Source organism: Primulina huaijiensis, chromosome 14 (genome assembly GCF_012295235.1).
Source record: "Primulina huaijiensis isolate GDHJ02 chromosome 14, ASM1229523v2, whole genome shotgun sequence".
Classification (NCBI taxonomy): domain Eukaryota; kingdom Viridiplantae; phylum Streptophyta; class Magnoliopsida; order Lamiales; family Gesneriaceae; genus Primulina; species Primulina huaijiensis.
Window position 1 is genome coordinate 16,787,508 of NC_133319.1, and position 72,089 is coordinate 16,859,596.

Here is a 72,089-nt window from a genome sequence, read left to right on the forward strand (position 1 = left end):
GACCTCATTCAGCAAGATTCCGACGTTCTCCAAGGAAGAATTCGTTGATTTGAATATCAAAATGCAAGCTCACCTTGCAGCTAAACACGATGATATGTCGTATGTTATTACTAATTGACTGATGGAGATCATGAAAATAAATACTGATGTTTCCTTTATTGGTGGAGAACCTTAGATGATTTTAAAAAAACCCAACGTGAATGGACTTCAGAAGATAAGAAAAAGGCAAATCTTAACAACGTAGCCTAGGACATTCTGCATAAAACTATTGATAAGGTTACATTAAGTCAAAATCAAAATGTGTTCCACTCCCAAAGAAATATAGAAAACGTAAATCCAATTGTGTGAAGTAAATGATCAAACCAAAGAGAACAAACTCACTGTGGCTATGCGAAAATTCGAAAACATGAAGACAAAGCCAGAAAAGTCTTTGAATGACTTCGATGAATGATTCAGAAGCGTAGTAATTGAATTGGTTCCTCTTGGCAAGGAATACACCAACCGAGAAATTGCCCTTAAAGTCATGAGATAGATGCCTAGAGAATGAGGTATAAAAACCATCGCAATGAGAGAATACAAGGATATGAAAAAGTGGAACTTCACGATATGTTTGCAGGTTTGAAAATGACATTTATAACATGTAAACATGATCAAGTCATATTGTTGGAACATTTCATGTTTACAATCTTGATTTTGATGTTAACAAAACTTGTTACTTTGTTTCTAAAGAGTTTACCTAAGTGCGCATAAAGCTGAAACTGATCAGGCTTCGAACTGATCGATTTACTAGCCAAAACCGAATCTATAGAGACGCAAACTGAAAGTGTCAACTGTTTGCCCAAACTGAACCAATCCAACTGATATACCAAAGACCAGTTCAACTGATAGGTGGTTCAGCAGAAGACCTTCAGAAACCCAGCCAGCTAATGAAGAGTTCAACTGATGAAGAGCTCAACTGACTAGTTAAACTGAATCAGTGAAATCAGTTCAGCTGATGATTCAACTGATTTCACTAAACCAGTTCAGCTAACCAGTTCACAGCATTAGCTTGGAACCAACCAGTTTGCAAAATAAGACAATCTTATCTAAGAGGAATCCAGATGTGCACATTGGGGCAAACAAATTGTATTATCAAGTACAATAATAAATGTTGCTGCAGAGCTTAAAGTAAATACGTTCCAGAATGACTGTCAAATAGTACAAACACATATCTCAAGGAACGGATTCAAACTGCAACGAACATATTTGATGAGTCTTGATGTACGGTTACATTGCCACTATATATAGAAGATCAACACCATCAAAAAATAAGTGTGGAATAACAAGAAGTGTGTGGAAAAAACAGAGGGCACACCAAAAAGATATATCAGCTTACAAGTACAAATCAGCCCAGATTTGATGGAACACTTCATAATGTTGTAATCTTGGATTAAAAGCATAAATTCCCTTAGTGTGTGAGAACATTTCGTGTTGTATTCATAAGATCAGTTCTCACACACGCACACAAAAGCACTCACATATACAGAGAGTTGAGTTTGTTGTTTAGCTTAGTGAGTCTTGCACAAAGACGTAAAACTTATGTATGTAGTCTTTGACACATAGACGTTAAACAAGTATTCTCAGTCTAGACTAAAAGTTCAGTTAGGCAGTAGTGTAAGTCCTAAGCTGAGTAGGTTTGTACAAGAGTTATATAAATCAAAATCTTCTAGTGGATCCTACCCGAGGTGGTAGAAGGGTGACGTAGGAGCAGTTGAAGTCTCCGAACATCCATAAACATATCTTGTGTTGTTAACTGTTTAACTATTATTTTTATAACTGATTTGATCAGTTCAGTTTTTCCCATAACTCAATTGATACAAGCTAGAACTGATCCCACTTATTTAAGCTATGCATTTTAAACACAAGCTAAAAGCTTTTAACTAATTAGTTTTCTTAACGAATGATTATTTCGAGTATCTTTTCTTGTTGCTGCAGGGGCATTGGGGCGGTCCTTTTAAGCCGCTAAGGCGCACCCTTCTTGACCCTGCTTCTAATTTTCTTGCCTCAGGGGCGCTTGGGGGGTGGGGGTCTATCTTTGTAGCCCCAGTGCCCCTCCCTCGAATTTTCAGGCCTTTTCTTCTTTTATGCTTCCTATATCCTCATATCAATTGTGTTCCCTTCTTTCTTATTATATTCATTATTCACCATCTATACATCCTCAAACATGTTCCCAATATTCATTTCCACAACCACTATCAACATCCATCAATCAATTTCTCAATATCTTTACGCATTTTAATATCAATACTAATGTATCGATTTCATAGAAGTAATATCAATGCATCTACATGGTTTGCACAATCATATTTCATATCATAAAATGAATGATACTACATTTACCATATATCATGTCATATTGAACATAATATCATAATGAAAATTTTAAATTCGTAATGATAGTCATAACAATATAATTAACAATGAGAGCATTTGTTGAGATAACCGAGCATTACAATTCTTCTCTCTTTCAATGAAATTCTCCCTTGAAATTTGACGTACCTCATAGCTCGGGATATTTCTGTCTGATTTCTTCCTCTCGTTCCCAGGTCACCCCCTCGATTTCATGATTACGCCACAACACTTTCACCAAATGAATTTATTTGTTCATCAACATTTTCGATTTTCTGTCAAGTATTCGGACCGGTCGTTCTTCGTAAGATATATTCAGTGCAAGCTTAAGTGGTTCATGTTGAAGAATGTGTGATGTATTGGCCAAATATTTCCGAAGCATGAAAATATTGAAAACATTGTGAAAACTCGAGAGATTTGGCAACAATGCAATTTGTTACTCTCGCTCCCCAATCATTTTTAATACTTCAAAAGGGCCAATATACCGAGGACTTAATTTCTCTTTCTTGCAGAACCGCAAAATCCCTTTCATAGGTGATATTTTAACAAAAACATGATCACCGACTTGAAATTCCAGTTTTTTATATCGTATATCTGCATAACTTTTGTGTCAACTCTGTGTAATTTTCATTTTCTATTGTATTTTGTTACTAAGTCCATTGTCTATTGTACAAATACGAACCCAATACTTTCATTTCCCTAACCCAATGTGTAGGAGACCTATATTTTCGACATAAAATGTGAAACGTCTCTTACTCATTTTTTCTTAAAATATACTAGATTTTTTTTATATATTCATAAACCCTAAATTCGAAACCCTCATTTAAAATAACTCAACATTTAAAAATTTTTAACTGCATAAAATCTCGTTAAACGTCAACCGTCAAGTCGTACTTCAATTTAAAATAATCCAATGACTGAACTTCAAAACAAAGCGTAAAATCTTTAAATAAGTAATCATCAAAATATTTACTTTAAAACTTAAATCTTAAACTAATGCGGAAAATAAAAGTCCATCGGGTGTGTACTATCGGACCCGATTCACTCAAGCATCAGCGCCTACCTCAAAATCATCCTCACCTGCAACCATCCAAACCTAGTGAGTCTAATTACTCAGCAAGCCTTAACCATAGTAACAAGTAATATGTATACATCCACGTGCAACAATGAAAAATACTTTTAATAAAATAGTTCTAACATGAACATGCATAACCTTAAATATTTTCTTACATCATATAATTTTCCTTTCATCATAAACATATACATATACATTTCTTTTGGGGTGAAATCCGGTCATTAATTGTGACTATCCTTTCATCCTTCGGTCGATTGATCAATCTCAACTGTAACCATGGTACCAGGCGACGAGACAACAATAACCATTTTTCCGTTCCGTGCCTTGGCCTATAGTTGACGGGGACACTAGCAACCACTTTTTTGTTAATGGGCCTTGGCCTATGAAAATTCGATGTTGGGTTCTCACGGGGTTTTGTCCCGTAACCGGGTTTCACTGGGGCTTTGTCCCTCACGAATCTCCATTTTCTTACCGTCACAATCAAGTCACTTCATTCAAAACATTTTCATCATTTCCATCACTTTATAAAAATACATGCAGTATTATCATTTTCTTTTAAACTAAGCATGCAACACGTCTTTTAACATTTATCATTTTCCATCATAAAATTCCATATCCTTTCAAAATAAACATTTTAATATTCATTTAGCATGTATTATTATTCTTCAGGACACTTCAAGGCCTTTAGAACTACCCAGGACGTAAGATGACTATTTTACCCCTAGACCTCGAACTTCCGAATTTTGACTTTTTCTTACTTTTATTGACTCGAGCCTATCCCAATTCATCATAGAATCTTAATTTGACTTCTAATATTTTTCTTAGACATAAACCCGAGCCTTTTGATTTAATGACTTAATAACTAAACGGTGAAGATTTTAAACCCGAATTAATTCCAAAATTAATATTTTCTTCCCAAACTTTAAACATAAACCTTTCATCCCTAAACTACCCCCATGAACCACGATTCGAGCCCCATCTCTTTCCCTAACCATTTTCGAACCTATTTCTCCCTAACCAAGCCGCACGCCTAAAACTCTCGAGCCACTTGGACCAGACCACCAGCCACCCTCCTAGACCCTAATGACCCTACTGGACCAGCCCCTGACCAGCCGCACCGGCCCCTTCAAACCCTACAACCTACCCGATGGAAACATCCCAAAACATGCAAGAAAAACCCTAAATTTCAAGCCTTTACCATACACTTTCTTCGCTACTGTCCAGCCTTTGTTTACCCCTTAAACGACACTTTTTACAATCCTTTAATGTCCCCTAATGGCAGCATGTCTTTTAAAAATCATAACTCATCTCAAAAGAGCCCAAAAACGTCAAAACTTTGAAAAATATTCATCCAACCATCAAATAATTTATCAATATAATTTCCATGCTTTAAAACATAAAACACACATATTATGATTTGAATAGTGTAAAAAGACAGTTTAGAAACGTGCCTTTGCGTTTAAAACCCTCGAAATACGAATACCGAAACGGTGGAATGTCGATGACGAATGAAAGATGATTTCTATCATTTTTCTTGTCAAAACCCCACCGAAAACCCACCTTGAGATGCAAGGGAGTCGGGTGATCGTTGTTGGAAGGAAAAACGAGGAAGAAAATCGAAGAACGGAGGATAAAAAAAGCGAAAACTTCCTTGCCCTAGAGTTCTATGTTTCGGCCATTCTTCCTCTTCAATTCACTTTCAATTCCTGTAACTTTTGTGTGTGTGTTTTTCGAGGTATGTGTAGGTGTTTGGGTGTGTGTGTATGACTCTTTTAAAAAGAATTTAAAAAAGTTTCTTAAACACTTAATATTTTTAAATAATTAATTAGGCTCATTAAGATTAATAATATCATTGGGCTTAAATTAAAAGATTTAAAAATATCTATTTCCAAAGATCCCTTATAAATTACATAAAATTCCTTGATCCCACTAATTAATTTAAATTTGACCTTAAAAAATGCTATAATTCTTAAATTATTTAAAATAAATATTTTCTTAACTAAAAATAAAATTTTAGCTTTTTAAATCTTTAACACCTTAATCATCTTGGTTCCTCTGTCCCGGCCAACCATCGATATTCATCTAAAAAATCTTTAAATTATGCAATCAAGAAAAATTATGCAATTAATCATTTAGTCATTCAAAATATATCATTCATGCATCCACAATAATTTAATTAAAATATTTTAGCAATTTAATAATTTTCATGCATGCAGTCTACGTGGACTGATTTTCAAGCGTTACAAATCCTCCCTCCTTAAATAAAATTTCGTCCTCGAAATTTGTTTAGTCTTGATTACTAAAAAACTTAAGCTCCCTCATTCACTTCATACTTAATCTGATTGACTTAAATTTTGCATTTTATCATGCTTTCCTGCGTACTCTGATGACATATTCCAATTTTATAGATTTATACCAAATTTCTTGATCTCAAAGAAATTAAAGTTTTAACTAACTCTACATCCTCTATCAACTATAAATCTTAAACTACCTTAAGTTATTTTATCATCACAAAGATTAATTAATCGGTTGACTTTACCTTAAGTCATCCTTATCGTATAATTTAATTCCCCACAATATATTCTTATTGCCAAACACAGTTTCGATCCATATTCATCAAATAGTATCCATGATTATAAAACACCTTAATGACCGGTAAGTACATCATTTTTGTATATGCCAAACATATTGTCCTTAACATTATCATCATTATTATTTTTCTTAAATCCCAAGCATTAAAAGTACTTAAATGATTCAAGTCTATCGAGTCACCATTTCACATTTTGATTTCATTCTAAATCCCGCTATAAAATCAAACACTTATATGTAACCTCATAACTCAAGATTATGTCAAATGACCTTATATTTACAAAAATTTTAACACCTAGGAAAGAAAACTTTTATCCACATTCCAATATAATTTTTTCTTAGTATCGTATAAATGCAAAACTTATCGTGCTACTCTTTCCTCGATGCCTATCTATGTTCTGTGACTTATTTTACGTAAGGTAGTTATCTATTTGTTATATCAAAAATTAGAATAATTTCTTTAACCTGGAAATGCCATTCTTTAATTTATTGTAGTCAAGATAATTCAAGATCCTACATATTCAATTTAAGTGTTTAGCATTATTAAAATCCCAACATATGCAATAAATGTTTACTGACAACAACTATACTCTTAATCGTCAATTAGAACATCGATTCAAAATTTCATTATCTCTAAAATAAATATTTTATGACCTTATAAGTTATTTCTCAATAACTTTAAACAATTCCCAAAATGTCTTCATCCTCACAAGGTTTAGCGACAAAATTCAAAAATAGAGGTTCCTGGACCTCAGAAATCATAGCAATCACATTGTCAACCCAAAATGAAATTTTTTCTTTTAACTTACTTCCCAAATTTCGCAATTACCTTGTATAGTCCTCAAATAATATTTTTCTCAAATTCTATAAACTGAAGCTTACAAAAATTATATGAACTCCGATATTCTTAGTTTGTATTCAACGATTCTTCCGTAACATTAATTCAACAGTTTTATGCCTAATATCCTAATATAAACGAATTTCATTTACCTATGTTCTCCTTCATTCATTCGTCCCCTCAATTATCTTACTAAAATTCTGAAATCTAAAGTACAAGCTCCTCAAACTTTCCAATACAATAGCAATTGTTGAACCAAAAAGTATTTGTGTTTTACGATAAAACAAAAAATAAAAATATTGTTGATTAAATATTATTTTTAATATTTATATTCATTGTGTTTCACGACATACACTTATAACACCTGTAATATAATTGTAATTTTCTATAATCCACTATAATACTCAAAAATTATTAATTTAACAAATCTTACTTTCTCATCAAAATCGCCAACACCAATATTTCTTGTTCCTCCTAGGAAATCCTCATACTTACATATATGTCTAACTTTCTCAATCACAATTCTTTATGTAACCTTAATTGATAATTTACTTGCCGACTCCATTCAATTAGAACCTTCTATTTTCTGAAAATTGCAATCTAAATCCCAAAGTTCTAGGATTATTTGAGTAAGCCTAAACCATCGCATTCCTATCCCCTCAAAATATCGAATTTAATGCAAAACGGCTCCCATAGCTTTCGAAAATTGCTAAAATAACCCCCAATAATTTTGAAAACTTGCAATTAAGTCCCTCAATTTTTTTTTAATTCAGTCCCTCAGTTCATAATTCCTTAAAATTCAACCCAAACCATCGACTTCGAAATTCTCTTCCTACACAGTGTATAATTCAAAACATGCAGTCCTAAATCACCAAGTTCAATTCACCTCGAGAAGCATGATCTGAAGGTGAAATTCTTTTTTTGGCCACCATCGTATCCAAAGCCCTACTTTCCAAAGCTAGGGCTGATGAAAACATCACCCAGGAAAAGTTGCAATACATGGTGGCGATTGGATCAAAGATCGGTGTCAACTGGTCTGGCATATTATTTGGGACTTTCTACGAAATGACCAAGTCAAAGGGTGTCAATCTAAAGATTCGCTATGCAAATCTGCTATCTACTTGGACTGTTGAAGGTTACGTTTGGCATTACTGAACAATTGTATCCCAAGAAATGGTTCAATGTTTTGACCGTTGTAGAATTTCTGAAGAGGAACACTACCAGCGCTGTTGACTCAGTGAAGATCAAAGTGGTGAAAGGTGTTGAGCAAGAGACTGAGAAGGAGAACAAGGTGCTAGTGATGAGAAAGATGGTATATTCCTAGACTGATGAAGTGGAAAATCAGGAAAACGTCCCTCTAAAAAAATTCTTCATCAAGCCCAAAACTCTGACTGTTGCATCCAAATTGTCGGATGCTGCTGACCAAAAGAGGGTTCGGTCACACAAGTTAAGCCCACTCGATCGGTGGCTAGCATTCACATATTTTAAGGAGCTGCTCTTTGAACTACAAGGATAAGGGAAAGGAAAAGATGTAACCTCCATCCAAAACTCCTATAAATGTTCAAATAGATGTCACTCTGACACTGTCTCAATTGTTGAAGGTTGTGGCCAAGAAAATATAGATCTTCGATAGATGGTTTGAACACTGCACCTCTGTCCTGTTCAAGACCATCCTGGAGGATGATCTACTAGAGAAGTTGGCCACTCTTAAAGACCAGATGATGGACCGGGCAGAGATTGATGAAATTGAAGTAGCTCTCTGCCGGTGGTCCTTCATTGATTTCCAATTGAGAAAGAGTCTCTTGTGGCTAATAATTATTCAGAGGCAGACAAATTTTGATGCCACAATCTGCACAGCTTCGGATGATGCCGGGGTCATCTCACAACTCGAGTTTGATGTTGTGTCCATCGCCTCCAAGATTCAAAACAAGCGAAGGGAGTTTGAGATGCACAAGCAACCGCTTGCCAAGACAATTGAATTCTACATCGGTGAAGCCCTTTCCATGCTCAATGAAATGAGAATAGAGGAAGAAGAAGAAGAAGAAGAAGAAGAAGAAGAAGAGGCTGGTAAAGAAGAGAAAGCTAAAGGGGATGAAATGGTTGTCCCAGACATTACTCACTTCAATCGGTCGCATATCGTCGGTGGCCCCGCCATTGTCTCTGAAGATGAGAAAACAACAACTGAAGAAGAAGAACCCTCTTCAACCACTACAGACAATGCAACAGCTGATCCTGATACAACCATTGGAGAAATCCAACTAGAGGTACCTTTCTCTTCCTCCACTTTTACTAACCCATAATTAGGTTCTTCCATGGTTGCTGCGATGGATGCACCACTTCCTGAGATCTCTTTGACCTCAGTGGGTGATATGGTGAAGTCTATGACTGACTTTGACCTCTTTGGTGATCGGTCCACTCGCATGGACACTGATCAAGACATTGGTCCCAAAAGTGCATCTCTTAATATTATATTTGAAGAAGAACTTCCGAAGTCCCCACCCTCTCAAAAGAAGCTGAACAAGCAGAATCTACGACTCATTCTCCTTTACTAATCGAGTCTGACATACCAAAAGATTCATCTCCCATTCTTCCCAGTTTCAAAGGCACATCCGGAGCCAATAATATGGAGAATGTTGAAATGGGTACTGGTAATGAAGACGATCGGTCGGAACTTAGTTACAGTGAGACTAACCCTTAGTGGACAACTTATCATATTGCGGCTAATGCACACTTTGCATATGTCAATTTCCATCTTGAAAAAGTACAACTCCTCATGGTCGACTTTGATGCTCGTCTGATTGCCTCTAATTTCGGTATCTGAAATCTTCGCCAAGATGTAATGAGAACGTGTCTGAACTTAAATCAGATATCAAAATTTTCATGAAGAAATTCAAGAGTTCAAAGAAGCACCATGATGTCATAGTCACCTTCTCTGGATAGTTAACCCAAATTGGACAAAGACTTGGGGCTCATTTTGACGGTCTTCAGGCTACCCTTGACACCCAACTACAAGAAATGCTGGATCATTTTCAGAAATGTGAAGTCAGAAAGAAGGACAAAGAAGAACGAAGGCAAGAAGAGGCCAGACGGAGACAACATGAAGCTAGGAGAAGAGCATCTGAAAAGGAAAAAAGAAAAATAGATCAACATAAGAGAGGTGGTGGAAGTTCTTGGTTTAGGCGGTAGTATAGGTGTTTAAGAGGTACTATAGGTGTTAATATTTTTTATGCACGTAGGTGTATTAGGATCTATTGCTTTCCTCTTACATTATACAATAAATTCATTATCCAAATGAAATTCATTTTTCTTGTAGCTTACATTTCTGGAGCTTAGGTTTTTTCATCACCAAAAAAGAAGAAATTGTTAGATCCTTTAGTTTTTGTGATAACAAACAATTATTCATTGTACTAGATCAAGATGCATTATGAATGTACTATAGGTACTCGGCCGCCATACTAAAGATTCAAAAAAAGTCATTCAACTAGCCTCAAGATTCAAATCTATCCAAACCACTTTATCATCGGCAGCATATTTGATATACCCAACCGCTCAAGCATACAAGTCTGTGGCATAAGGATTACTCAGCCGTTCAACTTATGGAATTACATTTATAAACAATTGAGTAAGATATCTTTAGATACAAGTCACACATCTTACGAGGATCTCACTTACTTTATCAAAAAAGTTGGTAGACTGATCATGCACGACAAACAAGATATCAGAAGATAGACTTGTCAACTTGGGTCAGGCCCGTCGAGCCGACCCGCCCCGCTATAAAAATTGAGCGGGTTGAGTTGATAAAATAGCAGCCCGTTTGGAGGCGGGCCAAATGGGTTGAGCCCGTTTGGGTTGCGGGCCCAAACGGGACGGGTTGGCCCGCCAAATTAGGGCATAATTTTATATTTTTTTATATTTTTAAGTTTTATATAAAATTTGGAATAAGTCTCATGCGCCTCCATCACTCTCTTATCTTATTTCTTTTTTATTTTTCTGCTTGGCCTTGCCTCCATCACTCACTCTGGTAAAATCTGAATCTCTGTAAATTTTATTCATGAATCTTAAAGGTAAGAAATTTCTGTAAATTTTATTCATGAATCTTAAAATAATTTTTAAGCATAACAGTTATTTGCGAACCCAAGAGCGGTTTTGTTTGAAGTCCGACGAGTTGTAATGAAATTTTGTGGATCCGGCGGATGTTTGATAATTATGTGTATTGTTGAACACATAATATTTTCTAAAACCTTCTCTTTCCTCGACTTTCTGTTCTCTTCCATGTCTCAATCTTCATGTTTGGTTTAAGCACTTTATTTTTTATGAATTATGTTGATGCTTTCTTAATTTCTCTTATTTCAATGTTTTTAAGTATTTTATGAAACTATTTGACTAAAATATATTTTTCTTCTATGTTTACTGCGATATTGTTTAGTATTTTTTTTCCTTAAAAAAAATAAACGGGTTAATCATTGTGTTATTTTCTTTATTGCAGTTAATTATTTGTTGATTTATCATATTTGAGTATTCAATCCTCATAAGAATCAGTGGACCGGTTTTCACACTATTTGTAGTGTGATCGTTTCTTAAGTGTTGAAAAAATCAGGTCTTGTATAACTAACCATATCAAGATCGATCGTATTATTTGACAGTGTTTTAGAGAAAATTTAAAGGTTTTATTCACCTCTCTAAACACATCTTCGATCCTAACAAATATCATATTATCAATTTAGGAATTTAATATATTATCGTAAATGGTTAAAGTTATAAATCGTTTGTCTTAAAAGCATTTAATTTAAGCTATTATTTCATTTATTATTTTATGAAAATTTATTTTATTAGTTATATGTGAAGTATTTATGATGAGATTTTATATATATTTGACTTATTATTTTAAAAAAAATTATTTACAAGGCATGTACAATAATTTATATTCCTTTCACAAATTCATTATAATATAAAAATAATTAACTTAGTATAGAATCTAACAAAAGTGGTTAAATATTTTAGAAAATTCAATATTAAATATTATTTAAATCAAATACTTTTATTGGTTGTTCCATCTGGTATTTTATCACTCAAGTTGTGAGAATTTTAGTTTGATCATTAGTTATCATTATGTTGTTCCATCCATAAAATTATGGTTTTAACATACACTAACGTAAATAATGGTTTAGACATTAGTTGGTATCTACGAGCAGCACATACACTTTACGTTAGTAATCATAGATAAACAAAGCCAACACACGAGTTTCCAAGCCAAAAATTCCTCCGACATGACATGGAAGGGTCACTGTCAAAGAGGGTTAAAGAGGAAATCATCTTCAAAGAAAACGTAAATAAAATTCTATTGTGCTAGCCAAACTGTGCTGCCATAATTGCAAGGTTTAAGCTATTTTCCTTTTCTTACTGATTTCATTTTGTTGTTTGAATTAATTCTTGACTGGCAAACTACTGCCGTAGGTGGGTTAGACTAAACAGAAACAAGTCTCGTTGTAACCAATAATACATTTATATAGTGCAGCTGCAATAAATATGTTCAACCAATTTACAGACGCGTCCAGTTTAAGCCTCCAAGCAAAAAACAAAAAGGCCACCCCTTGCTTACTGCTGCTAACTTTGTCTCTTTGCAGTAGATACACATTTTTCCACGTAAAAAACTTCAGTACGCCCAACATATTCCCTTCACAAGACTGCAGCCAATCCAATAGGATCCCCGTCTTCACGACTCTGTTCAGGGGAAGTACCGACATTCCGAGACCTCACTGAAAAGTTAAATAACAGCTCAATTCCAGCTTTTGAAATTATAGACTCGTTTAGAGCAGCAAGAAGTGGAACATATGCAGTTCAAACAAATGTGAAATAAAATGGCAGATGAACAAAAACAGGTCCAATACGGTTTCATCAGTTCGAAATTAAAAGATGTTCAACACTCAAACTATGTAGTCAAGACTTAAAGTTACTTTTTATTTTAATAAAATATACAAGATGTATCAGTTTTTCTTACACCAAAGTATCGCCACCCCTCCCCTATTCTGGCTGGAGAATCTAGTTTTTATTTTTTATTGTTATGAGTTCCTTTTCCTCACTTTCTCTGAAAGCTGGGTAGGCGTATCGAAAAGGATTGCAACTTTGCATAAATATAACTTACTTGAGACATTCGTAATAACATTTACACTCTTTTGAGCAGCAAGAGCCTTCAAGTTGTTTCCTGTTGCCATTATTAAGAGACTTTTCAAATGTTGTTTTTGCTCTTTGGGACTGCCTGTCTTTGTTAAAGCTTCTTCAAAATTTAACAGATCTTGGAGGTTGATGTATGGAAGAGAGAGTAAAATCTGGAAAAAAAATTAAGTAGTTTAATTCGATGGGGTTAGAAGATAATATCTTTGCCATCAACAACTTTATCACACACATATAATTCTACATTTATTAGAAGATAATATCTTTGCCATCAACAACTTTATCTCACACACATATAATGCAACCTTTATTACATGCAGAGAGAAGGGGGGGGTTGCTAACCTGCCTGGGTGATGGGTCTCTCTTAGACAAGTAAATAAAGATTTCTCGACAGTATCCAACTAAATCAGAACTTATAAAAGCATTTGACTCGAGAGATAAGCCTTGGATCATAGCAGCAAACAAATCTTTGCATACAAATTCTCTGAGCTCCACATTATTTGTCGAAATTGCAAGGAGAACAACTACTCCACAGAAAGAAGAAACTTTTGACACAGCTTCACTATCTGTCCAGCCAAATGCTCCCAAGCATATTTTCAAAGCTGGAATTGCAACACTTTTGTTGTTCAGTACAAATCTGCAAACACATAACACTTTAAATTAGGCCCTTAAATATTAACTAGTAACCATAAAGAAAAAATTGATTGTTTGAACAATGATCCTACCCAGCCATAGAACTGCAAGCAAATGCATTCAAGTCTTTCATTGAAGAATCATCCATGTGACTAATCTGAGCAGCCTGTTCCAATGAAGGAAGTGTGGTATTAAGTCCAGGAGCAGCAAGAACCGAGAAAAGGGAACAAATCTCACGAGTAAGATCCCTGAGCAGTTTCTCTTCCATGACTTCCACTTTTAAGTCTGACCCAGCAAGTATCCCATGAAGATCTGGAACTTTAGCCATCCCCTCTAGTAAAAGGCTAGACCATGAACAGTTAAGAGCCTGCCAAGCATGGAGAAGTAATGGATGCAGGATATTTTCCAGCCACATGTCCCACAAATCTTGGGGGCAGCATTTAACCAGCGGAACCAAAACCAAGTGTACCAGCTGCTTTATATGCCTGAACTCCATGTACTGAATGTTCTCCATCAATGATAAAATAACAGAATGTGACTCTATACATCTAAAAAACGAATCACCAAGTGTTGTCGATAAACCTAATATACTGTACCTGGAGCATGAAAAATTTCATACAGAAAATCAACTTAAAACGATACAAGTAAAGTGGTTGGCATAGTTTGCATAAAATGGCACACAAGAAATTGACGTGTCATAGGATGAACATACTTTGTTGCTTAAAAGCCTTGGGCCTTATTTGAGAAACGAAGGTCATGTTAGGGGAATGAGATCTTTGAAAAGATAATGTTCTTTCTGTGTTTCCCAAAAAAGGTTGCAGCAAGTTGGCATAAAGGACAAAAAACGATTTTTCCTCGCTACAAAAACGTAATAATGACATTAAAGTGTCATGAACATAAAAGAGAAACAGGTAGAGTAAGAAGGTATTTGAAGAATCGCATCATATGATATAAAACTGACAGAGTATGACGTGCTAAATCTTGGGAGGAGATTCTGACAGGTATGTTGTCTCGATCTTACAAGCTTGATGATAATTAAAGATGAAGAATCAAGCGTATTTGAGCGCTTGAAGGAGTTCAATGAAGCATTCATGAAAACATATCGAGCAACGAAACATTTAAGTGCGAAATGACCCCGGAAGGCAGCCAGAGCACGCCCCAGCGCACCAGGCCGAGGCAGGCGCGCCCCAGTGGGGAAAAAGCCCCACCCCAGAGAGTAAAGCCCGCCCCAGCAGTGAAAAAGAGCCGCCCCAGCGCGCCTCTATGCGAGGCAGCGCGCCCCAGTAGTCAGAATGCCCCGCCCCACCGCGCCGCAGTGCAGATTTCAAGATGAAAACCCCCTATATTAGGATTTTTGTTGTATCTTTTCCATATAAACACATTGTAAAACATTATCGAACAAGAATTAAAGATTGAATGAATTATTGAGAATTTTCTCCCCTTTCAAAGCTTGGTTTTGTACACAACTTTGTGTGTTTTTCAAATCAAACTTATCGAAGTTCATAACTTTGTGGCATTTGTCGATTGTTCTTCACTCGGATTGTCAAATACGAGTTCTTTAAAGGTTCATTTGAGATCAATTCTTTATCTTCGTGAATATTTGTTGTTAAATTTTCGTAGCTTAGACGTGAATATCACAAACATTTACTTGTTTCAAAAATATCGGGACAACCCAACGTTCTTTATTTCATCGAATCAAGGGCGTGACTTCGTTTTTGAGCGCGTTTGCTTTTTGTGTTTGAAGAAACACATCATTTGGTATCAAAGCTTTTGATTTCTTTTGACTCAAGTACCTCGTTTTTTAATTATCAGATCTGCGTTTTATCGTTTTGTTTTCAAATCTACGTGATTCTATCGTTCCTTGTCATTTCGTGAATCTTGTGATTCTCGAAATTTTGTGAGTCGTGCTTCGTTTTTCGAGAGGCACAAATCTTCTTGTGCAAATCCAAAAAAAAATACAAAAAATTCGAAAATTTTGCTATTATTTAGCATTGCTCTTTTGTTCTTACCTCTTTGTGAGTCAGATTCAAGTGTCTCTCACAAACAAAAAAAAAATCAAATTTCTTGATTGCGCAGTCCAAGCGAGACAGTTGCAAGTGTCCACGAGTTGAATCTCAAAGTTTGATACATGCAAATACAAAGCTTGAACGCACCTTCGAGAGAACTCTCAACTTCGAGTGAAAATACTTGAGTGCGGCGTTTATTCTTTGGAGCGACTGGTGAGTATTTGTATAAGAATTAAAAAGATAGTTGAGTGAATTTTTCTTTGGAGAGACAATGAGAATTCGGGCGAAAAATATTTTTTTATTCTACTAACGTTTCTTGTAGGTATAATGTCAGAAATAAAAATGGAGACGGAGGTAGAAGATGACTCGAACCAAGGACTTTCCAATGTCCAAATAGGGTCGTTGTTAGGTGGTATCACTAGGATAACGAGGGCCGAGTTGGCGACATTATGCGAGATAGTGGATAGGCTGGAAATTAGTACAAGTGGGAACAGGTCTAAGCCTAAGAATGTGGGTTGAGACGAAGACGAGGAGGAATTTAAGCCTTTACGTGATAAGTATAGGCAAGTTGGTGGGGATAGGATAACGAGAGGAGTTGATGTAAATAGAGTGTCGTACTGGAGTCGGGATGATGATAGGCGACGTGATGAGAGTCCTAAACGTAGAAGTCAGGGAGAGCATAGACTGAGTGGCACAAGATGACAGTTCCACATTTCAATGGGGGAGCTGATCCAAAGGCGTACCTTGAGTGGAAGGAGAGGATGGAGTGTTCTTTGAGAGCCGAGATTATACGGATTGCGGAAGCAATGAAGGTAAGACGAGCTTGTAGCGAGTTTACCGACTATGCTATTACTTGGTGGGTTAAGTTAGTGCGGGATATGAGGATATACAATGAAGACCCTATAGGAACGTGGGATAAGATGAAAAGGGTGATGAGGAAACGATTTGTTCCTAATCACTACGATAGAGAAGTTGGCAAGATAGATGAACGTGGCTTATATGAAGCTTCTTTGACATCCACCTAGCGGTCGAGCTTGAAAGAGAAAATAATTGTTAGGCCAATGATGGAGTCGAAACGTGAAACTACCAAATATGAATATCAAGGTATATTTAGAAATTCAATTTCTCGTACTTGTGATATTATATGTTGTCAATGTCTAGAGATAGGACGTGAATGATACAATGTCCACGTAAGAATGTGACAATAGTAAATTCGTCTGTTGAGATTGAATCTCAAATTGGAGTTGAGGTTGTGGTTGAACTTGAACTTGGAGTTGAGGTTGTGGTTGAACCTGAATCTGAGGTTGTGGTTGAGAAAGTTGTTGATAATAGTATTCCACTAGTTGATGAGTTGAATGATCTTGAACGTTATCCAGTGGAGACTGAATCATTATGTGGACAAGAAGTGTCTAATTTGTCTACTACGGAAGAGAATAGTAGACAAAGTGAAACTTTAGTTCATACATGAATTGAGGAAAAATGTACGTCTCTTGTTCAATCGTATCCAAAAGAAGAAGTTCCTGAGGTTAAATTGATAGTTCATGAAGTGAGTCAAAAATATTGTGAAGTGGCCGAAAGAAAGAGTGGACAAAAGAGTAAGATGGTCATACAAAGAAAACAAGATAAAAAAGATGAGACGAAATAAAAAGAGGCCAAAGAAAAAAAGAGAAAATAAATTGATGGCCCAAAAGAGCGAGACTGAGATGAACTTGATTTTGTATAAACCCCTTAAAGTACCTTTGTACAAAGAGGTATACTCACATTATGATGATATAGTCGTTTCAATCCCTAGTGTTGTTATTTCTTCTTTGCAGGACTTTGGAAGTGTCATGACGAGGAGACAAACGAGTCTTGTTGATGGATAATCCAATGGGTTGAGCCGCATGAATTCAAGGGAACTCAAGGTGAGGTAACCGTACTTGCTCTCATATAGCGAGTGAAAGGTATATCTTTCTTCCTTTCCTTAATTCTATGTTGTTTTGTTTTCAAGAGTTTGAAGAACAAGTTTCAAATGTGGTAGTTAAGAGACCGGATTTACGCTTGACTTTTGTATCTAATTTCTATGGATTCGAGGCTAGTGAGAGATTGCATGTACATATTGTGATTTTTGATTTGTTACAAGTTGAAAAATTGATGAAACTTAGTCGTAGCAATGACGTGTATGCATTGGAGTTAAATTCTTGTGATAGGTTAAAGATTCATGGATAAAACACGTAACATGTTTTATTTGCATTATTATTATTTATTGGGTGATATTGGTGAAATGTGCATGGTGGGATATGAGAAGATTTATGTTCATGATGAATAGTGGTGTAAAGAGCATAAATTCATTGTATATTCATTGCATGAATTACATGATAGTGAGGTGTATAGTTTTGGCTTGATAATTGATGTAGTGCATGAGTTTCTGTGTTGGTTACATATGAAACGATTTTTTTTTATAGGAAACGATATTTATTAATAATAAATTTAAGAGGAGTACATCAGTGGACTAGAAGTTCACTGTCATAATGTAGCACACAGTAGTAGAACTAACTTAGTGATACACATAATCCCAATTTCTCATTAAATCTAAAATAGAGACATTCTTGAAATCTTCATGCTTGCCAATCCACATAGCAATGTTAATTTGATTTTTTCCCAGCACGTTTCTGTATTTGCCTCAATCTCTTCGAAAATTCTTCGGTTTCTCTCCAACCAAATCGTCCAACAAATGCAATGAACCACGACATGCCAAAAAATTCTTCCTCTGTTACCGGTCTGCTGTCCCAAATCCGTATTGAATAAGTCCTTTGTTGACTTAGGTATAACCCAAACCAACCACAGCTCTTGCAAAGCTCTAGCCCACAATGATGTCGAGAATGGACAGTGGATGAGCATATGATCCTGAGTCTCTATATCATTTCTGCACAGCACACACCAATTGGGACACCAAACAAAGCTGGGACATCTTTTTTGAATCATCTCCGAGGTCGGTAGCTTACCCAGAGCAGCTGTCCAAGAAAAAAGCTGAATCTTGTTTCGAACTGGAACTTTCCAAATAGGATATAATAAGTGAAACTCTGGAGAAAGATTATTTGGGAAAAAAGACTCGTAGAATGAACTGACTAAGAAAATACCCGTAGAATCCCCGCTCCACTGAATAAAATCATCTACTCCTTCAACTAACCTAACCGAATCTAAAACTCCTAATAACTCTGACAACTGAGTAATCTCCCCATCTCTCACAACCCTTCTAAAATGAAAATCCCAAGATTGATTGCGCGTGACATTATCAAAATGGACAAAATATGATATAGGCAGATTGTGAAGTGATGATAGACGAAACAAAGCTGGAAAATTTTCTTTGAACGAAGAGTCCCCCCACCATCTATCCTCCCAAAATCTAACCTTATTACCTACTCTCACCTTAATAGTAACTCTCTGTTTAAAAGTCGGGTATATACGAGAAATAAACTTCCATGGGCATCTAAACGTGACGTTCCTTGCCAACCCTGCATCCCACCCATTTTCTTATAACCCATATTTACTAACAATTATCTTTTTCCATAATGTCCCATCTTCTTCGAAAAATCTCCACCACCACTTCCCGAGCAAGGCCTTATTTCTGAAAATAATTTTCCAACCACCCAATCCCCCTTTATTCTTTGGTTTACACACTTGTTCCCATGCGGCCAAATGGATGTGACCATCTCCATCCGCTCCATCCCATAAAAAGTTTCTTGAAATTTTGTCCATCGAATCCGCTATACCTTTGGGGACCCTAAATAAAGACATGTAATAAATCAGAATGAAATTCAAAACCGATAATATCAATGTTAATCTTCCCCCTCTTGACAGGAATGCTTTCTTCCACGTAGCCAATTTTTTCGACAATTTAGCAACCACGGGCTCCCAGACTGATGCTTGTAACGGATTGCCTCCCAACGGTACTCCCAAGTAGTTAATAGGCCAATTCTCCTTACTACATCTCAATTGTAGCGCGAACCTTTCTACTTCTCCTTGTTCACGGTGGATACCCAACAAAGCACTCTTTTCCCAATTGATTTTTAATCCAGACATATCACAAAATGAACTCACCACTTGCACCAGGAATCTTATGTGATCATCATTCTGTCCGAAGAAGAGCGTGTCATCCGCAAATTGAATGTGGGATATCTCGATCTTGTCTCTACCAACCTCTATCCCCCTTATGAGATTCCTTTCCTTTGCTTTGTCGATCAATCTTCCCAGTACATCCACGACCAAATTGAAAAGAAAATGAGACAATGGATCTCCTTGACGGAGCCCTTTGAACATATGAAACGATATGTTGAGTGGAATAGTGAAACAACATTACTTATAAGAAGATAGCATATAGGCTAAATTCTTATGTCTTGCATAAACTAATTTTTCTTCTTAGTGAGCTATGGACGAACAATTGTATGGATTTTATTTATGCGTTAACTAGGTCTAAGAAGGGGAGAATTTTGATTTTATTAAAATCTTTAATGAGGTTTTATTATTGTCATTTTGTGTCACTTGTTATTTGATGTATAGTATAATTGATGCATACATGGTGACGGCAACCATGAAGTTGGGGTTCCAAGTAGAGATGGAGCATGTGGACGGGTATGTTATCTCGATCGCACAAGCTTGATGATGAAGAATCAAGCGCATTTGAACGCTTGAAGGAGTTCAATGAAGCATTCAATGAAGACGTATCGAACAACGAAGCATTTGAGTGCGAAATGACCCCGGAAGGCAGCCAGGGCACGCCCAAGCGTGCCAGAACAAGGCAGCGCGCCCCAGTGGGGAAAAAGCCCCGCCCCAGCAGTGAAAAAGAGACGCCCCAGTGCGCCTCTGTGCGAGGCAGCACGCCCCAACAGTCAGCATGCCCCGCCCTAGCGCGCCGCAGTGCAGATTTGAAGATGAAAACCCTATATTACGATTTTTGTTGTATTTTTTTCCATATAAACACATTGTAAAACATTATCGAACAAGAATTAAAGATTGAATGCATTATTGAGAATTTTTTCAATTTTCAAAGCTTGACTTTGTATATACCTTTGTGTGTTACTAAAATCAAACTTATCAAAGTGTGTAACTTTGTAGCTTTTGTCCATTGTTCTTCACCCGGATTGTCAAAGACGAATTCTTCAAAGGTTCTTTTGAGATCAGTTGTTTATCTTCGTGAATATTTGTTGCTAAGTTTCATAGCTTAGATGTAATATCACAAAAATTTACTTGTTTCAAAAAAATCGTGACAACCGAACGTTCTTCATTTCATCGAATCGATGGCGTAACTCTGTTTTTAAGCACGTTTGTAACGCTCCAGATTCGACGACTGTCCTCACTGTACCAAGACGAGTCTTTCCAGCGTGCTTATGTACTCACTCACACGCACCCTGGAAAACTTCCCAGGAGGTCACCCATCCCAAAATTTCCCCAAGTCAAGCACGCTTAACTTTGGAGTTCTTATGTGATGAGCTTCCGAAAAGAAAATGCACCTTCGTGATATGAGTAGTACAAATCAAATCTTTTAAGCCCTCTTCAACTGTACAATCCATTACATTGAACAGTCTCGGAATCCCTCTCATTCCCGTGTGGGATCGGTTCATTCATGTTCCCTCCACCTAGAAGCCTGCCAGGAGCCGCTCATTGTCCGTGCAACTGATGGCACCGGCGATCACCCCCCGCCCTCTTCGGCCCCGGGCCTCACATGCCCACCAGCTTCCGCTTGGTTCGTCCCCGAACCACACCGTACTAAGAGAGGTCGGCTCTGATACCAACTGTAACGCCCCAGATTCGACGACTGTCCTCACTGTACCAAGACGAGTCTTTCCAGCGTGCTTATGTACTCACTCACACGCACCCTGGAAAACTTCCCAGGAGGTCACCCATCCCAAAATTTCCCCAAGTCAAGCACGCTTAACTTTGGAGTTCTTATGTGATGAGCTTCCGAAAAGAAAATGCACCTTCGTGATATGAGTAGTACAAATCAAATCTTTTAAGCCCTCTTCAACTGTACAATCCATTACATTGAACAGTCTCGGAATCCCTCTCATTCCCGTGTGGGATCGGTTCATTCATGTTCCCTCCACCTAGAAGCCTGCCAGGAGCCGCTCATTGTCCGTGCAACTGATGGCACCGGCGATCACCCCCCGCCCTCTTCGGCCCCGGGCCTCATAACGTTTGTTTATCGTGTTTGAAGAATCACATCACGTGAGTCCATGGTAGAACTGATGGGAAAAAAGGTGAGAAATCAGGATCTACCCAAGAAAACGAAGCATCACGCCAGTATAATTTATTCCATGCAGGAAAGAAACAACGAACTAGCCAAGGAGCAAGCCACAAAGCCGTGTATGGAAATTAGAATCTGAACAACTTGGTTGGAGAAGTAATGAAGAAAACAGGCACAATTCAGTGTACTATTCCGCATGCAAAATTGTGTCTCACACGATATTGGAGAAACCAACAAATAAATAACACGATTTATACACGAAGAGAACAAAGGAGCCATGTATTCAAGTTTAGAATTTGAGCAAATTGAAAAGAAAGTCAAATTGAAAAGAAAACGAGGAGATGTAATAACCGAATCTTTATTTTGAATGAAGTACTAATTAAGAGATGATTGAAGAATTGTTAATTAAGCATTATTAAGAAATTGAAAATTCGTGATCATCTTTTTGGGATCCACCGAATTTAAAATGGACCACCCGATCTACTTCAGATTACATTATCCTGAAAAATCCAACTAGACGAATGAGATTATTACACATGACAGATAAGATTGATTTCGGATCTTCTGAACTAGTCCGGATGCAGCCTACAAATGGAAGCTGATTCTTTTGTTTCATACAACGCATTCTCTCAGCTACTCTCTCTCAAGTTCTAGTCATATACCTTAGGTTTTCTACCCAGTTTCTAGGGCAATTTAGTGGTGAGAAGCTTCAAAGCTAGTGTCGACTCGACGAGGGGTCGGTGAATCGGGACACACAGATCGAGACATCATCAGCAGGCTGACGACGGACAAGGTATAATCCTAAAGCCTTAAATAGTGATTTAAGGATCATTAGGAAAAACTTCGAATCATGTTTGGTAATTCAGGATCAGGCTTGATAATGATTCATTATGTTGGTATTGTCTAGGTTCAGACGTGTAAACTTTCTGCCAGATTGTTTTAGTTAGGTACGTGATGTACTGACTGAGATATCCAAGCGTAGTATACACTTTTATATACTACATATTTATCTGTTGTATGATACATGTTTTACTGCTTTGGCATACTATGCATGACATATCATGTTGGGCCTGATATCTTTTGAGATATACCTCGTTTGTCGGGACCGCTCAGCCCTGTTCCATAAAGTTCACGTCTTGATGATGAGTGCGGGAGCCAAAACATGCTAAGGACAAATCAGAGAATACACACTCAGGCGCCTCTAGACTGAGCATTAGATTCTTGATTTGATCCTTGATATCCGAGCATATTGCTTTCACATGCATCATATCAGTTTGTATACTCGTACGTTCTCGTATTGGGTGATTGTTGCTCATGTCCTTGTTTTCATATTGAGCACCTCATTCCACGGGACAGATCTTAGGTTGGACGGTTCGGACGGCCAGAATAGTGGACAGAGCAGTTGCGTTTTCGGTGGTGAATTAGTTGAGGTTTTAATTGGTTTCTCGTATTCTCGTGCAAGATTATGTTTTCGATATGGTTGTATTAACTTTTAAGACTGATTATTGTTCTGTTTCGTTTGGGTTGTAAGATGATTAAGTTATTTGGTTTCCGCCGTTTAATTGTTAATATCAAATTTTAAATTTAGCATGCTTATTAGTATGTTCAGTAGGAGCTCGGGTAAGAGCGCTACAGGAGCTGTGTGATGCTCCTTAAATCAATCGTGTATCATGCGATGATAATGAGAAAAAAGAATTTGAAGCACGACTCTTACGCGGATCATTGCACGAAGCCGTGTCGTGCTGTGCCGTGCAAGATCCAAGCAAATCTCGGTAAATTCGGAAAAAATCTTGGAAGAAATCGACTTCATCTTGAACGTGATTTGAGGGAAGTTTAGGAAAGAAATTACTCGATTTTCATATTTCATATGGGAACAAATAAACATAAGATTTTTATTTTATTTTAACTTTTGAACTCAGCACTTTTTAAAAAATTCTCTCCTCAGCACAACCAAGTTTTCATAGCTTTCACTATGTTTTCACACCCAGCTTTTTTAGATCAAAAGTTTCGTGCAGATTTATGGCCTTTTGTGGCTGAGTTGTAATTCTTAGTTGAGGGAGACGATACCTTGAAATTTATTTGCTCGTGAGATTTGAGTAAGTGGTTCGTTGTTTAATTTCTGTTTGAATATAAGTGTTTGTTTGAATTATTGATAGCCTGATCACCTGGTAATATACTTTGATGCTACGTTCAATGTTTAATCCATAATTGTTTGATCCCTCTAACTTGTCAAGTATCAAATATTAGTAACTTTCTGCTTTTCAATTTATTAATTCGTAGAGAAAACACTTGACTAAATTAAACATAATCGCTTGTATTTGTGTTGTTTAAACTCAACAATCTCATTAGTTTTAAATGCTAACTTTGATTTAATCTTACTCGTTTTTATTTTGGTCATTTAATTGGTAATGGTTAAAGTAGATCGCTTGTTTCATTTTAACCAAAACTAAGGTAACAAAGATATTAAATTTTCAATGATGAATATTCAAATACAAATTAAATTTAAAAGCTTCGATAATCGAGTCAATAAATTCCAAGGATGTAGTTTACCGAAACCAAGGTTTGTTTTATTGCTTAGAATTTTTTTTTTTTTTGATAAAAGACTATTTTTATTATAATAATTAGAGATTACAAGATAATGCAGATGAGTAATCCGCGATCAATTACACGGATGCGTGATTTTCGAACTACTACTCCGACAATATAAATTTCCAGTCCCTAACTAAGTCTGATATACTTAAATGATTAAATTCTTTGATGCTCGACGTCCATGATGCAATCCTGAATTTTATTTTCTCCCATATTTGATCAACTGAGTCGTGCGTATCTTCAAAGATTCTCCTATTCCTTTCCAACCATAAGGACCAGAATACGCCGTGAAGTATCATGTACCAGAATTCCTTATATTTAGGTGGTAAGGGGCATTCTGAATCGGAACAGAATAGTTCTTTAGCCTGGCTTGGAAGGACCCATTGAACTCCCATTTCTCTTTGAACTTTAATCCAAATGCTTCTGGAGTATGAGCAATGCAGAAGAATGTGATCATGATGCTCTTCATCCTGACGACATAAACAACATCACTGAGGCCTTAGAACGCAGTCCCTCCACCTTTTTTGCACGCTGTCACACGTAGGCAGCTTCCCCAATGCCACAATCCACGAGAAAATCTTTACCTTATGCGGGACGTGCACTTTCCAGATTTTTTGGAAGTAAATGAATTGTGGAAAATCAGATGAAAGGAAAAAGGAGTAATAAAAAGATTTAACAGAGAAAAGCCCTGACGAATCCCCCAACCAAACCCTATAATCCTGAGAACCCAACTGCAGTCTAACTCCCTCTAAGACTCCTAACAAAATGGTAAACTCACCTAACTCTTCCTCTGATAAATCCCTCCTAAACCTCCCATCCCAAGTGAAAGAAGACGAACCCCCAGGATGAGCGACATGAACAAAATGGCAGATAGGTTTGTTTCTTGAGGCACAAACACGAAACAAGGCAGGAAATCTAGACCTAAACGACACCCCTCCCGCGCAGACATCCTCCCAGAAACGAATGATGTTTCCCTGATTTGGCACCACCCTAATAAGTTGATGAAAAGCCTGGTAAGACCGAGAGATAAATTTCCAAGGACTTCTAAAAGTTTTCCTCTCCGCCAACCCCAGATCCCACCCGTTTTCCTGTAACCCATATATGCTTTTGATGACTTTTTTCCACAACGTCTCCCTCTCCACCGAACATCTCCACCACCATTTACCGAGAAGAGCCTTATTTCTCAGACAAATATTCTCCATTCCCAAACCACCTTTTTCCTTTGGTTTACACACTTGCTTCCAACCGACAACGTGGCAATGTTTCTCCCCTTCGTCACCATCCCACAAAAAATCTCTCATTATTTTTTCCATTTTTGCAGCCTCTTTGCTGGGAACTCTGAAAAGGGACATGAAATAAGACGGCATTGCACAAAGTACCGCCTTTATCAAAATTAGGCGACCACCTCTAGATAGAAACGACTTTTTCCAACTAGCTAGTTTCTTAGCCATTTTCGAAATAACCGGTTCCCAAAACTCCGATTTTGTGGGATTACCTCCCAATGGTAACCCTAGATACTTGATTGGCCACGTCTCTTTACGTCTCTTTTTGTGCCCCCGAAAGCGATTGCCATTTCATCTACTTCATCTTCCGAGAAATTCAATCCCAGCACAACACTCTTCCCCATATTAATTTTCAGCCCTGAATGTTTAACAAATTTTTTGAGTATATCCACTATTATCATCACATCATTCTTTGAATCCGCAAAGAACAAAGCATCGTCTGCAAATTGTAAATGCGAGATTTGTAGCTTGTCTTTTCCTATTTCCAGCCCCTTCAACTCATTATCTTGCCTTGACTTGTCCACAATTCTCCCCAACACATCGACAACTAAGTTGAAAAGAAAAGGTGGTGATGGATCGCCTTGTCTTAGCCCTCTATCCCCTCTTATTTTCCCACATGTTCTTCCATTTATAAAAATCGAGAATGAAACGTTAGAAACGCATCCTCTAATCCACCTCCTCCATCTCTCACCGAATCCTTTATGTTGTAGCACTAGGTCTAAAAATTGCCAGTCGACATTATCGTAAGCTTTTTCCAAGTCAATTTTCAGCATCCATCCCTTCTTTTTCTTCCTGCGATATTCTTCCACAATCTCATTCGCAATGAGGCAACAATCCAATATCTGTCTTCCCTTGATAAATGCGCACTGGTTCTCCGCAATTGTGTTACCCAAAGCCTTCTTCAATCTGTTAACCAATACCTTTGCCAATATCTTATACAAGCTCGTAACCAAACTAATTGGTCGAAAATCGTTTATCTTTCGCGCATCATTTTTCTTTGGAATGAGACAAATGTAAGTTTCATTAGTAATTCCATTGATAATTCCATCATTAAAGAATTCAGCGAACACTTTTAACAGATCAACTCGCAATGTATCCCAGTTCTTTTGAAAGAATGCCAAAGTGAATCCATCCGGCCCCGGCGCTTTTGTCCCATCACAATCAAACACAGCTTTTTTAATCTCTTCCTCCTCAAAATGTTTTTCCAGCTCCTCCGCATCGTCTCTCTGTATCGGTGCCCAATCCAGCCCATTAATTCCACTCCCCGGCTCAGCCGAACTCCCCCCTTCCCCCTCTGCCTTCCTAAACAACTTCTGGTAAAAATTGATAATTTCGTGCTCAATTTGCTTAGAATTTAATTTTTATTTTCTTGGTAGAAGCCAATTTTATGAAAATCCCCATTTTCAATTTATTGTTTTATATTCAGCGCAATAAACTTGCACCTCCTCATGGGAATGATGTATATTCACACTACTACATATTTATTGATTTTATTGACTGGAGTAAATCTGGACTTGACACAACTATTCTTTACCGCATCTCGTCCAAAACTGCTTTTCTTTCTCTCCATTTCCCGGCATAATTATCTCTCGATATACCATAGTTATTTAGGACGCAAGGCGTACTAAAGCTCTAGGGTACCCTGGAGCCTGAAGCGCAAGGCGCGAGGCGAAACGCACACTTTATCGAAGTAAAGTGCATTTGTCATAAATTTTAAATTTCAATATATATAAAGTCATTTATACTAATATTACACGTATTAAATATTTTTCACAAATATAGCAAACATTATAAATAAAAATTCATTAATAGATAATGTAGCGTAAATCATGAACAGAAAAAAAAACTGTAATCATTTAAAATTCATTAATAAGCCATCAATTCATAGTATATTAAGAAAAAACTTCAAATCTCTAAATCATCAAATTCCTCTTCATCTTCCTCAACTATATATATATTTTTTTGATACGAAACTACTTTTCATTATAATAATAGTGTGGATTACAAAGGATAGTAATCCTAATAAATTAAATAAAAATTACAATAAAAACAAAGATCTTAAATCAACAACAAACATAATTCCAATCCCTAATCACATCCGCAATAAGTAAATGTTTGAACTCCGGTAACATCGTTGTCCGTGTCGCGACCCTGAGTCTAATCTTTGCCCATACATCGTCCAGAGACTCTGCCGAATCCGCAAACACTCTATTATTCCTTTCCAACCACAGAGTCCAAAAGATGCAGTGCACCGTCAAGAGCCAGAATCTGTTATTCCTTCTTCCGTCTGCCATAGTAATGTCCATGATAAACAAGCCCCGAGCCTTTCTTGGAAATGTCCAGTCGAAACGAAGTTCTTGCAGAACTCATCCAAATTGCATGTGAAAATGAACAGTGCACCAGAATATGATCTTGGTTCTCTTCATATCTCCGGCATAGATTACACCATTGCGGTCTTAATGCGCAATCAGGCCACCTTTTCTGCAACATGTCGCTAGTCGGTAGTTTCCCCAACGCCACTATCCACGAGAAGACTTGGACCTTGTGCGGGATCGGTATTTTCCAGATATTTTCATGGTATGGAAATGAAGGGAAAGCTGTAAGCGGGAAAAAAGAAACATAGAAAGACCGAACAGAAAAAAACCCCGACGGATCCCCCAACCACACTCTAAAATCAGTCGTACCATTCTCCAACCTAACCGTTTCTAAAATCCCCAATAGTTCAGCAAATTCCTCTAATTCTACCTCACTTAAGGGTCTCCTGAAACGCAAATCCCACTGGAAAATATTATTGTTCATTCCCAAAACATTTTCCTCTAAAAAACTTTTGATTGGTTTATTCACGGTTGAAGAAATTAGAAAAAGAGATGGAAAACGATCTTTGAACGACAAATCACCACCACCCCAGATATCTTCCCAAAAACGTATCAAGTTCCCCCCTTTTAAAACCACCCTAATCAAAAATTCAAAAGTCGAGTACGATCGAGAAAAAAACTTCCAGGGGCTTTTGAAGGTAGAGTTCCTCGCCAACCCCACATCCCAACCATTATCCTGAAGACCATAGATACTCTTGATAACTCTTTTCCACAACGAATCTTTTTCCACCGAACATCTCCACCACCACTTTCCAAGAAGTGCCTTGTTCGTCAAGCATATATTCCCCAGCCCTAGTCCTCACCTGTCCTTAGGCTTACAAACTTGTTTCCACCCAACGACATGGCAATGTGTCTCCCCATCCGCTCCGTCCCACAAAAAATCTCTCATCAATTTTTCCATTTTTTTCGCCACCCCAATTGGCACTCTGAAAAGTGACATATAGTAAGTCGGCATCGCTCCTAAAACTGCCTTAATCAAAGTGAGACGACCACCTCTTGAGAGGAAAGACTTCTTCCAACTTGCCAGTTTCTTAGACATTTTAGATATTACGGGCTCCCAAAATTCAGCAGACTTGGGGTCACCTCCCAAAGGTGCCCCAAGGTACTTTATCGGCCAAACCTCTCTTTTGCATCCAATTAAACGTGCCATATCCACAATTTCCTCTTCCAAGACATTTAAACCCAAGACAACGCTTTTTTCCAAATTGATTTTCAGTCCTGATTTAACAGTGAAGTTATTGAGAATTTCCAACAGTGCTAAAAGATGTCTATCCGACTGGACAAAAAACGTGTCATCTGCGAATTAGATATGAGATATTTCGATTTTTTCTCTCCCTACCACCCATCCTCTTACCTCATTCAATGTCTTTGCCTTATCAACCAAACGACCCAAACAATCAATCACAAGGTTAAAGAGAAAAGGGGATAGTGGATCCCCTTGACGAATGCCTCTCTCCCCCTGGAATTTTCCCCGCGGTCTACCGTTGATGAAAATTGAAAAGGAAACATTGGAGACACAACCTTTAATCCACGACCTCCATCTTGTCCCAAAACCTTTCATTTGCATCACATAATCAAGAAATCTCCAATCAACGTTGTGGTAGGCTTTTTCCAAATCAACCTTAAAAACCCAACCTTTCTTTTTTTTCCTGCGATGTTCTTCAACTATCTCATTCGCTATCAGACAACAATCCACAATTTGTCTTCCCTTAATAAAAGCGCACTGACTCTCTGAAATTGTCTTTCCCAAAACATTCTTCGATCTATTTGCCAAAACCTTTGCCAAAATCTTATACAGACTCGTTGTCAAGCTGATTGGGCGGAAATCTTTAACTTTGGTTGCATCTTGTTTCTTTGGGATAAGGCATATATATGTTTCATTAGTAATGGCATTAACAATGCCACCGTTAAAAAATTCAGCAAACACCTTAACTAAATCCGCTTTTACCGTATCCCAATTCATCTGAAAGAAGGCCATCGTAAATCCATCCGGCCCTGGTGCTTTGTTCCCATCACAATCGAAAACAGCCCTCTTAATCTCATCTTCAGAAAATTCAATCTCCAACTCCTCTGCTTCATTCGTATCTAATGGACACCATTCCAATCCGTCGAAACCCCCACCACCCACGTCAGATTTCCGGTATAGATTTTTGAAGAAGTTGACAATGTTTTCCTCGATCTGTTTATCTTCCGTAATCAACGACCCATCTTCCAACTCTACCTTTTCTATTAATGTTCTGTTTCTACGATTGTTGAGTAAAGCATGGAAGAATCTTGAATTTTGGTCACCTTCCCTTAGCCATTTCACTTTTGCTTTTTGACTATCCATTTGAAATTTTCTAAACGACAACACCTCAAGTTCCGTCCTCCTTTCCTTTCTTTCCTCGTGAAGACTTTCTGACCACGATCCCTCAGCCTCCAAACCATCCAATTGATTTATTCGATTAACCACCTCCGTGTATCTAACACCCACATCAACAAAGACCTCCTTATTCCATTTAGAAACCTCGGCCTTCATCCCCTTGAGTTTCGACATGAACTTAAAACCGTCCCATCCCCGAGCAACCCCATTATTCCACCAAGACCTCACCAATTCTTTGAGCTTATGATGGGACAACCAAGTGTTTTCAAATCTGAAAGAAGCAGGACCCCACCTTAACTTAGCTGTATCAAGTAAGATGAGGCAATGATCCGATGTGATTCTTGGTAAGACCGTTTGTCTGTAGTTTGGAAAAATCTCCATCCAACCCCTCGAAAAGAGGTATCTATCAAGTCGGCAGCAAATAGGTTGAGCTCTGAAATTCGACCATGTGAACTTTGCGTTTAACAAAGGTGGATCGTGTAAACGCAACTCTCCTATCAACTTATCAAAACAGGACATACTCGTAGTATTGGAAAGACTGTTCAGCTTTTCTCCCGTATTCCTCACCACGTTAAAGTCACCTCCCAAACACCATTTGTCTCCGCAAATAGAATGCAACCCCGCAATCTCCTCCCAAAATAACTCTCTCTTTCTTGATTGAACAGGTCTATATATTGCTGAGAACCACCATCTGATCTGATCACTCCCCTCTATCTCAATTGACACCGAGAACTCCCCTATCAAATTGTCGGTGACTCCCACTACTCTAGGATCCCACAACACCAAAATACCTCCAGATCTCCCATTTTACGGTAAACAGACCCAATCCACGAATCTAGATTTCCACATGCTTGCCACGAATCTTCTATCTATCAATTGTTTCTTTGTTTTTAAAAATACAACGATATCCGGGTTTTCCTTCCGAATGACTTTTCGAATCAATTCTCTCTTCCGTGCTGCTCCCCCTCCCCTAATGTTCCAAGAGCAAATCTTCATAATAACTTTGAGGGACCCTTCAACATCGAAACTTTCTCGTAATTTACCCCAAACCTCAATCTTTGCAATTCTCTATTCAAAAGACCAGTAGATTTCTTGACTCCTCCCCAACAATAAGATTCTGAATTCCCTCTTTGAACCTCAATTGTAGTACTGTCGGCCTCAGCAGCCCCTGTAAGAACATTGTCCTCGGTACTCGACTTTTCATCTACCTTTAGGCCCCCTCCACCTAAATAGCCACTAGACAACCCGAGGACAGAAAAAGAAGATGGAAAGAAAGCATGAAGTTTGAAGGAATGGTTAAGAAACGAAGATTGGATTCCGGAAAAAACCTGTCCCGCTGAATGTGCCGCATCTTCCCGTGGAAGTTGCGCTGGTATTGGAGGCGGCGCGCACTCTGATGAAAATAGCCCGTGGATATCCCCCAGCACTCCTACCGTTTGGTCCGATGCATCAGATTTTTCAGAAACAACGCTGTCTGTGTCTTCTAATTCGGACTCTCCCTCGAACAAATCATCATGTGAATCATTGAACAAACAATCTTCTTCGTCTTCCATACCAAAATCTCCCAGCTTGCTATCTTCCTCAAACTTGAATAAGTCTGAACTTGTCTGACCGCATTTGACAATGGCAGGCTTAACTGCCGAAGTGCCTTCATTCAATCTTCGAGTGTAGACTTTCCCATATGAAGGCAACTGTACCTTGACATTGACGGTATTGACCCTGATAACTTGCTCATCGGCTCCTACATTATTCATGGATTGGATCGGTGAGCTGCTAAATCTTGAAACTTCCTTTGGGTTGATGTTCTTTAGAATTTTGATTGCCTTATCCCCCGGACTCGTTGTTGACGATGCACTCTTTTCATCTGACCCTTTTTGATTTTTATCTAACTGACAATTCCCCTGCCCATCTGTTAGATCAAAAGTATCTACCCGGATCCGAATGTCAAAAATCTGCCCTTCCAGCTGAAATTTCATCTTATTGCAAACAAACCCTCCTTCCGTGCCTTTCACCTTAATCCTTGCTGCCCCTAAGTCTGTGAGTAGTAGTGTTTCCGCGCCTATGTCGATCAGCCCCCCGCATTGATCCCCTATGCTTTTGAAGGTTTCTTTCGACCATAGATTCCATGGTAGTCCAAAAATCCTAACCCAACTGTTGCAACATTTGTCCACCGTATCCGCGGTATTGATATTCGGTTTCCAAGCCTCGAAATTCAAGGACACCCCATTGTCAAAGAATCCTTTCTTCAGCTTTAGATAATAAGCATACTCGCAAGGGTCGGAGGGCCACCAAACCGCTTTGTTAGCTTGGAATGGAAATAGTTCAACCACCTTGTTTGTGTATTTTGCTAGGCCATTTTTTATCTGATCCCACGAGCTATTCACTCTTCCCCTAGTAACAATTAGTGCTTCATTCCACTTCCTAACCGTCATCGGCCTGTCACTTCCTTCCTTATTTTTCAGCAGTCCTTGGCTACCCTCCTCCACCTTTTTAATGTTAACTTGGATTGCTTTGTTCCATCTTGTCTTAGCTGAACCGTATCTTAAGGTAGGCTGAAGCACATTCCTGTCAGAAAACCCCGATAACAACCTTTTTAGTGTATTTAGGATTTTATTCCAGCCCCCTGCTTTAAACCCGCTAGGAACGATCGTGATCTGTTTTCGACCTCTGAAACTGAACTTAGTAATCTCTAAGAAACTTCCGCGCTTGTTTGAAAATCTTTGAATAGTTAAGACCGCATTCCTGCCCCTGAAACGATGGAAATCCTTGCCCGAGACAGGATTAAAGATGAATTCCTTGAACCTTAAACATATCTAGCTAGCTTCTTCTCGGTCCAAATCCAGCAAATAGGTTGCGTTCCTCGTTTTTTCAGACCACCAAACAGACAAGTCCCCATTTCCCGATCTCAGGTTGAAAATTTTCTGTTCAATGAAGACTTCATCCGTGGAGTTTTTCCTTAAACCAGCATGCGTTCTTGAGTGTATCACGGTGTTCATCTTTTTGCAGACGAAAAACAAAAGTGCCTACTGGGAAGCGAAAATAACCACCCGTTTCTTGCGCACAAGGAAAAAACCAATTACTAGAATCGAAGAACTCCCACGGAAGAAAGGACATCCCGCGCGAAATAAGTTTCCGAAGAGAACCGAAGGAATTTGGATAGGAAACGAAAAAGGAAAAACAAGAGTAAGTTACTCAGATTTCGCCGCCGGCGATGAAGTCGGCGCCGGTGACGGTAGAAGGCAGCGACGCCTTACCTCAGCGACAGGGAAACATGGAAGGAAAACCGGAAAGAAACGATGGGGCGCAAGAGAGGAGAGAGCATTTTTTAAAAATTCTCTCTCTAGGGCTTTTTTTACTAAAAATATATCTTCCTCAACTATATCATCATCATCTTCCAAAACATGGTGAGTCGTGAGTGTAAAAGAAATTAGAGTAAAAGTTTGCATAGAGGATTACGGTATAATCTAAATCATCAAATTCTTCTTCATCTTCCTCAACTATATCATCATCATCATAGAGGGAAGATGACAGTTAAAGTTTGCATAAAGTACTTCTGAACTTTCTCATAAAAAAGTCTTGCATAAATGAGTGACAACATGGTTCTTTTATCATTAAATAACCATGAGCTTTGCTAATTGGGCTTCAATTTTAGTTGGGCTTGAGTTAAGTTTTACTTGCTTACAAAATATCAGCCCACTTCTTTAAAGCGCACGCTTCTGTGCCTCTCGGATGCCACGCGCCTAGGCAGAGGCGCACGCTTTAACCGCGCTTGTTTCAAGTGTTGCGCCTGGTAATAACCCAGGCACAATGAGTGAGCCTGCCATTGCTTGTCAACCAAGCGCATGCTTTTAATAACTATGCGATATACTAACAAGACTGTTACCCCCCTCAGTAGGAGTACATGAAGAATAGCTTATGGCTTTCTTGTCTTTCCTCGTATTCAGACATAAGCATTACGAGTGTAAACTTTCCAAACCGAGCCCTTGGTGATAGCGGAGGCCATTTAAACCTCTCTTTGACCTACAAATTTTACTGCTTTTCAAATTTCCCAGGAAATGTTGTGGAATGTCCATGTGTATTTCTTTCAAGTTGCCTTGGAAGAAAACATTCTTAGCATCAAACTGCTCCAAACTCCATTTGAAATTAACCGCTGGGGATAATAAAATTCTTACTACATACATCTTGGCTACTGGAGCAAACTTCTCTTGATAATCAAATCCATAGTTATGTGGATCCTTTGCAATGAACCTAGCCTTGTATCTTTACAAATAGCCATCTGAACTGTACTTATCACAAACGCTCGTTTGCATACCACAACTTTCAACAATTTCCAATATTGGATTTTTTTTTCCAGTGCCTCCATTTCAAGCTTCATAGCAGGTCTTCAGTTCTCATTGGATAATGCCTCAAACAAAGTATTAGGAAGGCGACTGTTCTCTAAACTTGTGAGGAAATTTCTATGTGACAGTGAAAATTTGACAAAGGTCACAAGTTTTGCTATCGGACAAAGAGGATGTTTTGGTAAATTCTCTTGTTCCTTTCCTAATACCAACATGAATATCATGATCATGGCCTGGTTGGGAAACATGGTTTTTTTTGGCCGTACATACCACATTCTTAAGATCAAGAGTTAGTGCTGGGTTTATTCCTTCATAAGTACACCCAATCAAATCGCACATTCTTAAGATCAAGAGTTAGTGTTGGGTTTATTCCTTCATAAGTACACCCAATCAAATCGCACAGATTCAGGAATGCTGTTGGGTTAAGGATTCAGTGAGTGTTGAGATCAAAGTGGCTCTTGGATGAAGGGCTTGGCATAGCAAGTGCTGAGATCAAAGTCGGGATTGAAGTCCTAGTTGTTGAGGTCCTGAGGATAAGTCAGGTGAGAACAAATCCCCATCCTAATCTTTGAGGGAATAATTGCTACCCCTGGAGATATGGTTGGTTAAAATATGGTTTTTGTCTTCAAAGTTAAGATCAACTGAAACAAAGAATTTCTTTGTCGGTGGATGAGTTAACCCTAGTAGCTTTTTTAAGTTGATGAATACCAAACAAACACACATTTAACAGCTCTAGCATCTAACTTCCCCCAGTTATTACTTCATTTCTTTCTCCAGCAGTATCTTGTTTTTACATCATTTGATTAGAATTACTGTAGACAGAACAAGTAAAAATGAGATCCTTTAATCCTTGGAAACATTAAAGCCTTAGTTTGTCGAAAGACATTTCCCACTTAATTTCGAAAAAGAAAAGAAAAATCGACAAAGAAGCCAGAAAAGGATTTCTATGCTTAGCTCAATCCACATTAAACACCAGATCATGGGTCTTGTCGAGAAGGTTGAGTCGATTGTCACAATAGGATCGTGCTTAAAGGAACTGTATGGAAATTGAATAGAACAAATAAATTCAACTAGGCATGCTTACGGTTCCACTTTTGACCCGTTCTAGACCAAACAAGCCGGGAACCTGTTCCGGTTCCATGGCTAAACACTCCGAACCGTGAAACTGGTTTCGGGTTGGATCAATCCAGTTTCGGATCTAATTTGAGCCGTTGCCACAGTACATTTTATTTTATTATAAAAAATATAAGAGCTATGGCAATGTCCCGGAACAGGTCCAGTTCCTGGTACAAATACATGGAACCACCTCGAGCCTATATTTTATATAGATTCGGGGTGGTTCCAGGGCCAGTCGGACCGGTTCCGGTTTTGAATTAACCGTAGAGATTCCAAACCGATTCCGGTTCAACCCACCCCCTTAAGCATCCTTATATTCAACAGCATGTAGTCACCCCCTATGATCAACCCAGTACTTTAGTCAATCGTGTTTAATGTTTTTCAAATGACCTGGTGTTCAATCAGAGAATTAGACATCTGAATGAAAGAAGTTCAATCTTGACAGGGGCAGTTTTCAATGTTCTAAAACTTTGGTATGCCATGCTCACATGAAAAGTAAAATCACGTACCCACTATCTCTTATCCCTCTCAACCAATTTCGTATGTCAGCTTCATTTGATTCTGAACAAGCTTCCTTCCCGGTATCAAATTGAGATCCATCAGTAAAAGTTATTCCAGCCTTGTGTGGCAATTTGTGCTTTCCTTCTCCAAGAAGACTGATTCTTTCGACGTCACTCATTATCATTGCCGCCTTAATTTCACCGGGGAGAGCTTGAGATACAGAGGGAGACCAAAGAGAATGTATTGATCGAAGTAGCTGGAGATTAAAAAAAAAAAGCAATAATCATCTGTAAGTTAATATAGGGAGTGAATTATCAGTACCAAAAGGATTCAATTATAATTTTAATTCTGATAAAAAAAAAAATGAAGCAGAAGGATCAGATATATCTTCCTTACTTTAAGAAGTGGAGGTAGCAACCATAAAAGATGGGAGGCCATTGGGTGCGCAGTAGGAGAATTTGTTTTTGAACTATTATCTGAACTCAAGCTGCCTTTTCTAAACCCACTCCTTTTAAGTGCCTTCTCAAAGAACGTTACCATATGAAATATTGACCACATATATTGTGTTTCAGCACAGAGTTGAACTAAGCCGGTTGGGTTAGACAAGTATGCATCTTGCCATTCTGCCTGAATCCACTGTTTGCTTAATGGCTCAAGCAACCAAAGCAAAACTTCGTGTTGCTGTTGATCTCTGAACAGTTTAGAGACATAAATTAACTGGATTGTATAAGCTTCATCAAGGAATAGATATAGAAAAAAATTTCACTGAAGTGGTTACCCAGCAGAAGCAGCCATAACAAGAAATGCTTCGCCTAGAAGATTTTGCTCAGCACGAAGCAGAACACCTTCATTTCGCAAATATGTCATAGTGCTTGCAATTCCCTGTAAAAGAACTCTATATAAATGAACATTTTAATTTATCTCTGCAAGTTTTAGTGATGAAAATTCTCATGATTGCCATAATTTCTGTCTAGTATCCACACCAATATTAAAATCCCTAACAGCCCTAATTAGGAAGAAAACTCAGAATCACAAATTGAACATAAATTCACAATCCACTTGAGGATGAGAGTTTAAAGGACCAGGGTGAAACTAGAGTTTGCTGCTTGTAGGCGAAATTAAGCATCAAAAAATATGAGTTAGAGCATTTACTTTTTCATGTCTCATTCTTTCTTAGATAGTTCTTAAATAACAAAAGTCAAGCAACATATCTTCAATGGTATTTAACACCGACAGCTGAGCACACGTGATATATTCACGTTAAGTACTGTAATAAGCATTCAGCCCCTAACTGCTTTCCTTCCCCTTTCTACTCCAAAATTCAAATATTTATAAGACATGAAAGAAACAGTTCTAATGTTGTGAATTGTGATATGAGATGATTAACTTTTTGCCACAAAAGAAACCATTGTAATTTTGTCTCTAAGATATTTTACCACTTACAAGCATAGTAATTTTGCTCCTGACTAAGTGAATTCACAAAATAAGTACCTTCATGTGAGGCAAAAGGCTTTCATTAGCAGCTTTAGCGATTCTAATGAAAGATGTACATATTTGCAATCTTGCACGACGAGCTGAGCTTGTAGATGGATCCTACAGATATTGGTTGGGGCTCAGCATGAACGAGTGAACCATAGGATGTATACAATATTTGAAACAAGGTAAAAGGATTACCTTAACCATGAAAGGCAGGGAGTTTAAAAGCTCGAACAATTTATTGATTACACTGCCAACAGCATCTGGATAATACCTCAAGAAAGGACCAACTGCGTCTAAATAGCGACCAAGAACTTCCACCAATTCCGGTTCAGACCATTTCAATGAGATAAGTTGTTGAAGCAGACCTTCAGTCGACAATAAGAATATCAGAAGAAATTAGAAAACTAATATTAGTCTTCAAATATACCAGCTCATATTTACCAAACCTTCAAATACTTGGTGCAATGAAAGCTGAGCCTCAGTTTTGATCTTTCCATACTCATTTGATCCATCAAAAATTGTACCGACAACATTTTCTAAAGCCAAATGCATGCTTTCAATTACAGCCAAATTCTGTATACACGGCCATGAAATTATGACAATTGTGAAATGAAAATCATTAGAATGTGATCACAGAACGTGATTATCAACAAATTAGAGAAAGTGAAGATCAAACAGAGGGAAAGAGTACAGAAGTGTCCATAAGACTTACTTTAGTAGGTGCAGGCACAAGCAAAAGACTCCTTATAATCTCAGTTATTCTATCAGATGCTTTAGTGGCGGTAACTAGTGGCTTTTCAGATGCAATCAAACGGATCAACTCCAACTGTATGGACAAAGAAAGGCCACTATTTGAATTATATAAGACATCTTCCAACCAATCAAACTTGAGATAAACTTTTCCTTACAAAAATTCTCTCATAGAAGAGTAAAGAAATCAAGCTCAAAATACAAGAGCTCGAGTCTCTCAAGCATGGCCTATGAACTGGCTTGCAAGCTCGGATCTTCTTTGTAAGAATTGTTCATGAGCATGATTGCAAGCTTAGAGATACATCTATATGTAAAATTCATATTGATATTTACATAATAATATTATTAACATATATAACAGTACAAAAAATGATTTCATTTTATATTATTAAAATATAAAAGAATATTTTGAATTTTATTTTGAGATGGAGAGCGAGCTTGTGAGCTCATGAATACCTTTTAGCTCGAACTCAAAAAATGCTAAGATCTATTGCGCTTGAATCGGTTTGGTTCGTTGGGCTCACAAGCAGACTCACCTCCTCTTACAACTCAAATCTCCCATGTCATAATATCCCATATTAAATTGCATTCTTATAAATATTAATTTGATGTGATATTTATGCAATAATCTTCCATGTAGCAGCCAAGTTCTCCTTGTTTACTAAATGTAATAATATACTAGGTAAGAGCAATTATTACAATATACTGTCCCCCCCTCCCCCTCCTTCAAAGAATAACTAAAGGAGAATATTAGTTGTTAAAATTTTATGGTCGGAACTTTGAGTAAATAGGGCAGTCAGATGCCTTCGATGCTAAAAAGTCATAAGCGTGAACACCAGTGCAGATCAACAGGATATATTATCTCCACTTGCCTAGAAAAAAAATTTTAGACAGCTAACAATGATATATTGTCCTTAGATTTTTAGTTCAACCTCTCATCAGATCAGCTTTTCCAATATGAGAAAAATCTAAAAACTACAAGTACAAAGAAACTAATGATCCGACCCACCATACAATACCAATATACATTAACCAGTAGAAAAAGCAAGAAGATATCACAATGCCAGTTCCTGCTGAAAAGGAAACCAACCAAACTATCTTGACATGAAAATTTTGAGTGAACTAAAGCATTGACACTTGAATCCAGTAACGTAAACCCTTGTTGTCCCTCAAAAAACGACAGTGGCTATCTAGGTAAAGTAAAGGAAGCAACATCCCGCACAAAAGTTCTCTATTTTAAATGCCTTTCCAAATGCAACTATTAAGATAAGGATACCCACTAAATCGGTCTTTCACGTTCTCCAAGCAATCAGCCTTTGATGTTCTCTAAATATTAAGACTGGTGAAAACGAGAGAAATTAGGAAAACATGTACTATACAAAAGGACTTCAGAAAGTTGATCCATAAGCTTGTTACGAAATTTGAAATGCCTATATATTCCGAGAATGAACCGGGTGAAAGAGCTTTCTTTGGGTGCAACAAATTTTCATTTTTTTGAAGCTAGAAAATTTGTTTCGACTGTTTAAGTGAAGTTTGACGCAAAAGTTACTAGACACACGTAGTATGCTTATGCTACTCCATCTACAAATCACACCGTTTCCAAACACCAAGTTCCATCAATAAGATGGTGAACGGATGGATTGCCAAATTTAAAAATGCTGCATTGAAACTTCAATAAAAAGTTAGTACAGCTATAAAAGGAGTAATTAAGTGAAAAAAATTTGATAACAAAGGGTCACCATGTCAAACATACAAGTCTTGAACGATATTGGCTGAAATCCACTTTGCTGTCAAAATCATCACTCCACAACTCCAAGGATCTATCAGTTAGAGCCAACCCAGGATGAACTTTTTCTTTTCTCAGCATTCTTTGAAAAGATATGTCTAATATAGCACTACATACTTCATCATTTACCAAAGCTAACATCTTTCTCTTTTCACCATCAGCATTGGTCGGGCAAGCATTCAAGCCATCAGCAGAAAGATCTTGAACGCCAGCAGTCTTGGATTTGAACATCAAGTCACGAAGCAATGCCTATCATAGCAAGAAGAAAAGACAATTATTCAGAAATCTTAAGAGTCCATGAAACTTCAAAAGTCACCACTATGTGTTTTGCAGATAATACCAGCCAAAAGCGGAGAGATTCGTAGTGAAGCACGAGCTTAAAATGTCGGAAAAAGCCCAGCATCTGCAAAGTTAAGAAACATACTAAAGGAATCAAATCTAAAGGATAATTTATTATGAACACACAATTCTTTAATTGTAATTTTCATCTTGATATGCTAATAACAGAGGCATAGGTTATATTGGTTGAGGAGTAAATTTTAACTTCAGTTCTAAATGCATGACAATCGGACTTTGACTTAAAACAAATTGTTTCCCATAACTACAGACATCCATAGTCTTTAAACCTGAACAATGCCTTCATACTAAAGCACGAGATAATATACAGTAGATATTAGCTAAGATAGCTAACAAAATCTCCATCACCCAGTATGTTATCACGAAAAATTATCTGAACTTGTGCCATGTGAAATATAAATAATTAAGAGAACTGCAAATGATATATGTGTTCTTGATATAAAATTGAAAATAATATTGTTTATATAAGCTTACATACTTAAAATTATAACAAAAATATCAATCTAAAATCCCAAATCTAACAAAAATCAGATAATATATTTTCAAAGCATGAAATATGGGTATGTTTGTACATGTTTCTCGCAATTTTGGAAATATCTCCTGGAAGTATGAAGTTAAATTGGGGAACATGACGATTGTTTGGTTATATTTTTAGATGTAAAAAACTTATGCTACAGATGTCATGTGACCTCAGAAATTGTTGAGATATTTAATTTTTTAATATTAATATATTGCATTATTTAAATTTTTAAAAAAATAATAAATTGGTTAAGAATATAATACAACAATATTTTCGGGGGCGATGAAAACTTAAATTTAAATTAATGATTGTATGGATGGATATGAAAGTGAAGTAAAATTTCTTTTCTTGAGGAATTATGTCGCCATGTTTGCGTTTTTGGAAATGGAAACATTTCCCGGAAAAAATAAGAAAACATTGTCCATATTTCCAACCCTGGCACTCAAGTTGAAGCATAAAATATTTTACAAAACTTAGAATCAATACTTTAAAATTTAAATAATCATAAAGAAGTCGATCACTCAACAATGATGCCAACATCCACTGACCGATCACCAGCGGCAAGTCACATAGTAACTACACAAATTCTCACTATTAACTACCCAAAAATATTGCATATTGATAATCAAACAATTTTCGCCTAAATTAGCTTAAAATGACTGTCCAGCTCCATGATGATCATAAAGAAGCCACCGTTCTCACTACATGTTGAATTTCATTCTGCCTGATCGTGATAAACAAATAATATTTCCACAATAAATTAGTAATGCATGTTACTTGTATATAATCGTAAATGCAGTGAACAACGGGCGGTCGAAAGATAAGGATGAGTGAAAAACTAAAAAAACTGACACATACGACAGCGTAAATAAACTGATTTCTCCGAATTAAACCAACCAAACCACCTGAAATATATTTTTAATTCAATCATCATCACAACTTGTGAGCTTGTGACAACTAATGCATAATTATGAATTTAAAAAAGGAAAAATAGAGAACAGACCTGTTGGAGGTAAAATGAGAGAATAGTTGCATCACCGGAAATACAATGCAAGTTTGTTGAACCCAATGAAACCAAACTTTCACATGTATACTCCGCAAACTCAAGTTCACTGTCATTGCAGCTAGAATTAGAGCTAGATTCGTCCAAATATTGCTTGGAAACATTCATTAAGATCTCAAAAACATTCCTCATTGCGAAATCAAATTCAGAAGTGGCATCTATAGGTCTTTTCCTACACAAAAGAATACACAAGGATGGCCACGTGAATTGAGTTTTTCCAGTGCATAAATCTTCTAGAAAATACCACAAAATAAAGAATCTTGTTGTCTACCTCGGCGAGACAAGCTTAAAAAATTCGCAGGCATGAAGGCGAAAATCAGGAGAAGTGAGTAGGAATCCACAACTGTTAGTTACAAAGAGGAGTTAGAAAATGAACACTACCAATATTTCGCTAGAGTTTGCAGGACTAGAAGCAACCATACCCATGTATGATTCCGAATTTTGCTAGATCAGATAATGGAGCCCACTCCGCATATGCATTAATAGCATTGAGTGTAGCTGTTACTGTTGCAGCATGATATTTTGCAATATCCATGTTTTCTCTACCAGCTTCCATGAGTGCTGCTCCGAAGTTCCTTTCTAGCAGCTTAAAATGAAAAGCACATGAACAAATGATGGTGATATAGATCAAAATGATGTCGATATGATCAAACTCACAGTGTACAGCAAAGGTAAAATCTCTGGCAAAGACTCAGTTAGCCCACGTAGTAAAAGCCTGCGTCTATCACCTATCACAAACATCTTGACCTTGATTACGAAGGAAAGCAAAACTTATAATGCAAGGTCATTAATATCATTAATAAATAATTCAATTCCAAAAGGAACACAAATGCTAAAAGTACTCAAATGTGCTCTCAAAATGGATCAACTCCAACAAATCTTTAGTTGTCAAGAACGCAAGACGCACAAGGGCCATGGAGCCTGAGGCGTGAGGCGAGGCATGCGCCTTAACGAAGCAAGGTGCACATTTATAAATTTTTAAAAAAATATATTTATCATAGAATAAAAATATTAAATATGAAATAATTAAGTCACAATGTCAAACAAAAAAAATAATTAAGAAGTTCATAGTAATTAGTAACATGATTAAAATTCTCGAATCATCCGAATCAAGTTATCTTCTTCCTTCGAATTATCAGAGTCCGCAGAACTTTCGGACTTGCGTTTTTCTTGGCCTTCATCATTTTCTTGATCATCAATTTTTTCTTCCTCTTCATCCAAAAAATGTGAAATCGGTCTTTCTGGTTGTTTTAGACGTAGAAGTACTCACCTCGTTCTTCTGTTCAAAGCTCTTTTCTTCTGATTCCAGTATTGGGGGTTTGGTTGCTAGAGTTTGGGTTTGTGTTTGAACTTTTAGTTTTAAACAAGTAATTAAAAAAAATTCACTCAAACGCGCTTACTTCCAAGGCTAGTCCAGACAAGCGTCTGGGCTCGCCTTAATGAATCGTTGCGCCTGGGACCCCAAGAGCAAGGTCCTCGCCTTGTGGCACCTCTCGCCTTAGGCGCTCGCCTTTGACAACTATGAACAAATCCTATATGTATGACTATCACAGACCTTCTAAATCTTCATTATGGACAGTAATATCTTCTGGAAGCCACCTTAGCATCATTGATACCAGCTCTGCCTGACAAGAATACAAAGTTCAGCTTCAATATTACCCAAATGGTATCTGGAAAAAAGTCTTGCCCTTATTTGTTTATCAGAACACAGACATGAGCTAAGAATCTATGCGATTGAAACCACGGAAACAAGTAAGAAAGATGTGTTCTACTTGTATAGGACCCTTGTTGGAGAGAGTTATTATTGTTGGAAGAAGTTCCGACCATATACTTAGACCTTCTCTTCTTACTACCTTCAAAAAAATCAACAAAAGTACTATCAACAATAGGACATGAGGGATGTAAATAGAATGTCGAAACTGAAAATAGCAAAAAACCTCAGCAACTAGTGCAGCTGTCTGACTTTTAAAAACCCATTCTTCAAAAGGGTTTGAAATTTCAGAAATCGCGTCAACAGCCACATTTGCAAAATTCCTTCGGTCCACTGTGTTTAGTTCATCCCAACGGAATCGCACTACATGCTGGAGAAGCCATCAAAAAGTGAGATTTGAGGTCCAAGGAGCCAAATAGTCCGGGTACAACTTAGAGACAAAGGATCTCCTAGGATGGTAATTTATGCAGAAAAGAAAACACATTGACAGAGAATTCTAAAAACAAGGAAGAAAAACTATGAAATGATAACCACTCTGATGAATTATTTTCCTAGAAAATATAAGGTAAATGTGCGATCACTTGTTTCACAAACATTTTCAACCCATAATTATTGGAGAAAACACAGGGAAATACGGACTGATATAACTTCGATACCTATAGCGTATTGAATGTTATTTCTGAACCAATTCTGCACTTACAGATATTGGCTTTCCAGGTCTCAGTGCTTCTTTGGATGATATGACTAGCATACCATCTTCATTTTACAAAGGAGAGAATTTCATTAACACAAAGAGAACATCAAAAGTAATGCTACTTTATATATAAAAACTTATAAGCGTGATTGTAGAAAAACAGAACTAATCTTGGATCTATATTTTATACATTTCCCTGTTTAACTATATTCCTAAAATCTTCACGGTTTAGGAGAATACAATACCATGAACACTTAATAGTTTTTTAAAAAAAACACATTTTAAGAGGTTATTATGCAGAAAATATGTTTATATAAGTAGAAAAATTGTAATGGACTAATTGGTCATCAATCTGAATTTTATTTCCTATACTTATAATCATTAACTAGAAGCCTTTACTGCCACTAGAACTGAACACATTAACAGAAAGAAATAAGAAGTAAGGGTTCTATGTGATCTCTAATCTCTCCATGCAATGCCTAGAGTTTGAAAGCTAAAGCAGATAATTGTCAAGGAAAAAACATGTATGCTTGTAAGTGTTTAGCTGTCAAATGTGGATTGAATTGCTATTTGCTATATTGGAATCTTAACCTGGACCATGCATTTGGGGCGATTTTCTGCGTTTCATGAAAATATGGTTCGAAATTGAGGTTTTGAACTTTTCTCTTACTCCATTACAGTTGATCAGGTAAATTTTAATCCCAGAATTGCTTGGTTGTTGTTCTTATCCAATTTTCTAATGGAAATATATGAGGTGGTTAAATTAAAAATTAGCCCAGCTGAAATTCTTTTGTGCATAGCCATAGACCAACAACAATTCTGAGTCTTAATGTTGTTGATATGCCTTCACCAGATTTTTTTCTAATAATTATACAAGGTACATCATTTGACATTCTTGGTATCCCAGCCAGTGTTCTCACCTTTTTCTTGGTTTTTTAGGCCAGAAAACCATTTTCACTCCAATTAAAAAGTTCATTTGATCGATACATTTTAAATTGTATCCAATAATGCCACTTTCAATTCAGAATTTGGATGATACGCTTAACCGTATCCAGCAGAACTCCTTGGATATAATGTAACGACCATGGGCTATCCCGATCTTCGGCCTTCCCTCACGAGCTTTTCCATGCATCATTACTCATAGAACTCCTCGCCCCTGGCAGGGAAGTCTGTGCCTCCCCAGGTTTCGATCCCATAACCTCCAAGCTAAGTACATGGATCGTTGAAACCTGGTACCAGATTTCAACGATCCATGTACTTAGCCTTGAGGTCATGGGATCAAAACCTGGGGAGACACAGACTTCCTTGCTAGGAGGGAGGAGTTCTATGAGTAATGATGCATGGGAAAGCCCGTGAGGGAAGGCCTTGAAACCTGGTACCAAGTACCATGTTTCAACGATCCACGTACTTAGCCTGGAGGTCATGGGATCGAAACCTGGGGAGGCACATACTTCCCTGCCAGGGGGGAGGAGTTTTATGAGTAATGATACGTGAGAAAGCCCATGGGGAAGGCCAAAGATCGGGATAGCCCATGGCTGTTACATATAATAAGTTCTGAATCAGAGAAACTTCACTTCTCATTAACTCAACTATCGTGTGCTGAGATTTTCTGGCCTCATATACTTCAAAATTTGGTCAATTCATCCTCAAATAATACATGCATACTTCTATTTCACATAAATTTTATAACTTAAACAAAACATCTATCAAGAGGGGAATATTCGCAGTAAATTATAAATGATTAACGATGCTTATATAAGCTCACTCTATTCAAGGTGTATCGCATATTACAAGCAGAACTATAAGAAATTTCATGTCAGTCACTTATTCTAAAACAGAGACAAGAGGATGGTTCCATGTACCTGGAGCATTTTAAAAGCATGCAAACGGATTTCAGAAGACCAATCCCGCTTGACCAAAAGAAATGATGTACTTGCCAGTACACGTGCATCCCCAGCTTTTATCTACTAGCAGTAATAGAACAAAATGACAGTTAATCTTCTCGTTCATTGATGGTAACAAAGGAAATATCAAAGCTAGATGTTCAGGATTTGTTATTTTGTCCTTGTTCTCTTGAGCAAACCGCAAATCAAAACTACCAAAATGCACACGCTTTTCATTCCTCTCAAAAAATTCGTTTTCAGACATAATCCCATGGAAACCCATTTGAAAGCTTGGTTTCCCATCGTGCTTGTCCAGTAAGAGTGATAAAATTTACTTCTTAAAAAATCAGAGTATATATTTATGAAGCAAAGAAACAAATTGCTCATTCAGTATCATCATGAAATAAAGGAGTTGTGTATTTCAGCAAAAACAAAAAAATAAAACTTTATGAAAATCGAAACAAAAAAACTGCATCTTCTCTCCGATAGTGAGCACGAATTTTCCCAATTACTTGGAATCAATATGCTTACTGTTTCTAAATAAGAGTGGGCGGCAGCACGAGCATCGGAAGAGGAGGTCCAGTCGAGGGCGGTGGCTATAGCTTGCGCCACGTTGCTAGCTATGACATTCTCCTCCATTTTCGAGCACCCCGAAGTTTAGGGTGAGTTTTCGGAAACTCTCGAAAGTAGAATCGAAAATGATCCGAGTTGGGGAAGAGGGCGAGCGTGGTTTTATTCTATTTTCTTTTTATTATTATTCAGTTTGCTTTTGGACAAATTAATTTACGAGTAAATAAAAATATATATATCATCGTGGGTTCTCGCTCATCGATAATATGTTTCGATCTCAAGTTCTACATCCGCGCACACTAGTTCTTTCATTGGCCTTCTCTATGGTAGTCCTCAGGCTGAAAAAAGGCAAGACCCTTTTATGGCTAGCATAAGAAAATGACGTCTTAGATGATCGTAACGAAGAAAAGTGAAGAGACTCCAACTAGCGACACACTTTTGATTAAAGATCCTGAAACATACAAGGATAGAAAACTTGTGTAAGATTTTAGGCTTCTATAACACCGAAATTCCAGAATTCCAGAACATCACGAGCTAAGTCGATGGTATGTGAGATTAAGATTTCATACCTTAGTCACCTAACAAAGTCCTTATGTTCTACTATGTTTTGGGGTTTCTTGTATGTCACTTACATTCAAATGGTAATGATGATTATAAATAAAATTATTTATTTCTTTTAAATGATCATGTGATTTTATTATTTTCTTTTTCTTATGGTTTTTTAGTTCTTCTGCGACAAAAGTTCATCATTCATTTATCTCTGAAACCTCTTATTACGTTAGAAATATACAGTAATTGCAGTTTTCTAATATATAGAGATTGAGAGGGAAGAAGAAACCTCATTTTTATAGAAAGAAGAGTTAGGCTATACATTTTTTATATTCTTAGGAAACATTATGCGAACTTTAAATCATTCAAGTGAGTCTTCTTTAAACTATGAGAAGACGTCTTATTCGTGACCCAATGAAGAATTATTAATAAGCCTGATTCAAATGTAATTCATCAGAAAAATAATTTTGAAGCATCAACTGTGAATGATGGTGGACGATAAGAATAGACATGTGTATCAATCATACAATGTGCAAAATTTTAACGACGAAAGATGTACAATTTAGAAGATATAATAATAGATAAAAAGTTGCTTAAAGCACCAAGGACTTATTATTTATGTGACATCAAAGTCCAAAATTTAGAATAAAGTATCAAGTTCGAGATTTAATTATAAAAATTTAATTCACAAACTAAAAAAAGTTTCATATCTTGCTGCTAATTTAATTAGGATGATAATTATCATTTAATTTTTCATTCATACATACCAAAGTCCAAATGACAATTTAGTTCTTTATACGAATAAAACAATATATTTTTATGTATGAGAATTCCATAAATTTTATTTTTAGTGTTAAATTCAGAATTTAATTACATTTACTTGATGAATTTTAAAATTTATATTTAAAATTAATTTTGTTTCCTATTTCAATCGATGTTATAGTCAAAATGACTAATGTATTGAATGAGGCTGAAAACAGAAAAATCAAATAGATATTTTATTTGTTTGGTACAAATTTATTTAAAAAGGTTATTTAGTTTACAAAAACTCTCGTGAGGTGATTTTATGTGTCAATGAGGCATGGCTGACAGAGATTTGCCATTTCTATCCCAACCACAAATTTCATCCTCACTCTCATATCCACCATATCATTGTACTCGAACTAGAAATTGCAAGGATCAAATCCTTATCCTCGTCTATTCCGAGTTTTTTTGGTGACATCATGAACCCATGCGGAAAATTGTCACCTATGCTAGACTGCAAAAGAGCTTTTTAAAAATTTCATGCAAAATTTTAAAATATATTTCAATATTTTAGATTTTATATTATTTTATTAATTACTCTTATCCTGAAGTGGTGATCTCATTCCAGTCTCATCTTGTAATGTCTCTTGTTGCTCGGACTCTCGCCGTCGTCCCTTTACACTCCCAGTCTCATTTCATTTCAACCAAACCCAAACACATCAGCCCACATTTTTGCATCCAATGCAAGATCGATAGATACAGTAATAGGGAAGCCGAACAACCCATGAACAATCCCTCTGTGGCTCAGAGGAAAAAGGGGTTACATGGAGCCTCCAGGAGGTCTGTTATCAAGAAAAGCTTCATCCAGGAGCAGGTTGAGTTTGCGACTCCGGTTTCAAGCGATCCAGTTGTTGGGATTATCGGAGGTGGAATGTCCGGTCTTGTTTGTGCTCTTTACTTGGAAAAGAGAGGAGTAAAGTCCACTGTGTTTGACACGGTATGTCATTGTAAGCATTCATTTTAATATTTAGTGACTGTTTGAGAAAAAACGTGTGTGGGTAAGTAGAAGAGAGGAGCTAAAAAGCGTACGAATGGAAAAACAGATAAAGAAATCGTGGATTGGTTGGAGTCCGGAAGTTGAGGATTGGAGAAATATGGTTACTCCAAATTTGAAAACTTCTCCATCAAAGAGGTAAGGGGTGTTCAAAATGATGTTGAATAGGGAGAAAAGCTCTAGAATTAACATTAAACAGTGCCATTTTGTTCGAAATCTCAGTGTTCTTTATTTCTTTTTTGTCCCTTTTTGTCATTTGTATTAACTTAGTCAAAGTGTTAGCTCTTTTATGTTTAGCTTTTTAACCAGTACGAAGTCGTCAGTAATTATGGAGTTTCTCATCCTGTTTAACTACATTAGGGAATGCATGGGTTTGGAGGAAGAATGGGAACTAGAATCATTGACCCTCATCCTTTGATATTTGATCATGCCGCTCAATTCTTCACTGTTACTGACCCCAAGTTTGCCGAGATGGTTGATGGGTGGTCAAAAGAAGGCCTTGTTTGTGAATGGCAAGGTACAGTTGGAGAGCTTGAATCTGGTGGACGTTTTGTTCAGCTTCCTGCCATGCCTCCTAGATATATTGGTATCAATGGAATGCGTCCTCTTGCAGACCACATACTGTCACAGGTGCACATTTCTTGGAGTTACTTTGATGCTTCGCTACAGTATACCTGTTATGTTTGCTCGTCGATAGATTGGTGAAGAACTTCACAAAACTGGCTATTTTCATACCCATTTAAGTTGTTGAAAGACTCTCATGCATAGTGGCACCATGAGATCACTTTATTCTCGTAATGAGAAAATGAAAAGGTTTTTAAAATTGTGGGGGTGTACAGTGGGGCAAAATGAAGTGTGAATCAATTTTTTGAAAACAGATTGATTCAGGACTCAATGGTAGTTTAAAGGGTATGAGCTTAATCGTCTAAGTTCAATGCCAATCTACGTGTGGTAGTTTGCAACTTTATCATTTGTGGTCTGCTTTTCCATTTCACATTTCAACCGGAGTTGGTTCGTTTAATTTTCTTAGTGATTAATATCTCCGATTTTATGTAGTAAGCCTTTTATTTTCAATGTTATTCAGCATCTCTAAATAAGCCATTATTCTGAACTCTTATTTGAAAATAATTCTTGAAGTCAAAATCATTGAACATTTATTCCCAAGGCATCCCAAACTTTGTAGGGAACGTGTTATTATCTCAAATTTAAATTTCAGAGATGCTTCACTTTGTAAACCATTGAGTTTTTTGTATTTTAGTTTCTTTTTCATGTTAAAGAACATATATTGTATTAGAAATGCTTACGGAGATTTTTTAAGCATTAGCCTAAAAAGTTTTTGTTTGTATTTTTCTAAAAGCTTCACTTCAGAGTAACCTAAATCTTGTCAATAGCTTTATTTTCTTGCCTTTTATCTTTTTTCATTTCCATTTTTGCAGAAACAAGTCAAATAATGTTGGTATGAGATTAAAAAATTGGAAGCTACTTGATTTGTTGGAATTAGCATCAGAAATAGGTTGAAGTTGTGTTTTGCACTTTGAGCTTCCTTTTAAGTTGTTGAAACCCCCATATATATTAATTTGAAGTTTACGATATGAATAAAACTTGGCATGGTGCAGACTTCTATGGTGAATGTGGTGCGTCCTTGCTGGATAAGTAAACTGGAGCCATACAATGGGATGTGGTACTTGAGCAAGAAGGGGAAGCCTTGTGGAAACTTCGATGCTATTGTTATTGCACACAATGGCAAGTAACTCAGTACTCTTGCATGATATATTGCATGTGTTAGCCGGAAGACTTTGAGTTAACTGCTTTACAGAAGCCATTCCATCGACGTACAGGATTGCACAATCAAATCTTTGGTTTGCCTATGATTCTGCACTAGTTCAAATATGAATGTTTGCTGCAGCTTTTTTGTTTGGTTCATGTGCATTGGTTCTTACCTAGGCCAAATAGGTTGAACTAGATGTTCGTTGCCTATTATATCATATGTGACTGCACCTACTATCAACGAAGTATACCCAGAATGATATTTACTCTCCTCGAAAGTGACATTTTTACAGTCAAGCGACAGTTTCTTTCATTACCATTACCTTATCTTGCTGGATGGTTCCACTTTGATGATACCTAAGGCATCCACAATTAATTTAAAATAACTGCTAAAATAGTAAAACCTTTTGAATCAAGTCACTTCACTTTTTACTTAAACGAGAAAAACAATGGACATCCTTGAAATTTTATAATTTCCTAAATGAATTTGTTTTCCCCGAGTTTCCTTTGAATAGCAGACATTGATGAATTTGATATAAAATATCTGATTAACTGGTTGTATGTCTTCATCCATTTGCCATGTGACACTCCAGGAAAATGTGCAAATCGATTGCTTGCCGCATCTGGCTTACCTCTAATTGCAAGACAAATGAAGGTATTTTGAGCCACTTTACTCAACCCCCTCCTGACATTAATTTACCCCTAGTGATCAGTATTCCTCTTATTTAACGTTTATGAATTCATATATGCAGAGACTTACTTTGAGTTCAATATGGGCCCTTCTTGCTGCATTTGAGGATCCCCTCCCTGTCTCTTCCCTTGAGCAAGAAATTACTTTCGAAGGAGCCTTTGTTACGGGTGTTGATTCTGTCTCATGGATTGCAAATAATACGAAGAAACTTTTAGGTCCAGAAAGCAGTGGCCCTTACTGTTGGACCATTTTGAGCACAGCAGCATTTGGAAAGCAAAACAAAGTACCACAGGTCCGTCTAATTTTTTCTTTCTTCGCCACTTGATTCTTTTTTTACATGATCGAATGCTGACCAAACTGTTGATGTTTATTTTCATGACATAACTTAGATTTCATTTGGGGGGGTGGGGAAGGGGAGGGGGGGATTTAAGATTTAGGGTATAAATTAGAAAACTGATCTCAAAATACAGCATTGGACATAGTTTCCTTGTAAATTAACTAGCTGTGCTTGGAGTAAATAATCATGTCAAACTTAGTTCAGACCCATGTGAATGTGTCTTTTTTTTTAAAAAATTTTTTTTTATGGTAATGAATCTGCATTAAAAGAGGCCACATCTGGCTACAAATTTCAGGAAGGATAATTTAACCTTCCGGACAAGCAACAACGTGGAACCTAATTAGTGTAGATCAAAATTTCAATTTATTTGAAACTGTAAAAACATGATCACAAAGGAACGTTTTTGTTGTTCTTTCGAACCTTTTCTTACTGTGTTGGAACCCAGGGGATTAAGGCAATGTAGTCTGTTCACAATAATGTTTGTATCGGAAGATTCTGGCAGCCGACGCAACTTTAAAGGTGTTATGTATTCCAGTTATTGAACCTTAGATTCCATGGAGGCTATTGTCATCCATTAAGGCTACTCATACTCTTGGAGAACCTTAACAGTACTGGAAAGTTAGCTTCAATAAGCACTAACATAAATCTGTTAGTTCATGAGCTGAAAGTATACAAATGGAAAATGTAAAGCTCGTGAAGTTTCCAAGTTGTTACTTGCTACCTTCTTAATTGGTTTTCTCTTTCGTCCAAAAAAAGAAAAAAAGAGCTTTCTCATGATTCCTCTTTTGTTGCTGGAAAGTGAATATAGTTTATATTTGTTCGTCAGGAAAGTATTCCTTCTGCTACAGCAGAAAAGGTGAAGGAACTCATGCTTGAAGGCCTTGAGAATGCATTAGGACTGCAGAAAAGCTCTCTTAAAAGGCCTTTCTATAGTCGATTACAGTTATGGTATGTAAGCATGCATGCATGTAAAGAATGAAATTGTTCATTTCATGCATGTTCCTGTTTATTTCTCACGATATGACAGACCTAAATTTTGAGCTCTCCGCCGGTGGCAATGACCAATTTGATTATTTTTATTCCGTATAGTTTTCGCATATCAATAAAGGAGTACATTATGTTTACCATATATTTAAACGTGTATGCATATGAAAATGGATCTGCTGTTTTCAATATTGCATCACAAATATGCCAAAGAAACATAATTCGAACACCCTACTTTACCCAGGCCAGGAGCTTTTGTTTTGTTTTTGCAATATTTTGAAGCAAGATATTTCAATATTTACAGGGGTGCTGCTCTTCCCACTAATTCTCCTGGAATCCCCTGCATCTTTGATCCACATGGAAGAGCTGGCATATGCGGTGATTGGCTACTGGGATCGAGCATAGAAGCTGCAGCCTTAAGTGGCATGGCTCTTGCTAATCATGCAAGTCTTTTAGTTTTCGGGTTCATCTTTTCTTTTTTCTGCACTACGGTTTTTCACCCGGTGCTAAATTAATCATATGATGATCCTAGCTTTGGGACTTTCATGCAGATTGCGGATTACTTCCAAAGTGGTGGAACATGCCCTGATGATTTTGCTGCTGGGTTGCACAGCAATTTTCAGCCAATTATTGGACATGACATAGGGCAGTTTCCTGGGTTGGAATCTCCATTGTTGGCTACTTAGAACATGAATCAATCTCATCCCCCAAGTAATTATGTGCTTCTTTTGGTCAGTTTTTCACCACTTCTAGCAAGTTGGTGGCAGTGACCTTTACCGGGCGAACGATGAAATCCCATGGAGAAAGAGGATCGAGCATGCCCACGTCCTGGCCCTCGCATGGGTTTGAACTTGACATTAGCTCATTGAGGTAAATGATTCGACATACAGTACAATGTGAAAAAACATATCTAGCCCGCCCCTTCTCGACTATCGGATTTGTAACGGGAGTAATATCTCCACTGCAAACATCCTATGAATCTTGACACACATAGAATGTTAGAGAAATATTCAACAAATTTTTTGGCGGTTCAAATTTTTTCAAATTTGAGAGTAAATGAAAAGTAAAAATATATATGTTACATTGCTTTTCTTATTTCGTTTATATTTTTTCTTTGTAATTGAAACTTCACAATCAAGTTTACTGGAGCCTGAAATTTGATTCCTAAATAAGAACATCGTAATAGATAATAAACAATAAAATTATGGACTTACTGTGCAATTCATTGTGCATTTTGACTGACGATACGGATTTCTGGCTCAAAGCAATTACAATTACCAATCCATGTGCTTGAACTCATTATATAGTTTTATCAAGCGTCTGAAAAACATGATGTGTTATGGTTAAGTTTCAAACTTCACGAAATTAAGATTTAGTATGATTTTAAGGGTAAAAAACGTTTTAAATCTTGAATATAATTTTAATTACGTTGAATCAAACACTAAATAAAATAAATAAGAGGAAATTATGGTCAAGGAGCTCATTATGTGTGTGTGTGTGTGTGTCTATATATATATATAATATAATATAATATAAAATGTATATAGAATTTTGATATGCTGCACACTTACCGTGCACGCTTATGTGAGCACCGATGAGGTATCACTCACCTATTGGATGTGATGAAATATAGAAAAATTGTGCATCCAATAGGTGAGTGACACCTCATCGGTGCTCACGAAAAATTGTGCATCAAATAGGTGAGTGACACCTCATCGATGCTCACATAAGTGTGCACGGTAGGTGTGCAAGTGTAACATATCAAAACTATATATACATTTTATAAGGGTGAACAAAATCTCTGTTCACCAATCGAATTAATTCAGAATTTTTGTTTTAATTTTTAAGAAAATCTGTTATTTGAGTTATTCGATTTCAGTTATTTTCCCAAGAAATGGACGTCTTTTTTCATTTTTAAAATAAAATTAAAATTAAAATTCTGTATAGGATTGCATATTGTTGGGTTTGGCCTAGGCTTATAGGTAAACGTTTTAAACAGACAAAATTCATATTCATCCCTCACGTTTAAAAGCACTGTAGAATTCATTCCTAACTTTTTATCCATAACTTTTCCACTTATTTCAATGTCATCCTTCATTACTTTTTTTTGATCATTTAGTTATCTTTTTGAATTGTTTTGAAACGTCTATTACTCAACTACTGATTTTTTTTTAATCCACTAAGTCTCGGCCGAATATATACACAAAAATATGTATAAAATTCGAACCACACATTTTATAAAATAATCCAACTACTGAATAAAATAACTGCAGTTAAAAACCTTAAAAGTGTAATCGATGGAAATGTTTACTGTTAAATATAAAATACCAAGCATAATAAAATTTGCCAAAAACCCTCAACACAGTAAAAATCATAAATCTATTAAAATTGTTTAAACATGTCCTCCTATAATCATGTAATGTGGAAAATACCAGGTCCTTGGATTTGTGCACCCCCTAACTCAGTCCACCTGCAGTCTCCTCATCAACATGATCACCTGCATCAATCACACTTAGTGAGTTTAAAGACTCAACACACCTGAACTGTTATAACAAAGTACATATGCATATCGTGCAACAATGAAAAGTATTGTAATTAAAATAACTTTCATGATCTTCAAAAACATAAATATAAACATAAACATATTCATAATCAAATCATGTCATCATACACATATTTGTTTTTCCTTTATTGAATTCAGATAATTAGTTGTGACTTTCGTATCAGTTGTTGGTCGACGGATCCATCTACGTATAACCATGGTACCAGGCGACGGGGACATCAGCGACACTCTCACCCGTCAACTGAGCCTTGGCTTTACATGTTTCGTATTCGTGTTCGTGTTCGTATTAGTCACAACCAAATCACTTCTTTTAAACATGTCATCATGTTCATCACTTATAAAATTTCATGCATATACATACCTTTTCTTGAAAACAAGCATGCAACGTATTTACAACATTATTCGTAAAAATTCCATATTCATTTCAAAATAATGATTTTAAACATAAATTTTCAGTTATCAGGGCACTGTCAGGACTACAAACTCAACTCGAGTGCAAAATGGAAATTTTGCCCTGAAACTCTAATTTGACCGTTTTATCCCTGGACCTTAGAATTTCGACCCGAATCCATCCAAACTTATTAAAACACCTTAAAACATACTTATAATAATTTCTTAGACATAAACTCGAGCCCAGACATTAAATTCTATAATTCGTTTTAAAACTTGGACCGGAGTTCCGGTTTTAACCCGAATCAACACGAAACGCAACCAAACATTCCCACACTTAAAACACAACTTGACCACACCTTACCAGTCCCTAAACAACATATTCCCAGCCATATAGGACCCTCAAAATCGACTGGATAGATGCTGGATTTTCCTGCACTACAAGACCAAAAACCCTAGTTGCAATCCCAAGCCAAAAACCAAACCCTACACCAAACCAGCCCGGACCAGAACCGAACCAAACCACCCTAGGATGTGACTAGACCCTCTTGGATAGATCTAACCATGGTCCACAGCCCCATGCACACGGACATGCATGGTTCACCTGAGACAAGCCAACCGAACCCTTACCATCCCTAGCTCCCTCGATCTGCCCCTGGTCCACAACCAGCTATGTACGAGCCACCTTGGGCCACATCTCAGACCCAGCAGGGTCTGATCCAAGGCCTGGACCAACCCTTGCACTGCTGCTCCCCTCCTATAACCCGATCGAGCAAAAACCCGAGCCAAAACATGAAGATCTGATCGACCCTTTACACGACTCGTTCTAGGTCTGAACCTAGCTCTTAGAACACACAAAAACCTGCTGTAGATCACACCTCCTACCTCAAACCTGGCAGCCCCCTTCAAACAGTGATAAAACATGAGAAGCATGACAAAAAAATCCATATTTTAATGTAAAAACCATATAAAACCGATTCATATTAGTAGATTTGTTAGCTACCATGAAAAATCATTCAAAACACATATTATGATGTGATCGATGAGAAAAATAAGGTATAAGGCGTGCCTTTGCGTCTGAACGTTCGAAACATCAAACCAACGAAGGGAGAGAAGAACACCGGAGGGACGGGACGATAAACCTACTGAATTCTCCTTGAAAACGAGAAAAAAGCTGCTGGAGGCGTGGATGTGTGCGGCCGAGAGAGGAGTGGGGGAGGGCTAGGGTTTGAGTGAAAAATAAGATGGAAGAATGATGGGATAATGAGACTAGGTTTTAAAATATTAAAAGGTAGAGGTCTTGGCCCAAAATTCTATTATAATAGGCCCAACAAGCCCAATAACGTGTACGCAAAATATTTTGTTTTGATAAGTTTTCAAAAATAATACCCGAACCCTCAAAAGTCCTTAATTTTGCCAAAAATCGAATACCTGTTTAAAATATGACTCGACGTGTAAAAATATCATAAAATACCCATTTTCGAAAATTACATATCGAATACTCCATATATTAAATAATTAAAAATATTTTCCTTAAATTGTCTCTGGTCTCCATTCCTCGTTCGAGCATCGAATACAACTAAAAGCTCTATTACATGCAATCTAGTAAACCATGAAGTAAAACACATAATCATGTCATAAACATGCATTTAATACTTTTAAAATAATTAAATAAGTATTTTTCTAATACTCAGATTTGCATGCAGTCATGTTACGTCGTTTGAATTTCTAGACCTTACATGTTTACTTAAGTATCTTTTGTTTATTTACATAAAATTAATTTAAATATTTACTTTTACAAAATTTTGTTGGTTACAAATCTCGAAAATGACATTAAACAACAGTAAAAGTCGAGGCTATTGTTGAACAATATGACCTTAAGAAAATTTTTTCCCAATCTTGGTTTTTCGGTAGTTGACAATTTTCTTCCAATGTACTACTTCACTTGTGATAACATCACAAAAAATCACGAGTTCTATCATCACAAAATGGAATAAACTCTATTTTTTTATGAATGAAGAAGTGGAGTCAAAATGAATTAAAAAATGTATTAAGTTCAGAAGAAAAATATTCATAATGATATTTGATTATCTATTTAATGTTGTTAAACTGTAGGGACATGTTTAATTATTTGAGTGTCTCTTGGTCTGAAAGTCTGATGAAAAATATCAAGAGACACCTTTTAGAATGCGTTGATCCATGAAAACTCATTTCAGTTGCTAAACAACACTTCCGATGCCTAGGCACTTCCATTTTCACTTGAGCTTCTCACACCAAAAATGCCTAAAATGGGCGCCTCAGCGCCTTGCCTGTTAACATGAATGAACGTGATGCCGAAAGAGATATTACATAAAAAAATTTATCTCATCAAGAATAGGTTTTTGGATATACTAAGCTAAGAAGTGAACATGATGCTTTGAACTTCTTGGCGGTTTATGTAAAATCAGAGAACAATATCTACACAAATTCTCTATTATTTCCTTTTGATTTTTCCGTTTGTGTCAGTTTTGGCCATGTGATATATCTAGACTTCATAAGTGTTTTGTTGAGGCGGTTTTTCCTCACACTTATATATTTGGTCTTCTTTTTAAGAATATCATACTATACGCCGCTTTTTACAAGCAAAAAAACTATTAAAAGTACAAAACTTATTCTTACTACATTTGTAGGAAACAACACTATTCATCCTAGGAATAATAATGAAGTAATTCAAAAGTGCTAGCACAAGTTCTCAAAATTTAGCATGTTGGAACATTTCATGTTCACAATCTTGATTTTGATGTTAACAAAACTTGTTATTTTGTTTCTAATGAATTTACCTAAGTGCGCAGAAAGCTACCGAGCCTAAACTGAAGCTATCGAGACGCAAACTGAAAGCGCCAACTTATTGCCCAAACTGAACCAATTCAACTTATTGTTCATCTGATAGGTAGTTCAGCAAAAGACCTTCAAAAGCTCGGCCAGCTGATGAAGAGCTCAACTGATGAAGAGCTCAGCTGACCAGTTCAACTGAAGCAGTGAAAATCAGTTCCGTTGACGAGCCAACTGATTTCCCCAAATCAGTTCAAGACCAGTTCAACTGACCAGTTCAGAGCATCAGTTAGAAACATACCAGTTTGCATAACACGACAAGCTTATCTAAGTAGAATCCAATTGTGCACATTAAGAAAAGCAATTGTCCAGTCAAATGACAATAATTAACGTTGCAACAGAGCTTAAAGATGAGGCGTTCTAGAATGGCTGTCAGAAAGGACAAAACACAAAATCGAGGAACGAATTCAAACTGCAACAGACATATTTGATGAGTCTTGATGAACAGTTACGTAGCCTCTATAAATACAATACCAAGACCATCAACAAACATACATAAGAGTGTGTGAAAATCAAGAGAGAAGAAGAAGGTCAAGCTCAACATATATCAGTTTACAAGAAACAATTAGCCCAGATTTGAGGGAACACCTAAAAGGGTTATCAGCTTAGATTAGAAGCACATTTCCCTCAGTGTGTGAAAATACTTTCGTATCAGTTCACACACACACACACACACACACCCCATCACTCACATATATACAGAAAAAAGAGCGTATTGATAAGTTGAGTGAGTCTTGCACAAAGACAATAAACTTGTGTATCTAGTCTTTAATACATAGACGTTAAAAAATGTTGGCTGGAAGGTGTTGCCTTCAATCTAGACTAGGAGTTCAATTAGGCAGTAGGATAAGTCCTAAGCTGAGTGGGTTTGTACAAGGCATTGTATAAATCAAAGTCTTTTAGTGGATCTTACCAGAATGGTAGAAGGGGTGACGTAGGAGCAGTGTAAGTCTCCGAACATCCATAAACATATCTTGTGTACTTAACTGTTTAACTATCGTTTTCAAACTGATTTGATCAGTTCGAGCTGTTATCAGTTCAGTTCTCACCATAACTGAACTGATACATGCAAGAACTGATCCCCCTCATTTCAGTTATTCATTTCACACAAGGTAAAATGCTTTCAAATTAACCAGCTTTCTTAACGAAATATTATCTCGAGTATTTTTCGCTTGGTTTAAAACCAGACTCGATTTAATTAATCGGTGTTTACATTCTTAGAACACGAGCTATTGAAGCTTATGGAGAATATTGTGTTTGAAGCACCCTCGCAGGTTTGAGAACCGATCCTTCATAGTAGTTCCATTTAATCAAGATATTTGAATCTACAATCGACAAGGTTGAGTTACCACTATGAAAACTTTATGTTTAGGTTATAAATCCATTCTTCTTGACAAGCTATAATCTTGATCTCTATTCAATGCTTTCGTAAACGTATCCGCCAAGTTATCCTTTGATTGGGCATAATTAATAGTGATAACTCCACTTGAGATCAATTGTAATATGGTATTGTGTCTTCGACGAATATGACGAGACTTACCATTGTATATACTATTTTGTTCAATGCAATTGCTGATTGATAAGTGCAAGAATTGCACTTAATCTATATCAGAATTCATTTGAATTATGTTAGTTTCGGACAGAATTATGCATGATATTTGTTGTTTTTGTGTCGTGTAGGAGATGAATAACTATCGGATGATTTAGGGTGATTAGAGGTGATTTTGATGATAAACTGTTGATGCACAAGCACCGCAACGCCAAGGAAGAAGAGTCGCAATGCTAAGGCTTCGAGGAGGAAAACAAGCGTCGTAGTGCCACTTACCCAGCGCCGGAGCACCATAATATGCGAACAACAGGCACCGCAGCTCTAGCTGTGCCGAAAAACGAGCACCTAGGCGCTACACCTCCAGCGCCGCGGTGCTACCTCTGAACCTGACGGGCGCCTAGGCGCTACTCAAGGCTGATGCTTGTGCGAAAAGTCAATTGGGCTTCAACTGATGGGCTCGAAAAAAATATAAAAAGGAGAATAGGTTTTCAGACGTGAGCATCCGCTTTTGGGAGAGAAATCCGTGGGAGATGAAGAGCACATACACGAGAAGAAGATCTGGAACGCTAGGATTGATCGCAACCACGCCATTTCTGATTTGTTATCTGATCTTTCTCTTTTTTAATTCTTGTATTGAGATGTCTAAATCTTCTAACATTCTTTGTTTTTGTTTAGATTTTGCTATGAACTAACTTTTCCATCTATATGATGAGGTAGCTTGTTGACACGATAATTTTGACTAAGTTGTTTATATGATTGAATTCTTTTTGATTTAATTGTGTTTCCTAGTTTTTATCGATTTCAATTTTCTAACCATAAATTGTTTGTTATCTTATTATTCTACAACTCAGTAGAGGGACTAGAATTATGGAACATTAGGGACACAACTTTAAATGTTTATATTGTTCGGAAGGCATATAACTTTAGCGAGGCCTAGGTAAGATCATCATTTGAATATATCAATTGAACTTAGTTTTTTATTAGGAATATTTGAATCGAAGTTTGAATGATACAGTTTATTCGTCACTTAGGAAAGAGAGAATAAAATAATTAAGTGTTCTTGGCTATTAAATGACTGGAGTTCATGAATATAAACTCAACTTTGAATTGTTATCATGGAAATTAAGCGAAATCATTCATCTAAATATTTTCTCTCATTGATATTTCTCAATTCGATGATTCAATTAATATTTATTTGCAATTAATTCAATTTCAACCAACCAAACCAGTCTATTGATTCTTCTAGATAAAATCGCGACTATTTTAATTACAAGTACTGATATATTTTATATATACACTCCTCGTGAGAACTATACTTTACTCTCTTATATTAAAACTTGACAACCGTGTGCTTGCGAGCAGAAAATACGCAACACTGACTAACTATCACAATGCATAATTTTTGCATGCATTGGTCTGGTTCAACAAGGAATATCCTCTAAAAATTTGTGAAGTCATTCTGCTTCTTCTCTGACTTTATCTAGTGCTATAAATTCATATTTCATTGTGGATCTAGTGAGGAAAGTATATTTTTATGGCCTCCAAAAGACTGTGCCACCACCAATGCTATAAACATAGCCACAAGATGATTTGGAGGCTTTAGTGTCATTAATCCAATTAGCATCACTATAAATGTCTAGCACTGCATGATATCAAGTATAGTGCAACTCATAGGCGTTTCTTAAATATTTAAGCACCCTAGTCAAAGCTTTTCCAATAAACCTCACTTGGATTACTTGTGAATCGACTCAACTTATTTGTCGCACATGCGAAATCCGCTCGAGTACAATTCGTGATGTATATAAGGCTTCCAATAATTCTAGAGTATTTCAGATGAGATACTAGTTTTCCGTGATTCTTACCCAAGTGAACACTCATGTTTATAGGTGTCTTTACTAGAAATTGGCCATATGCCTTAAAATTCTTCAAGACTATCTCAACATAATGAGATTAAAATAGGAATTTTTTTTTTATGAAATCCCATAGATTTTAATCCCCAATTCCTAGTAGTCAATCAACAATGTTCATATATTTCATATCAAAATGTTTTGTCAACATTTTCTTTGTTGTCTTTATAATGTGTTGATTACTCTCTATTATAAGAATGTCATTAACATATTGACATACTATCATATTAGAGTTTCGTGTGCCCCTAATGTAAATACATTCGTCACACTCATTAATCTTAAAGTCATTCGATATCATAAATTTGTAAAAATTTTCATGTCATTGTTTGGGCGCTTGCTTAAGCTCATATAAAAACTTAACGAGTCGGCACACTTTTCTTTCTTGACCACGAACAATATAGCTTCATGTTGTTCCAAATATATATATTTTTTTAATTCAACATTCAAGAATGTGGTTTTAACATCCATTTGATAAATCTCAATGCTATTCAAAGCTGTAATTTCAATGAGTACACACACAGAATTTATTCTTGAGACTTAGATAATATGTGTAGAAAAAATCAATCATTCCTTTTGTCTATAGCCTTAACCACCAATCTATCCTTGTATTTTTCAACAGTTTCATCGAATTTATACTTTATTTTTAGGATCCATTTGCATCACAATGGTTTGGTTCCTAGTGGAAGATCCACCAGCTCTCAAGTATGGTTTTTCATAATGGATCCCATTTCAGTATTGATGGCCATATTTCCAATATGGCTCTTCACGACTAGACAACACGTGTTGTAGAGTTTTTGGTTCATTTTCCCACATATAAGTAAGAAAATCAGGATCGGTTGACTTCAAGGTTCTAGCCATTTTACTTCTTCTAGGTTCTTCCTATTGTGCATAACCTTCATTTACCATTTTCATTATTTTTTTATTTGAACTTTCTTCTTTCTTTACTTGGAAATACATTTTTAAAGAACACGTCATTTATAGATTCAATCGTCGTGCCTTATATTCATTTTAGAGTTTTCAGATTTGTGCACTATGAATCTATAAACTCTACTATTATGTGCATATCCAATTAACATTTTTGGTCCAATGTTGACTTGATTTGGTTTTGATATTTCAATCTTGGTCAAGCACCCCCACATTTTCAGGTATTTGTTGGAAGGTTTCTGACATTTTCACAATTCATATGGTGATTTATCAATTTTCTTGTGAGAAATCTTGTTTAAGATTTGGTTAGCCGATAATAACGGTTCCTCCCCACAAGTTCTGGGTAGGCTCGAACCAATCAACAAGGCTTTCATTATTTCTTTCAAAGTTCAATTTTTCTTTTAGAAATTCCATTTGATAGAGGCGGATATGGATCATTAGTTTGATGTGCAATGAGCAAGGATGAGCAAAACTCATCAAATTGTACTCTATATTCTCTTCCTCTATCACTGCAAATACTTTTTATTTGTTTACCAAGTTGATTTTCAACTTTGGTTATGTAATTTTTGAATGTCTCAAGTACTTTATCTTTACTTCTCAAAGATATACGTAACAATACCTTGTACAATCGTCAATAAACGTTATATAATACTTCTTACCTCCTCTAGTTTGCATAAATTTTAAATCACCAATGTCGGTGTGAATCAATTCTAGATGAGTTGTACATATTTCAATAGAATGAAAATGTGCTTTAGTCATTTTTGCTTCAACACATACTTCACATTTGTGTGTTGGGTCAATATTATATCTAATACAAATCTAAATTCATTAAACATTGCAGAGTATTAAATTTTATATGTCCTAATCTAACATACCATAAATCAAAACACTCAAGCAAGTAAATAAATTTTAACTTTATTGCCATCAAACATGTGGTGAACCGCAATCGCATTCAACTTGAAGAGGTTCTCATTAAGATGCTCTTTCTCTACAAAATGATGGTTCTTGGTCAATACAAATTTATTAGGCTCAGATACAAGCCTAAATCCAGGTCTGACCAACGATACCTGATGAGAGGTTCTTCCTTATTTTAGGAAAATGAATCACATCAACGAGGGTCTATTCCATCTGTGATGTCATCTTCAAAACCACATTTTCAAGCCATATTATCTCTGATGTAGCAGAATTTTCCATGAATAGTTTTCTCCCTTAAATTGAGTGTATATAGAGAACATTTCTTTATCGGAGCATATGTAGAGGGCAGCACCCTTATCAATCAACCATTAATTTGGGTTGTCCACCAAGTTTGTCCAAAACCACTGTAGTTAAATCAAGTTTAGAAAAATCAAAAGGTACTGACCTTTTTAAAACACATTCTCTTGTTCTTTCCCTTTCTTTGGACATCTATAGTCTTTTTGTCATGTGGTTTGGCTTCCCATAATTATAGTAGTTTCTTTTGAACTTTTTCAGATTCTTTTGTTTTTGTTGTCCATACATGAATTTTCTTTTCTTTCCTTTGTTGCTAGATTCCAACTATGTTAACTTTTGCAGCCATCTTATTGGTTTTGGCCTCCGTATTATAGTTGTCTCCTTCAATCCTCAGTCAAACAATTAGATCATTGAGTCCCATTTTTTTCGCTTGTGCTTCAAGTAATATTTGAAATCCTTCCACAAAAGAAGAAGTTTCTCAGTCAATGTGGTTACTTGAAATGACTCGCTTACACTAATCTCCTCCGTTTGAATCTCGTGCAAATAGCACTTGTATTTATTGCACTTGACTCACTACAGATTTGGAGTCTACCATCTTGAAATCCAAGAAGCGTCCCACAATGAACTTTTTAAGGCCGACATCTTCCGTCTTATACTTATTTTCCAATATTTCCCACAACTCTTTTGCGTTTTTCACTTGACAATACATATTATATAATACATCGTCAAATCCATTCAAAATGTTGTTATTGCATAAAAATATCTTTGATTCCATGCATCTACTGCAATCCTTCTGCGAGGATAAACATCATCTTCTGTAATGGTGTGATGATTCTCCATCAGAATCCTTGCAAAATTCAGTGTGGTAAGGTAAAACATCTTCTGTTGCCGTCTTTTAAAGTCAATGCCCCGTTGAACTTTTCTGGCCTTTCTCCTTGTGAAAATGGGGCATTAGTCATTGTTGTAGATGAGGAAGCCTTTTGGTGAGAAATCTCGAATATTACATTGAACAACGATAAAATTGAGACCAGTGTTGAACGGTATGTCCTTATGAAGAATTTGCCCCAATGCTCCGGTAGTTGATAACCTTATCCTAAAATACAACTTCATTTATGATAACATCACAGAAAATCACAAGTTCTATCACTAGAAAAATATATAACTTTCTTTCTTTATTAAGGAATAAGTGCAGACAAAATGAATGCAAAAATATATTCAGAAAAGTTTAGAAGAAGTATATTGAGAATTATATTTGATCCTCTATTTAATTTTGTTAAACTGCAAGGACATGTTTAATCATTTTGGTATTTTTAGGTCCAAAATTCTGATGAAAAATATCAAGAGACACCATTTGGAATGAGTTGATCCATGAAAACTCACATCAATTTCTAAACAACACTTCAGGCGCATAGACACCACTTTTGGGTGCCTAGGCACCTTCTTTTTCGCTTGGGCAGACCACACCAGCAGCGCCTCGGTGCCTTGCCTACACACATCATGCGCCCCGGTGCCTTGCCTACGTTCTCGAATTTTCCATGCCGCACATGGGGCGCTGGACGTCCCAAGTTCTCCCCTGCTGCTTGGGAAATTCCCAAGTAGCTTTTAAGGTGCATATTTCATTTTCTATTTATTTTTCCATTTGAGTTTTCTTCATCTTTTCCTTTGATTAATTTCTATTCACAAAACCGATATTACAACAAATTTGACATTGCTTTCAAAAGTGGAAGATGACTATGAATTTTACCTCGTTTAAATGAGTGTAATTAGAAAATATCTCTTTTCATTTTTCATAACTTTTGTATCAAATAAAACCAAACCGTACGTAGATAGCCTTAGTCGAATCTTTAACACTAATGGATTAAAATCAATAGAATTGTTTAAATTGAAGAGTAGGTTTCTTATGAGACGTCCTCACGGATCTATACCTTTGATACAAGTTAACCCGACCTATATTTACAATGAAAATATATATTTTTTATCAGATACAAGTTAACCCGACCTATATTTACAATGAAAAATAATATTTTTGATAAAAAATATATATTTTCCATGAATTGAGCCGGGTCGAAAACTTGTTTCACAAAATTGACCCGTGAGACCTTTTTTTGTGTAAATACAAATCTTATTTGCGCGTAAAATGCACTTTTAATACAAGGAAATTAGTAATTGTTATCAATTTAAAATCGATTATGTAACGTCCCAAAAATTTGAAGGTCCACGTGAACCACATGCCTGCAAGTTATCAAATTTTTTATGTATTTTAATTAAATTGTTTTAATTGCATGAATTGATTATGGTAGGCAAGTTTACATGTTTAAAATGTAGTTTTATATTAGAATGCATGAAACTGTGTTTTTAAAGGTTACTGAGATGTGATCGAGGAACGGAGACCGGGGACCATAGAAGGGAAAATATTTTTATTAAATTATTATTTTTAATTACTTAATATATGGTATATTTTAATATATATTTTCGAAAATAAGGTGTTTTGAGGTGTTTTTACACGCCAAGTCGTATTTTAAACATGTGATTAATTTTCGATGAAAATAGGGACTTTTTGATAACTCGGCTAATATTTTCACAAATTTTCCTAAACAAAATATTTTAAATATTATCTAATAGGCTTAATAGGCTTATTATACTAGGCTGATGGGCCTAATCTTGCACCATGTGTTTTAGATCAAATAATCAAGCTTCCAAGCACTTTTATTTCCTTCAAACTATACACCCATCTCCTAGGATTACTAGGACACTTTCTTCAGCAACACAAACACACACTCACATGTATTTTCAAAGGAAAAGTCTCAAGAATTCGAAGGAATTCAGCAAGGTCCCTCTCCGCCGACGTTCTTCTCATTGTAAGTTGATTTTCGTGCGTAATATACGCAAAGGCACGCCTTAATCTTCTTTCAAACATCTTTCACATCATATTATGTGTATTTAGTTATGTGTGCATGAAAAATATGATGCACCACTTGTATTTTCGTTTTATGGCTAAATATGTATAAAAGTAGAGTTTTTTTTTTTAAAAGTCTTCCTAATGATTCACAAAGGGGCTGCCATGGTAGGGGTACTTGAAGAGATGTTTTTCCACATGTTTAATGGTCCCTAGATGCTTAGATAAGGGCTGAACGTGAAGGGCTGATGGCTTGAACGAAAATTGGAGTTGTATGAAGGTTAGGGTTTCGCCTGGGGTGCGGTTTTTTTCCTCGGTCCATGCGGCTGATAGCTGCTGTTAGGGGCATGTCCAGAGGTCCTAAGAGGGCTGAGCCATGGTCCTAGATAGGCTGCACGATGCCTGGTTCGAAGGCTAGGCATGAGCCGCACCTATGGGAGTCTTGCATGGCTTCCTAGGGCAAGGGTGAAGGGCTGGGCACGTTTGGGTTGTTAGATTCGGTCCAGTGGCTTGCTATGGACACGGTCATGGTCCTAGGAGGGTGGTCTAGGGGCTGGTCTTGGTGGATAAGGGCTAGGGCCGAAGGGTGCATGGGTAGGAGGCTAGGGTTTCCAAATTAGGACAAGAAGATTCAGTAGCTGATCTAGGCTTGATAGAGGGTCTTAATTTACTTGATTTGGGTTTTATATGGTATAGTTAGGTGTTATTAAGCTATGGTTCAAGTTTGGTTAAGTTTCGAGTCAATACGAGTCAAAATCGGGATATACGTCTAAGTTTAAAAACGAATTGAAAAATTAGTCGAGGAGTTAAATTTTACGTCTAAGAAATATTTATGGGTGTATTTTAAGGTGTTATGTTAATTTTGGATTGATTTGGGTCGTCGTTTTAAGGTCTAAGGATAAATTGGAAAAGTTAGGGTTTCAGGAGCAAAACGGTCATTTTACACCTGAAAAATGTTAAGTGTCCTGGCAGTGCCCTGGATGCTGTAATAAATGTTAAAATGTTTATTTCAAATGTTTATGAAATTTTATGATGAAACGTTGATGCTAAAAGACATGTTGCATTTTTGGTTTAAAAGAAAAATGATTTATATGTGCATGAATTTTTATAAGTGATGGAAATATAAAATTTTGAAGGAGGTGCATTGATTGTGACTGATACGATGATATGTAAGGCCAAAGCTCAGTTAACGGGTGATAGTGTCGCTGATGTCCCCGACGCCGGTACCGTGGTAATACGTAGATGGATCTATCGACCTTCAGCTAATACGAAAGTCACAATTGAGGATCTGAATTTAATAATAAGGGAAACGTATAGGTATATGATGAAAATGAAAATGTTTATGAAGAAAGGAAAATGATGAAAGTTTAGGTTCATGAAAAGCTATTTTATCAAAAGTATTTTCACTGTTTCTTGTGAATGTATATTACTTGCTATCATGGTTAAAGTTTGCTGAGTCAATAGACTCACTAGGTGTGATCGATGCAGTTGAGCATGATATTGATGGAGGACTTGATGGTAGAACTCGCTGGACTGAAGGTGCACACAACCCGAGGACCGTCGCTAGTTTTTCACAAATAAAAATAATGTTTAAGCTTACTTTAAAGATCTTATGACTTATGACGTTTTTGAGAGATTTTGAGGGATTACGATTGTAAGGTCTAGAATATTTGAACTACGTAACCTGACTGCATGCAATCTAGGGTTTTACTAAAATACGTGTTTAATTATTTTTATGCATTTATTGCATGATAATTGCATGGTTTATCAAAGTTTCATGCATAAGGGCTTTTAGTAGTATTTCGTGCTCGAACGAGGAACGAAGACCGGGGACAGTTAAGGAAAAATATTTTTATTAAATAATTATTTTTAATTATTTAATATATGGTGTAAATAAGTGAGATTTTTGAAAATGGGCCAATGTGGAGTATTTTTACTCATCGGGTCATATTTTAAACCGGTACGCAAATTTTAGCAAGTCGGGGGACTTTTTGAGGGGTTCAGGCAATATTTTCAAAAACATACCTAAACGAAAAATTTTTCGAGATATTTTTTGAGCTTAATGGGATTATTTAATGAATAATGGGCCCAAAATTCTGCTAGACTTCATTATTTTAATTATGGCCCATTATACACGAATCTTTTTATTAAAACCTACCTTCAAAACCCTAAACCTAATCCCCCATTTCGGCCACCCCCTTCTCCCAACTTCAGCAGCACCTTTTCGAAAATATTCCAGCAGCAAGCCACCGAAATCCTCAAATTTTTTCAAAGAAATCCTTCCCCGTCTTTCCGGTACAAGTCCTACGCGAGTATCTCTAAGTTTTCGAGCGTAAATACGCAAAGGTTCGCCCGATTCCTTTCTTTTCTCATCGATCACACTATATTATATATGTTGAATGGTATTTGCATGTTATAATATGAATATGGCTCCACGCACGGTTTATGCATGTTTTTTCTTGGTTTTTCATGGATATGTTAGACTTTAATCCCTCTCACTCATGTTTTTCTTGCATGGTCGAAGGGGCTGCCGGACCCTTGAGGTTTAGGAGTCATTTTACAGCAGGTTTCGAGCATGTCTAAGGGCTATATCAGATTGGAACCGAGGTAGTGTAAGGGCCGATGGTATTTCTTTGGTGTTAGGGTTTGAAGGGCTAGGTCGGATGAATGGGGGAAGGCCGCCGTGCATGGCTCGTTCCATGCGCTGGTTCAGGTCGTGTTGGGTCTGTGTCAGGGCTGGGAACGGTTCATGGTCCACTGGTAGAAGGGGCTAGGTTTGGATCGAAGTTTGAAGACAAGTCAGGTCACGTTTTGGGCGAGTTTGAGTGATCCAGGTCGCAAGGGCTGTAGGCGTGGGGTAGGTTGGGTCAGTCAGGTACACGTGGGTCTGGTCATGGTCCTAGAAGGGTAGCTAAGGTCTGGAAGTGTCGGTTTCGAGTCTGAGGTCGATTATTTGAAGGATAGGTGCACTAGGGCTGGGTGGGTGTAAGTGCAGAATTTTTCCAGCAGCTGTATGGTCATTTTCGAGGGTCTTAGGTGGTCTGAAACAAGGGTTTAAGGGCTGGTCACGTAGGTTCAAGACATGGTTTAAGTTGGAAAAAGTTTGGTTGAGTTTCGGGTTGATTCGGGTTAAAATCGAGACCCCAGTCCAAATTTTAAAATGAATCATATAAGCTACTGAACGGGATCGAGTTTACGTCTAGGAAATGATTATAAATATGTTTTGAGGTTTTTAGGGAGTTCGGTTGGTTTCAGGTCGAAATTTTGAGGTCTAGAGGTAAAATAGTCAATTAAAGTTTCCATGGGCAAAATGATCATTTTGCACTCGAGTCGAGTTAGCAGTCCTGACAGCGCCCTGATCACAAATTGACATGTTTTAAATGTATATGATATTATGAACATGAATTTTTATGATAATACGAAAATACGTTGCATGTTTGATTTTAAGGAAATTTACGTATATGCATATGTTATAAGTGATGAATATGATGATATGTTTTGAAGGATAGGAGTTGGTTGTGACTAATACGAACACGAACACGAACACGAACACGAACATGTAAGGCTAAGGCTCAGTGGATGGGTAATACTGTCATTGATGTCCCCATCGTCGGTTACCGCGGTTATACTTTAGATGGATCCATCAACTAGAGCTGATACGAATATCACAACTAATGAACGAAATTCAAATAAAAAAAATTGAACACGTATATGTTGATATAATGCGATATGGACACGTTTATGCGTTGACATGTCATGTTTATGCTTACATTTTGAGGTCATGAAATGTATTTTAATTACAGTACTTTTCACTGTTGCATGTTGTATATGTACTTGCTATCGCGGTTCAAGTGTGTTGAGTCTTTAGACTCATTATGTGTGATTGATGTAGGTGAGCATATTGATATGGAGACTGGAGGCGCCGAAGACTGAGTAGGCGGGGTTGGATGTGTGCACGCTAACCCAATGACCATATTTTCCGCACATTATGTTTATGAGTCAGGAGTAAACATGGATATTTGTATACACTTTTGCTTTTATATATTGATGGTGTGACAGGACTTTTCATGTCATATTTGAATTATTTTAAACGACAGTCTAGGGTTTGATGATTTGAAATTCTTTATACTGCAGTATTTTTACCAATAGTCAAATACTTTTATTTTAAAATGTGTGATTGACAGCTTTTATTGCATGCATGTGTTTGAATATATTTTCGAAATGAGCTTTAAAAAAAATTTAGTAGTATTTTGGTAGTAGACGTTACAACGATGTTTATGCTTTATTTTGAAAAATGCTAATTTTATGTTCAGTGACGTTTACGATTTTATATTTTGAATTACTTTCGTTTG

General features: G+C 36.7%; 2 protein-coding genes across 5 annotated transcripts; one reads left to right on the forward strand and one right to left on the reverse strand.

Annotated features, from left to right (window-relative positions):
* Positions 1-12,369: 12,369 nt before the first annotated feature.
* Positions 12,370-47,456, reverse strand: LOC140956995 (protein HASTY 1). Of its 4 annotated transcripts, none has more exons than XM_073414021.1 (22): positions 47,264-47,456; positions 46,712-46,813; positions 44,382-44,525; positions 44,217-44,297; positions 44,000-44,069; positions 43,102-43,172; positions 42,867-43,030; positions 42,716-42,787; positions 42,385-42,616; positions 40,845-40,907; positions 40,472-40,753; positions 38,681-38,794; positions 38,415-38,541; positions 38,164-38,333; positions 37,981-38,082; positions 37,268-37,371; positions 36,886-37,180; positions 36,498-36,745; positions 13,787-14,290; positions 13,404-13,698; positions 13,033-13,216; positions 12,370-12,646 (listed from the first exon to the last, which is right to left on the reverse strand). In XM_073414021.1, the coding sequence occupies exons 1-22, from the start codon at positions 47,369-47,371 to the stop codon at positions 12,567-12,569; spliced, it is 3,612 nt and encodes a 1,203-aa protein (XP_073270122.1). In that variant the 5' UTR covers positions 47,372-47,456; the 3' UTR covers positions 12,370-12,566. The 4 variants fall into 4 exon arrangements, with proteins under 4 accessions (XP_073270122.1, XP_073270123.1, XP_073270124.1 ...); XM_073414022.1 differs by having other exon boundaries at positions 46,712-46,816; positions 47,264-47,420; XM_073414023.1 differs by lacking the exons at positions 46,712-46,813; positions 47,264-47,456 and having other exon boundaries at positions 44,000-44,065; positions 44,382-44,531.
* Positions 47,457-49,207: 1,751 nt separating this feature from the next.
* Positions 49,208-54,500, forward strand: LOC140957798 (uncharacterized). Its single transcript, XM_073415190.1, has 8 exons — positions 49,208-49,592; positions 50,010-50,279; positions 51,266-51,392; positions 52,010-52,071; positions 52,169-52,399; positions 53,271-53,392; positions 53,733-53,871; positions 53,980-54,500. Exons 1-8 carry the CDS (start codon positions 49,236-49,238, stop codon positions 54,112-54,114), a joined length of 1,443 nt encoding a protein of 480 aa, XP_073271291.1. The 5' UTR covers positions 49,208-49,235; the 3' UTR covers positions 54,115-54,500.
* The last annotated feature ends 17,589 nt before the right edge of the window (positions 54,501-72,089 follow it).

Coding starts and splice junctions, on each gene's coding strand:
- LOC140957798 (XM_073415190.1), top strand. CDS start 49,236: ATGTCTCTTGTTGCTCGGACTCTCGCCGTCGTCCCTTTACACTCCCAG. Junction 51,393..52,009: donor TATTGTTATTGCACACAATG/GCAAGTAACTCA, acceptor GTGACACTCCAG/GAAAATGTGCAAATCGATTG. Junction 52,400..53,270: donor AGCAAAACAAAGTACCACAG/GTCCGTCTAATT, acceptor TTTGTTCGTCAG/GAAAGTATTCCTTCTGCTAC.
- LOC140956995 (XM_073414021.1), bottom strand. CDS start 47,371: ATGGAGGAGAATGTCATAGCTAGCAACGTGGCGCAAGCTATAGCCACC. Junction 14,291..36,497: donor AGAGGGATAAGAGATAGTGG/GTACGTGATTTT, acceptor TTCATGCTCCAG/GTACAGTATATTAGGTTTAT. Junction 12,647..13,032: donor TGTTATTACGAATGTCTCAA/GTAAGTTATATT, acceptor TTAACTTTTCAG/TGAGGTCTCGGAATGTCGGT.